Source organism: Pseudochaenichthys georgianus, chromosome 10 (assembly GCF_902827115.2).
Source record: "Pseudochaenichthys georgianus chromosome 10, fPseGeo1.2, whole genome shotgun sequence".
Taxonomy (NCBI): Eukaryota; Metazoa; Chordata; class Actinopteri; order Perciformes; family Channichthyidae; genus Pseudochaenichthys; species Pseudochaenichthys georgianus.
In genome coordinates this window covers 556534-617481 of record NC_047512.1, presented here as the reverse complement: position 1 = coordinate 617481, position 60948 = coordinate 556534, and the positions used below count along the sequence as shown (strand labels likewise).

At 41.5% G+C, this 60948-nt stretch overlaps 2 protein-coding genes across 2 annotated transcripts; both read left to right on the top strand.

The window, feature by feature from the left end:
• The first annotated feature begins 1665 nt into the window (after nucleotides 1-1665).
• LOC139434671 (zinc finger protein 501-like) lies at nucleotides 1666-7657 on the top strand. Its single transcript, XM_071204561.1, has 2 exons — nucleotides 1666-1787; nucleotides 5931-7657. Exon 2 carries the CDS (start codon nucleotides 5931-5933, stop codon nucleotides 7140-7142), a length of 1212 nt encoding a protein of 403 aa, XP_071060662.1. The 5' UTR covers nucleotides 1666-1787; the 3' UTR covers nucleotides 7143-7657.
• An 8113-nt stretch (nucleotides 7658-15770) lies between these two features.
• LOC117453939 (zinc finger protein 583-like) lies at nucleotides 15771-40103 on the top strand. The gene is made up of 2 exons (XM_071204574.1): nucleotides 15771-16424; nucleotides 38583-40103. The coding sequence occupies exons 1-2, from the start codon at nucleotides 15771-15773 to the stop codon at nucleotides 38886-38888; spliced, it is 960 nt and encodes a 319-aa protein (XP_071060675.1). The 3' UTR covers nucleotides 38889-40103.
• Nucleotides 40104-60948: the final 20845 nt, after the last annotated feature.

Below are 60948 nucleotides of genomic sequence, written 5' to 3'. Positions count from 1 at the left end.
ATTAGTCCTTTAGATGATGGATTACTGAAACCACCATGAATTAAAGTAATGGTAGAAATGTATCTAATCATAATTTTTAAACCTTCCTCCCCTCCCTCTAAATATATCAATAAACATTAGGATGTGATGCTCCTGACTACCATACAGGTTTAGGAAGATAATATTTGTTTTAAAGAATTCAAAGCAATAAACAACAGGCTCTTTAACCAAGGCAACGTGAGCCTAACATGTATATGTTAACAGGTAAGATAGCTGTTCACACTGTCTATTTTCTAATTTGTGTAATGCTATTTTAATTCTATTTAAGATGTTTACATTTTCGATTGTTTAATTCTAGTCTTTTAACTGTCTAATGTACAATGCCTTTGTCTTTTGCTGCTGCAGCGTAAACATTTCCCCAATTGGTATCAATAAAGTACTTCTTTTTTTATCTTAATCCTCAAATATTAGCAAATTTTACTTTAAAAAACAAACAAAACATTGATGTAATTACATACACATATCGATATGTTGTATACATATTGCAAATCAAAACCTTTATTGACCACTAATGACCAACATTTTTATTTCGATCCTGTTATTTATGCATTCAAATGGTGATTCAAATGGCCCGCCACGAACTTCAGATTCATATAGCACCTGAGTATGACCCGCCCTATTGGTGTATGATCAAATTTGATTTCTAATTTTAAATAAAAGGAAATAAATTCACAGTTATTGTCAAACAGGAGTTAAATAAATGTTTCGCTTATTGTAAGAATGTATTTCACCATATTCATATTTAAATGATCGGGAAATTACGTTGTAATGATAATAAATCCCCTACCTCATTCAGATTAATGTCAATTGTTATTTTTTATGTTTGAATGTTAAAAAAGAACAATCGAAAGTGTTGTAGAGCCGATGAATGGGAGTCAGCAGGATGATCTTGTATACACGCTACACAAGCTAGAAATACAACACAACACAGGTGCACTCACTAACTCGTCCGTGGTTCAACACACACTATATAACCCAGTGAATTGTGTCCCGTAAATGTCACCACCAGTGTAAACATAATTATGTAAATAACCCAATTTGTGTTCTCTGAAACGAAAAAAAAGGATATTACATTGTTTTTGTTACTTTCGTTGCAGTGTCTTAAATGTAATTTAGGTGAACTTCTTGTTTTATTTAGAATTATTATTATTGTTTCTTGGGTTGCCGTACGGCCGATGCGTGACGTCATTGCTAAGCGTAACGGACCCCGAGCACATGTGGTACTGACACCGGCTCCCGTCGTTCGCGACCGGATACATCACTAGCTCACACATAACTCGAGCCCTGCATGTGGCGTCTCGTCGCTCCGGTTCTCTCTCTGTGTTCCTGAGAAATTGTGTGTGAGCTCCAGCTCTACTGATCCATCATCTGTGTGTATGAATAAACCTCTGAACGGACTCTGTGCTCTTTTTTCTGGAGCGTTTACCTCGGACTATAGGAGCTAGCTTAGCATGCTAGCTGGACACACGTTAGCAACACTAGTCAGATTGAGAGTTTGACGGAGAGAGAAACGGTGTGTTTAACGGAGTCTGCAGGGAAAGGTGATCTAGGAAACATGAGTAAAGTCCAGATGCTGCTGTCGTTGAAGAAGCAGCGAGTCACTGCTCCTTCTGAAGAGATATTTGCTCTGTTTGAACAAACAATAGCAGAGCTCGAGGAGGAGCTGTTTCTTTCCAAAGAGGAGAACAAGAGGCTCCAGAAACTACTGGACGCTGTTTTACAGCCTCAGCTTCGGATACACAGAGCAGGTCTGTTCCCTTTACTCTTCATTAACACTCTAAACTCTTCAGTAACACTTTATTATCACATTAATAACACTTTAGACTCTTTATCAGCACTTGCTGCAGGTAGTAGATCCTGAAGTAAAAGTACAAACACCACACTGTGAAAATACTAATAATAAGTTAAAGTACTGCATTCATATCTTTAAGTACAAGTATGTAAGTATTATGAAACAAATGTATTTAATTATAATAATAATAGTTTATCACGGAAGAGCAAACTTACCAAAATAAATATATTTAGAAAAATACATACATTGAATAATATGCCATGTAATGTACTGATTTCAATATTAATATAAGACGGGAGTCGGAGGTTCATCAAAGGTACAAGCTAGACTTTTATTTAGAATTAACACACATGTAAACACTTCAAGCCCGGGAAGCAAGACTGGGGTAAACGGGAAGTCCGGCAAACTCAAATGTCCGTTCGGAACAATACCCCAACCCATAGGTCCATGGGTGAATAATGTCAATCACCACACAAGCCCCCCCAGAATTCACCCATCGTCAAACCTTCGCGCCTGGGAGGAAGTACCACCCGGCACGGACGGACCACAGTGGCCGAGGAGGGCGGGGCCACAGGCGAGGGCAGGGGCGCCAACGAGGGCGAGGGCATCCCCACAGGGGGCGGGACATGGGAGGAGTGTTAATTTTGGCAGCTGTTTTTGATTTAGTCTTTAGACGAAAATGGTTATTAGTTTTAGTCACATTTTAGTAATTTCTATCCTTCATATTTTCAGTCTAGTTTTAGTCGACGAAAACTCAAAACGTTTTAGTCTAGTTTTGGTCGATGAAAAATTGCATTTTAGTCAACTTGTAGTCAAAATGTTTTCTCTCTCTAAACCAATTCGGCAAATACAGGTTTCTGAAATCGGAATCAATGGGACAGCATCAAGTGTTGACATTCGTAAAGCAACATTTCACTCTCTTAACACTTTACTTGTGTAATATCTAGGGATGGGTATCGTTAAGGTTTTTACAGTACTACTAGTCTTATCGATACAGCTTCGCGCCCGAGTCACCGACCATGACCTCCTCCAAGCGTAATCCTGTGACCAAGACCTTGAGGGTCTGGACCCCGTGGTCAGCGCCCATGCGGAGGTAATCGAGGCCCAGCTGCACAGCTCTGATGACCGCTCTGGAGAGGCAGTCTACGACCACGTTAGCCTTGCCAGCGATGTGTCGTTATTTCCGTGGTGTACTCGGATATGTACGAAAGCTGGCGTTGCTGTCGGGCAGACCGCGGCTCGGCCACTTTGGACATGCAGAAAGTAAGTGGCTTGTGATCCACGAACGTCGCAAACTCCCGGCCTTCCAGCAGGAAACGGAAGTGGCGAACCGCCAAATAGAGACCAAGGAGTTCCCTGTCGAAAGCTCTGTACTTGGGTTAGTAGGGTTGTAATGTAATGTATACATACATACACACAGAATATATATTCTGAGAGAGATATACATACGGAGCCCTGGAGGGTTCATAGAGAGAAAACTATAGACTATAGCACTACATCGAGATTAAGATTAAACACATTTCTTTCACTTGGGAATACACATATAACTATGGAGAACCAGATGTGTGTAAATTACTGTTCGTATTAGTATATATTAACACTACTGTAAGCAAGAGTTATTTGTAGTGATTCCTTGACAAAGTATTGTGTGGCCCACAAACCCCCAGTGATTTTCCTATTTGGCCCACTTGCTAATGAAGTTGAATAGCCCTGCCCTAAAGGTTCATAGAGAGAAAAAAAAAAACTTACCGGTGCGCCAAGTAGGAAGTGGAGCACAGACGAGACAACCGTTTCATTGCAGACTGTTATGTTTATGTGGAGAAATGGCAGTGCATACATTATTTGAGATATATTTCAAACTCGGACTTCATTTAGGGACATTTTGGCCAGGGGTTTAGAGCTATTTGTTTAAGCATCTGAAACATATACAAGTATGGCATTCATAGGGGGAAATGTGTGCGTGTGTGTTCATTACAGTAGCTATATATGCCTGTGTAAAACTGCTACTCGTTGGAGCATTTCCGTGATTGGTTGCTGTTGAAGCAAGGTGATATACTTCAATATTATTATTTGTTGTTGTGCAACTAAATATTGATTAATCTCAACCATATCTGTGTTTATGTTTTATTGATCTCTCTCTCTCTGTGTTAACATTTAAAGTTGGTGAACCATTAATTGCACTAACATCCTCGTGAAGCTGACTGAGAGAAGCCCAGACTGTGCAATGCTGTCATCAAGGCAAAAGGGGGCTGCTTTGAAGAATCTAGAATAAAAAATCACACTTTTTTGTTAACTAGATAATTCCATATGTGTTCTTTCATAGTTTTGAGGTCTTCAGTATTAATCTACAAAGTAGAAACACATTGAAATAAACAAAATCAATTGAATGAGAAGGTGTCCAAACCTTTGACTGGTACTGTATATAAAAAACAAACATATTTTAATATTTAGCAGGTTCCCTCATCTATAATCATGTATACAAGCGCAACTTTAAACATGTACAGCATTAAAATGCAACATTCCAAACAATCAAGAAACATCATAAATGAAACGCTGACAAGGAACATTTTACTGCACCATCATTACTGTGACATAAGAGTGTGCCGTAAAATGTTCTGATAATACTTGCATACTTTTACTTAAATAAGGTTTGAATTAGGGCTGTGCAATTAACCGTATTTTAATCTATTACGATTTTGGCTTGCAACGATTATGAAAACAACGTCATCGAAAAAAAAACTATTCTTTTGCTGCATTCCCTTTCGCAATGATGCTCTCAATGTACAGTCAACTTTTTCTAATTGTGATTATGAATTTTGCCGTAATCGAGCAGCCCTAGTTTGAATGCAGGATTTTAATATGTAACACTGTATTTTCATTCTATAATGTAGGCGTAGTGCAGGGCTATTCAATTGGCGTGCCAAATCTGGCCCGGGGGGATATTTGCTGGCCCGTTGAGTATAATGTTAAAAAGTAAGAGAGTAAGAATGCCTTTATTCCAGAGAGGGTGTTACCTTGAGATATAGAGGGGAAGACATTGCCTTAAAACTTGGGCGGGCTCGGGTTTCAAACTCACCTAATAGCTACTGTAGTGACAACTCCTGTCATTTATTCTATCTCTGCGTGAAAGATTAGATCATGTCATCTAAATTAAATTAAATGATGTTGATTGTTAAATTAGCTTCACACATTAGGTCTACTGAGTCTACTGAGTTCACACATTAGGTCTACTGAGTTCTGAACTTAGCATTTAGATCTATAAAGGCCTTGGGGCTATGTTGTTTGATTGAATTAAACACAATATATGCACTCCACTATGCTGTTGTACTGTATCTGAAGCTCTTAATATGATTGCTCATATTTCAAGCCATCTTTTTCCCGGCCCCTTGCTTTGGATCATTTTCATCAACCGGCCCCCATTCCAAACTAATTGAATAGCCCTGGCGTAGTTTATCTGTGAACAATCCCAAATACAATTAATTGTTTACATTGCGGCTAGTGCTAAACCAGAAGAAAACACCCTTTTTCATTTTTAACTGTAAGTGGAAAGGGGCTGGGCTACTTGAGGTGAATTGAGCCAACATAATTAGACTATTTTCCGACTGTGTTGTTGTGGCAATTCAGCACTCACAACAGGAAAGAATTAAAAACAGAAAGGAATCAATAAAACACAGATATAGTTGATTAATTATTATTTCATTGTACAACAATCAATAATAATGAAGAAACATAACCTTGCACACAAGCAGTCAATAGTGGTAATGTTCCAATGAGTACAAGTCGTTCACATCATATATAGCAGCTGTAATAAACGCACACACAATTTCCCTTACATTAGCCAACACACCCACATATGTTCCAGATGTCGGTCATTATCTCGTGACCTCTTTAAGTGTAGTTCATACCCTGTCAGGATATGAACCACCTAACGAACAGTACTTAACTGTATTATCCTGAGGAGGGCCTCTTTGCACTTCCGCTCACCCCTAATAATTGCAGAAGAGACTATGGGCCTCTCTTCTCTGGAAACTGTAATTCAATAACATACCTAATTATATTGACTAGGTCCAAGACTGATATAACAGTGTGTTTCCTGCAGATGTCCAGCAGCTGGTGGTGGTTAAAGAAGAGCCTCTCCCTGACCAGCAGGAATGGAGCTCCAGTCTGGACCAGGAGAACCCAGAGCCCCCCCCCACACATCAAGCAGGAACAGGAGGAACTCAGGATCACTCAGGAGGGAGAGCCGCTTCAGGAGCTGGAGGAGGCTGATATCACCAAGTCCTCTTTCACTTCTGACCCTGTGAAGAGTGAAGATGATAAAGAGAAATCTCAGTCCTCACAGCCTCATCAAAGACAAACTGATCACATGGAAACAGAAGCTGATGGAGATGACTGTCGAGGACCAGAACCAGCCAGGGACTCAGATCCAGAGAGCAGTTTACAACCAAAGACTGAGGACGACACTGGAGACTCTTCTAAAGACACTGATGACTCTTCTGAACCTGACGCTGAACACAGTGCTGATTGGAAGGAGACCAGAGAACCTGCCTCAGGCTCAAACTCACTGAAAAATAGACAAGAATCTTTCAGTGATCCCCGACGTAGTGCTGAAAAGAAACCATTCAGCTGCTCAGTCTGTAAGAAAGCTTTTAGACATAGAAGAGATCTAAATCAACACATGCGAATCCACACAGGAGAGAAACCATTCAAATGCTCAGTCTGTGAGAAAACTTTTTCACACCGTGGAAGTTTAAAGACACACATGAGAGTCCACACAGGAGAGAAAACACACATCTGCTCAGTCTGTAAGAAAGCTTTTTCACACAGTGGAAGTTTAAAGGAACACATGAGAGTCCACACAGGAGAGAAACCATTCAAATGCTCAGTCTGTAAGAAAGCTTTTGCCATGAATATCAATTTAAAGACACACATGACAGTCCACACAGGAGAGAAACCACACATCTGCTCAGTCTGTAAGAAAGCTTTTGCCATGAATATCAATTTAAAGACACACATGAGAGTCCACACAGGAGAGAAACCACACATCTGCTCAGTCTGTAAGAAAGCTTTTGCACAGAGTGGAAGTTTAAAGGCACACATGAGAGTCCACACAGGAGAGGAAATATACAGCTGCAATGTTTGTGACAAAAGATCTAAATGGCCTAATCATTTCAAAAGGCACAAGTGTGTTGGTCGTCATTACTCCCAGCTTAATGAAATTCAAACTGAGGATAACGGAGAGGCAGAGCCTCCAATCAGCAGCTCAGCTGAACACATGGAAACAGAAGCTGATGGAGAGGACAATGAATAAGTCTTATGACAGTTCACACGTGAGAGAAATCTGTCTGACTGGATTAACATTGTTGTACATCATCCATATAAGACTTAAATGAACTCCATCTTTATCAACATAAGTGGACAATATGTTTAATGTTTTTGTCATTCTGATTTATACGTTAGCCACTGACTGTTGATGAACCATTTTATTTGGATTCAGGGCTCCAAGTTTCCATATAGGATGATTTGATGTATTCTTTATTTCTAAATGTTTTTTATCATTGCTATCCTGTTAATGAGCCCTGTTTACATAAATGTACCTGTTATCGGAATGTTTTTGCTTCTGTAACTGTAAGGGAATACAGTTTCCTATTTTGTATCCTGATGACCTAATGCCGTTACATGTAATAGGTTACTCCCTAAGCCTGTTTTCACCCATCTGCAACCGATTCGCTAATAATCACAAATGTTCATTTCTTTGACCCCTTGACTCGACTATTTATTGTTTAATAATCGTTACCTCCTCAGGACCAAGTTCCCGTGTCCTGCCTTTCACCTGCTGATCACCCACTGCTCATTTAAGGTGGACTGACTTTTACAATGGACCAGCTAGTCTTAATGTCTTAATGCAAACGTTTTGTAAAATGACGCTACACCAAAAACGTGCTGTTGGGCTGTGTGCTCTCTGCAGGACGGTGTCTGGACTCAAACATTGTTTATGGTATGAGAGCTTCACTCTGTTTTTGTTGTCCAAACGATGCCAACAGAGCGATAAGTCTTCTTTCCAGCAGATGGCATAAATGTTACATCATCCACATAATAATGATTCAAAACAGCAATGTGTGAGATATGGCTGGTAATTGACTCACAATTTCAACAGAATATGAAGAGGTTACAGTCTTGCGGTTATGTCTAAGATGTTGTTTTTTGTTGTTGTAAGAGATAATAGGGATTGATGCAGAAAATAACCAGAAGATAGTCTGGATAGAGCCTTCAAATAACCAGAAAGGGTTTTGAAGATTATCAGGGATATAGAAAGAATACAAATATTACAAATTATTATACTTTTTGCAGTGTTAACATCTAAATACCAAATTTAAAAGTAGTCATTTATTAATAAATCATATTTGTTATAATTATGTATTTCCTTTCATTTCAAACCTTTATTTATACAGATAAATCCCTTTGAGATCATTGATCTCTTTTTCAAGGGAGACCTGCTCAAGTAGTTCCACATAAAAACATAAATAGAATAACAAAAGGACATCACACAGCACCATTTACATAATTATCCACATGAGCAGGTACCAACAGCTTCCGATTGACTAGCATCCAACCGAGCTTTAAAAACATTTTGTGGCACCAGATTGTTCAGTTTCCATTTAATTTGCAGACTATTCCAAGACAGACGAGCAGTTGGCACATTTAATAAAACCACAGCATTCGATCTCAGGCAGTAGCCACTTACAATTCTCCGTGAGACCAGGGAGCAGATGTAGGCATACTTGCCAACCCTCCCGATTTTCGCGGGAGACTCCCGATTTCATTGCCCTCTCCCGGTTTCCTCCCGGGGTCACATTTCTCCCGCATTTCTCCCAATTTCTGACAAAATTGGATTTACTCACGACTGTTTCCACTCAGACTTTAATACAGCTACACCATTGTTTGGTTTCCATGGTAGCGCGTCTCTTTAGTAGCGTGCGCAACTGAAAGTCTGAGAGGGTGAGGAAGATAAGTCACAGAAAACTGAACAAGAATCGACAACTCCCCCCTGCTCACTCCTTTCCTGTATAACACAGGTCCAGCCCTCCATCAAGACAGTGCACTTACAACTACAATAAGCATGTTAAGCTAATACAGCTCCGGCGATCCACTAGCATATATATTATTGACATGAAGTTTAAAAGTGAGACAATCATTAAGCCAGATACCAAGGTATTTGTAACAGGTAACCACTTCAAGTTTTATTCCTTGCGTAGTTACAATATCTAAAACAGGCTCTGGTGTCTTTTTAGCTTTAGAAAAGAGCATTACCTTGGGTTTCTCAACATTTAAAAGAAGCTTTAGTTCAGAGAGCTGAGTCTGAATAATGTTAAAAACAGCCTGTAATTCAACAACAGCCTCCTTAATGGAGGGACCTGCACAGTACATCACGGTATCATCCGCATCGAAATGTAAAGTAGCTTCATCCACATTTTCACCTAAACTGTTGATGTAGATGGAGAATAAAAGTGGACCTAAAACAGAACCTTGAGGAACACCATTAGTAATGTTCAACCACTCAGAAGACAGCCCATCAAAATGAACACATTGGGACCTTTCAGAGAGGTAGTTCACAAACCACCCACTGCATGGCTGGATAAGCCTATACTGAGTAGCCTCTGCTTTAAGATGCGATGATCGACGGTATCAAACGCTTTGGACAGGTCAATAAATAGAGCTGCACAACTCTGCTTATTATCTAAAATACTCGCCACATCATTCACCCCTTTCATTGTGGTAGTGATGGTGCTGTGTTTCTTTCTGAATCCTGACTGATGTTTAGACAGGATGTCATTTCTACATAAAAACACCTTTACCTGTTCACTCACTAGGCGTTCAAGAACCTTAGCCAGAACTGACAACTTACAGATTGGCCTATAATTATTTAATACGGTGGCATCCCCTCCTTTTAGCAAAGGCAGGAGAAACGCTGACTTCCATACTTTTGGAATTGCATTTGTGCTGAGAGAGAGGTTAAAAAGAGTAGTGAGAGGTGGAGCAATAAAATCTGCAGCTATCTTTAAAAAGAAAGGTTCTACGTTGGCCGGGCCGGCCGGTTTCTTAGGATCTAACTTGGTTAGAGCTTCACGAACCACATCAACAGTAAAAGGAGTAAAACTAAAAGGGTTTTCCAAAACACTTTTTTCAGAATCACAGACTGTAGTGTTCACAGAAGCAGAGTTAGTGACAGAATCAAATAGAAAGCCACAGGACACAAAATGCTCATTAAAGCAATTGAGCATAGTGGCCCTGTCCGATGTAGAGCCAGATGCTGTGGTAAGGCACGGAGGTAGCTCATTACGGATATCGCCGGTGGATAACGATTTAATGGCTTTCCAAAATGTTCCACGATTATTCAGATTCTTTGTGGTTATTGACAGATAATACTTAGATTTAGCACTTTTGACATGTGAAGTGAAGCTATTCCTTAGCTGCCTAAAACGCAGCCATTCTACCTCTGAGCCTGATTTCCTAGCCTTTGCCCAGGCCTTGTTTCTCTCATGAAGGAGACTGGACGGTTCGGCAGAAAACCAAGGATTGTCTCGTCCCTTCACTCTAAATGTACGCAGGGGTGCATGTCTATCAATGATCTCCATAAAACCAAGATAAAAATAAGACCATGCGGTTTCTACATCAGCACACAGATCGATTTTCCCCCAATCAAAATCAAACAGATCATGCACAAAACCCTGCTCCACAAAATGTTTTATGTCTCTCTTAATAATAATACGAGGTTTAACCTTTTGAACCTTAGTGTCCCTAATTGTGGCTACAACACAGTGATCACTAACATCATTTGCAAATACTCCCACAGATAAGTATTTATGGGGAACATTAGTTAGAATGAGATCAATTAGGGAGGATTTATTAGGGGACTTAATGTTAGGGCGAGTAGGACTGTCAACAATCTGAGTAACATTTAAAGAGAAGGTTTTTAAAATCCTCTGACACTGCAGTTAACCAGTCCCAGTTAAAATCTCCAAGTAGCACTATTTCCTTGTAGTCTAGTTGTGATAAAAGATTTGCTAGTGAAGACACATCCTCAAAATTACAATGACCAAGTATTCTATGCCATGTCGGGATGTCATGACAACCATTACAAACATCAGTATTTTCATCCTCTACTGTGCTAAGGTAATATAGCCTACCATACACATCCATTTTAAACTTGGTACCATTTTGATGAATCAGCCATTCATCACCGTCCTTGAAACGGACCTCAGCTCCGCTGGCTGTCGCTGCTTTCACGGAGAAAATGTTCCGTGGAAAAGATGGGATGTAAAGCGCTCGTTTGAGCCTCGTTTTCAATTGCCGTCTCTCGCTGTCGAGCAGAACAACTTCGGCTTCTCCTCTCATCTTCGCCATCCCGGTCGTTTTCGTTCCATCTTTCAGCTCTATCACATGGTCCTCGGGTCTAAAGCTCTTATCGATTGTCTTAAACTTTGCCGGGTCATTAATCATGTGTGTCGTGGCACCACAGTCGACCATAAGACCTCTCTTATTTCCTACTTGATTTTGACAGTCACTTATTTTGAAAAAGAATGATGCCCCGGTAGGGCTGAACGATATACCGTGTCATGGCGATAACCGCGGCATGCGCGGTATTCACACCGCAGGGACGTGCGGTTTTATTCATGTAAAAAAAAAAAAATGCTCACGCACTTTAGCACAGAATTAAAAATAAAGATACCCTTATTACTTATCGAAACTGCACATACAATATATCCGATTAAAGCTGAGACTCCACAGATTATTTAAGTATAGTATCATCACTAAGCGATCCGATCTCGCAACAGGGGAAGCAAACACAGACATCACAACACGTACCTTTTACGGAGCTTTTATGGGAGATCGTCTCACTGTAGCTGTCAATCTGATAAAAAGAAGTGTTCAATGGCATTAAAACGAGAAACGCGGCTGAATCGGTTGATCCATAGGTTGATAATGTATCTGTGGCTTTGAAGCAATTGTTTATAATCCATAATCCATTTGTATGTAAAAATCGGAGCACAACAGTTAGCTGCTAATGGTAGTCACCAGAGTGTATGCAGCTTCCGGTTTTGGCTATGCGTCACTCTCACTCCTTATTTGGTAATGTGTGTGTGTGTTAGACTGCCGCATAGCCAAGACCGGAAGCAGCAGCCACTCTGGTGGCTACCATTAGCAGCTAACTTTTGCTCTGCGATTTTTACATAAAAATGGAATTATGGATTATAAATTAAATCCTTTTTTTATACAGAGACGTTACAAACCTATGGATTAACCGATTCAGCCGCGTTTTTTCTCGTTTTAATGCCATTGAACACGTCTTTTGATCAGATGGACAGCTACGGTGAGACATCTCCCCTAGAAGCTACGTAAAGGTACGTGTTGTGATGTCTGTGCTTCCCCTGTCCGAGTTCAGATCACTCAGTGATGATACTATATACCTAAATAATCTATGTGCAGCTACGATAAGTAATAAAGGTACTTTTATCTTGAGTTCTGTGCCAAAGTGCGTTAGCATTTTTTGCTCAGGGGTCATTTAGATGCTTCTTATGAAACTTGTGTTTTGTTTTAGTAAAAATGGTTTGTATCGTCAATTAGCTGAGATTATTTCCGTTAATCTGGTATAACACATGAATAGGTTCTTAAATATTACGATCCCCTGAGACGGTGTCGTAAAAAAAAAGTAAAGTACCCGCCGGGACTTTGGGGTTTAACAGGTTAAAAAAAATATACGCAATATATACCACAGGGGGGGGGGGGGGGGGAAATCGCGATGTCAGTTTTTTTCAATACCGTGCAGCCCTATGCACCGGTATCATCCTCTGTGTCTCTGTCTGCCTTCACCTGATCACGGCCCAGCCCTCTGCCTCGGCCTCGCCCCCTTCCTTGGTGTGGTGTGTCCCACCGTCGCTCCTCTCGCCTCGCTTGGATCTCGTTAGGGCATGCCCTAGCCATATGCCCCATCTTTCCGCATGTGTAGCATTCAGTGTCGGCTAAGTCCATCTTCTTCCCTCTTCCTCGTCCTTGTGTCCTCGCCCCGCTAGTCCTCATAACGCCGTCCTCGTCCGCATTCATGTCACTCGTCCTATATTTGTCAGTGCTCTCATAGCTCTGCAGTTTAGCTTTGAACTCACCGAATGTTAGACGGTCGTTGGTTTGAGTGACAAACGGGTTGAATGAGTCCGGTAACCCCTTCACTACCATGACAATCTGCAACCCGTCACTGATATTTTCTTCGGCCCTTCTCAAAGACGTGAATATAGTCTCCGCTCGAATAATATAATCAGTAGCAGTCTCGTTGCTTGCTTTGTGGAGAGAAGAGAGTTCACAGTACATGCTCACGACTCGTGGTTGGTCCTTTCCTGCGTAGTCCTCTCGGAGTATTGCCAACGCTTTTCTTCCATCTCGTTTCGCGTCTCTCATTATGAATGATAAACTCTTATTATCTAGACACTACACTAATTCAGCATATGCTTCTGCATTCTTTGTTGCGTCTTCTTCAAGTGCTTGTTCGTCGTTGTAGTCTATCGCTGGCTCTTCCAGGATAACTTCACTGAGGCTGCGCAGTTCCATGTGCGCCAACAATCTCGTCTCCCATAACTCAAAGTTTTTCTCGTCACCGTCGAATAACAACTTAAACCACCGTTGGCCTCCTTGACTGGGCCCATAACCTGTTGCGTGAGACATTATATTCAGCAGAAGTCTCCACGTTTGCAGTCAACCAAAGTAGCTTGTAAGTATGCTAACGGACAGAAGAAACACACGACCACATCGCTCAGAGTTTGGCCTGGAGTACGGACGGTTTATTGTATCTGCGCATGCTCATTAGCATCACCACGTTTCAGGCACATTCTGATGATGTCATACACATGAACTGAAACATGACTTTGTTATTATACAAATATGCTCAACAATAACCCTTTAGACCAGGGGTTCCCACACTTTTTTGGCTGGTGAGCTACTTTTGAAATGACCAACTCACGAGGTCTACCAACCAACAATAAAATCCCAAATTGCAAGGGTTGCTGAAGAACACGTTTTATTTATACATGGGATAACTACAATAGGGCTGCAACAAACGACTCATTTGATAATCGATTAATCTATCGATTAATGAAACGATTAATCGACTATTCTGACTATTACTGTATGCCTTGCACAATTTCTCAAACGCTCTTATTTAGCCATCAACTTTTAGATTTAGCTTGAGGTTGTTTTAGGCATGTGGAAACTAACAATGAAGACAATAAAGATGAATACTTGATTCAAAAATAGATACAATATTAAATGAACTTAACAAATTGTGAACAAAATTAACATTGCTTTTTATTTAAATTAAATAAATAATATTTCACATCAAAAGAAACAACAATGTTTTGACAAATCATATTAAACTAACTGTAAACAGAATAGCTGAAACTTTAACAAAATAAATAACTCAGTTACCTCTAATCATTATCCCATGTTTGTAATAATGTTGTTAACTCCGTGTGTTGCTGATGTGGAAAAGTTATTCGTGGATGGGGGGCTACAAGAAAGACAGTCGAACCCGGTGCATTTCTCCGTCTGGATGTGGTGCACTTTTGCAAAATGTTTAGACAAATTGCTCGTGTTACCGCCCTTACATGCTAAACTCTTATTGCACTTTTTTTTTTGTGGCAAAGAGCATTGTCCACATCGAGACGGGTAACAATTAACCACACCTTGGAGCGCTTCTCTCCGCCATCCCCGCCGTGTGTTGCTGCCTATGGTTGCTGCATGTAGCAGACGCTTGTGTGTAAACTGCCCCGCCCCCTCGCACACAGACGGGGGAGAGAGAGATCTCGTCTCGATTGGAAAGATCGAAAATACACCATAGATGCATTTTTAACGAGTTGGTGACACTAAGACTGTGATATAATGTTTATTTAGCAATAATACATATGTCATATATTTTTTAAATGTCTCCAGTACCGATAAAAAGACTGATAATGTTGGAGTTTAACGGTGCGTAAAACACACATGATGACGTCACCAACGAATTGACGACTGAATTAGTTGGCAACTAATTAGGTCATCGATTTTAATCGATTAAGTCGATTAGTTGTTGCACCCCTACTCGTGACCTCTTTAGGTGTAAATTAATTCATACCCTGTCAGGATATGAACCACCTAACTATTAAGACTTAATTGTATTCTCCTGAGGAGGGCCTCTTTGCACTTCCGCTCACCCCTAATAATTGCGGAAGAGACGATGGGCCTCTCTTCTTTAGAAACTGTAATTCAATAACATACCTAATTATATAGACTAGGTCCAAGACTGATATAACAGTGCGTTTCCTATTTCCTGCAGATGTCCAGCAGCTGGTGGTGGTTAAAGAAGAGCCTCTCCCTGACCAGCTGGAGTGGAGCACCAGTCTGGACCAGGAGGACACAGAGCCCCCCCCCACACATTAAGCAGGAACAGGAGGAACTCGGGATTAGCCAGGAGGGAGAGCAGCTTCAGGAGCTGGAGGAGGCTGATATCACCAAGTCCACTTTCACTCCTCACCCTGTGAAGAGTGAAGATGATAAAGAGAAACCTCAGTCCTCACAGCCTCATCAAAGACAAACTGAACACATGGAAACAGAAGCTGATGGAGATGACTGTCGGGGACCAGAACCAGCCAGGAACTCAGATCCAGAGAGCAGTTTACAATCAAAGACTGAGGACCACACTGTAGACTCTTCTGAAGACACTGATGACTCTTCTGAACCTGACACTGAAGACAGTGCTGATTGGAAGGAGACCAGAGAACCTGCCTCAGGCTCAAACTCACTGAAAAATAGACAAGAATCTGTCAGTGATCCACGATGTAGTGCTGAAAAGAAACCATTCAGCTGCTCAGTCTGTGAGAAAGCTTTTAGACATGGAAGAGATATAAATCAACACATGAGAATCCACACAGGAGAGAAACCATTCAAATGCTCAGTTTGTGAGAAAGCTTTTTCACAGAGTGGACATTTAAAGACACACATGATATTCCACACAGCAGAGAAACCATTCAAATGCTCAGTTTGTGAGAACGCTTTTTCACGGAGTGGACATTTAGAGAAACACATGACAGTCCACACAGGAGAGAAACCATTCAGCTGCTCAGTCTGTAAGAAAGCTTTTACAGATGGAAGAGATCGAAATCGACACATGACAGTCCACACAGGACAGAAAGCATTCAAATGCTCAGTCTGTAAGAAGGCTTTTTCACTCCGTGGAAGTTTAAAGGAACTCATGACAGTCCACACAGGAGAGAAACCACACATCTGCTCAGTTTTCAAGAAAGCTTTTTCACACAGTGGAAGTTTAAAGGAACACATGACAGTCCACACAGGAGAGAAACCACACAGCTGCTCAGTCTGTAAGAAAGCTTTTATACGGAGTGGACATTTAAAGAAACACATGAAAGTCCACACAGGAGAGAAAGCACACAGCTGCTCAGTCTGTAAGAAAGCTTTTTCACTGAGTGGAAATTTAAAGAAACACATGAGAGTCCACACAGGAGAGAAACCACACAGCTGCTCAGTCTGTAAGAAAGCTTTTTCACTGAGTGTAAGTTTAAAGACACACATGAGAGTCCACACAGGAGAGGAAATATACAGCTGCAATGTTTGTGACTAAAGATTTAAATGGCGTGGTCATTTCCAAAGGGACAAGTGTGTTGGTCGTCAGTCCTCACAGCTTAATGAAATTCAAACTGAGGATAATGGAGAGCCAGAGCCTCAACCAGCAGCTCAGCTGAACACATGGAAACAGAAGCTGATGGAGAGGACAATGAATAAGTCTTATGACAGTTCACACGTGAGATAAATCTGTCTGACTGGATTTGTGTTGTCACGATACCAACATTTTGGTTTCGATACCAATACTAAGTGAAGAATTTGCGATTCCGATTCTTTTTCGATATTTTCTTTTATTATTTTCATGATCAATAAAATGTTATTTGATCTGTGCTGAGCTGTGTTTTCTTACAACATGGTCTCTTCTTTATACTTGAGTTTATGTGATTTCTTTGATAGTTAATTTTATATTTTATTAACATGTAATAGTACAGTAATATACATAATGATTGACCAAATGTACATTGCAGATGTTAGCCACATTGGTAAGTTAGCTAAAAAGATAGCCATAGTAGACAGTTATCATTGCCATTAATTGCCTCGTTTGTCACAAAATAAATTACACTGGTTTGACTTAGATTTGAGGGCATGGGCTTGAGCATGACGTAATTATGTTATCTATCACATTCGCTAACCTGTCTGTCTTTACATTCTTTAAAGAGCAACTTCCAGGTTAAAGACACCTGTGAATAAATGTGTAGGAAAATGATGAATACACTAGATTTTCAAAAAAATATACAGAAATATACACTACAGTGACATCTGGCGTCGTTTTTGTAAGAAATGTTCACTTCCGCATAAAAAATCCTCGGCACGTGACCTCCCGCGTGTGACGTAACACAGGGTAAACAAGGGGGAGAGCGGCCGGTGTAAGGTATTAATAAACATGGATCCCAATGCTAGTTTCGACACAGAAGAAGTTGAACAAGAATATTCGAATGCATATGACGGACCACAACCTTATAATTATGAGCCTGCTAGATGTCCAAGAGACCAGGAGCATCCAAGGATTAGAAGAAATAACGGCCATCGGAGAGAAATTGAGCTGTGGTGTGAGGAGAACCAGTGGAGAACTGGCCAGCTATCTTGGTGAGTGACCGGCGTTAGCTACAGAATGTTAGCTAACGTCACATCACAACATTGTGAAGTTAGCTATCATATACCAGGCTATAACTAAAGTAGCATTGATACTATAGTAACGTTACTGGCAGGACTGTTGATACTGATCCATAACAGAAACTAATGCTCAAGTATCAGCCGTATCTCGCGTTACCTAATGCAACTCCACACTACCTTCGGAGCTGTACCGGGGGGGGGAGAGAGAGCAGGGAAGGGGCAGCTATCTTGGTGAGTGTCCGGCGTTAGCTACAGAATGTTAGTTAACGTCACATCACAACATTGTAAAGTTAGCTATCATATATCAGGCTATAACTAAAGTAGCATTGATAATATAGTAACGTTACTGGCAGAACTGTTGATACTGATGATGTACTGTTGATACACTACCGGCGGCTGCTGCTGCTGCTGCCGGAGCTGTGTGTATTGACGGAACCGCACTAGATATCAGCCTCACACGGCCCTGGCTTCATCCCATACTGCACTCCCTCACATCACTTGACTCATAATCCTCCGGTCGAAAATGAGCGCCACAAAAGACCGCGTTTTTCGTCACAGACGCAGCATTGAAGTTCAGTCTCTTTGTCTGCACAAAAAACGAACCCAGGACTGAAAGTTAGCTAGCTTTCTTTTCCTGTTAGGGAAACTGCGGACTCGATGTCCTGACAGGCTGGTATTTGTGCAACCTGCACAAACACAATACTGCACCATGATTACAAATGGTGAAATACAATGTAAAACTACCGAAAAATACCAGCTCACTAAAACACAACCGCTCAACTCAACGCAACTACTAACTACACCTGCGTACACCCCACATGTGATGCTTGGTAGTTTATTTTTTGTTAAAATACGAAATAATTCACGAGTTGATTTTATTTTGTATAAAAATCTGAATCTGTAAAATAAGCTGTAAAATAAAATTGTGCCATAAAAAGTTCCATATTTTCCTCTGAGATATAATGTTGAGGTGTTAAGTAGCAGAAAACAATTATATAATAAACAATTAGGTATAGTATAAGTTCCTCGAGTAAATAATACAGCAATTGAAGTGTGTACATGTAGAAGAATATACCATGAATCGTCCCACAGAGGGGAAATGTACATTCTGCATTTCACCTATCCTAGTGTTGGGAGCAGTGGGCTGCCATATGTACTGCCCGGGTATCAGTGTCGTCAAAGGTGCCTTGCTCAGGGACACATCGGTTGCACTTGGTCTTTCGGGGACTCGTACCGGTGACCTTCCGTTTCCCAAGCCATGTCCCTATGGACTTCGGTGCTGGACGAAGTGCTGGACGAAGTATTCCTGGATCACATCGGTTACCCATTGAGGATGTTTGAACCCAAGCCATTTTTTTTAATTACAATTCCATTATGATTTTATGTCCTTTTTGTATTTAAAAATATAATTAGACTCTATAGATGTCTCTGCAACGTGGTCTCTTGTCTTCCTTGTATTATTTTTCATATCCACTAGATGGAGATCGGTATTAAAGCACTGATATTCATGATCTAGTAATCTTGAAAAGTTTGAATCTGGATCAGGGTGATCCTATCCTGAATTGCTTTGAAATACTGGGACAAAATCTGTCCGAGTTGTCTGATCCTGGATCACAAAAACTTGGATTTCAAAATCTGGTCGGATCTGATTGAGATTAAAAGATTTTAACTACTGGTCCCTGGTCATCAGATTCAGGTGTGTGGGAGGGAAGCAAACAGTGTTTTGACCGTGTCTGGAGAAGCCCTGTCGAGATGAGCTGAGTTAAACCTGTTTGTATTCAGTGTGACTGGCAGTGGCGGAGCTAGGGGGTGGCTACTTGGGCTCAAGCCCCAGATGTTTTCTGAAAAGCCCCGGATGTTTCACTTAAATAAAAAAAAAAAAAAGAAGATTTTTTTTTTTTTAAATGTCTCGGGAGTAATGTCCAGTACCGGAGTCCACCAGAGAGGCAGCCGCTGCGGGACATTAGCCTGCGTACTGCGTAGCCTTCCCTGCCCTGAAGAAAAAGTGATCCTTCCTAGTGCCTGACGAGTTTTAAGCTAATAGCCTATAAAGTTATGGATATTAGAAAGTTATTTTCATCGAAGCAGGCGCCACAAGCTGCAGCAGCAGCAGCAGCAGCAGCAGCAGCAGCTGACAACAATGTAATCACCAGCAGTGAAGAAATGGATGATGTTTCAGGTTTGTGAATCTAATGGTGATATCTGCACTCTGGCTGACTGAGTAAGAAGTGAAAAAGAGTGATGTACTGTAACGTTAATCTTATAGCTAGTAAACATGGAGTAACCAAGGCAAGGCAAGTTTATTTATATAGCACCTTTCAACACAAAGCAATTCAAGGTGCTTTACAAAAATGAAAGACATTCAGACAAAGGCATTTAAAAACAGTAAAAGATAATAAAAGAAACATTAAAAGAAAAAATACATGAATAAAAAGTACATGAATAAAAAGTTACAGTGCAGTTTAAGATATGAATAGTTCACACAGAAGTTCCACTTTACTGATGAACACAACAGCTCAGTTTAAATTAAAAGCAGCGACAAAAAGATAAACCACACTAAGTCAATACCCTTATATGTTAGTATGTATACAGAACATGACTACAAATTATTCTAAGATGTAACGTTAACCCTTCATACCTCAGTCTACTTTCAAGACACTAAAATAACGTATTCCAATTTTTATTTTGTTTTCGCGCGTGGAATTATACCGGCTCTCGTTTCAGTACACATAACAACGGAACCATAGCAACGGAACTGACAGGCAACGGAACTGACAGGCAACAGTCAGAAACATGACTCTTACACTCTTTACGTCACAAACAAAGATGGTGGATGAGAATAGATCTATAAAACAATAAGCAATGTGCCAGAATCAAGGTGAGACTATCCGCATCCTTTAAAACTCTACGCACATTCGTTTCACCGAAATAAGTAAACGACTGTATTTGAGTGAGTTAAGGCATTAGTTTGCTTCATTAAAGGGTGTTAATGAATAAGTGTTCTCCAGTGCCTTTTGTCCGCTTTAAAGGGGACCTATCATGCAAAATGCACTTTTGTACGTCTTTTATACATGAATATGTGTCCCCGGTGTTCCAGGGAACTCACCAAGTGTCAGAAAACACAACCCTCTCTCTTTTCCTCCATACCCAAATCTCTAAAAACGGGGCTGCAACGGATCTGATACAGACTGATCCAGATTTGAATTATTTTCTACGTCACAGAAGTGGTGCTCCGCTTAGTGGTCAATTCTCCACCTATCAGGGGAATGTGGGGTTGGGCCACGGCCGGCCATTGCCGCTCGAAAGCGCAGGAGACGCTGTAGTACATATGCCAGGCCTGTAAGTGGCGCTGTAGTCTTTCACAAAAGCAGCGAAGAAGACTTCCCGCGCATGGTTTCCATGCTGTGGCTCTTTTTCTCCCTCCTCGAGGCAAGCGTTTGCTCCCGCTGCTGTAATTCAATGCAATCCCTCCCTCGCTGTAATTCTCTCTGGTAGTCCACCAGCAGATGACAAACACCCACCTCTCCGCCTCTTCCAAGGAACGAGGGGACCGTGCGGCAGAGTTTCAGTTAGATTTTTTTTCGCCGGTCAACATGTCCGTTAAAGTTTAAATCTTCCGGACAAAGTTAGAAAAGTGCCGGTCAAAGGTCTTCTTTGTTATTTATTGAGCTTTAAAACAAATGAATAATGACTCTATATAATCATATAAGAATAAAACACGGAGGATGGAGATCTCTTTTTCTCCCCCTCTTCTCCCCGCTGCAGCCCAGCAGCTGATCTCAAAGCGCGCTCCCCTCTCCTGCAGGGGGGCGTGGTGCAGCTCACAGAATCAGCCCCCTGCAAAAACAGGGCTGGAAAGAGCAAATAGAGCGAAATGAGGCATGGCTAAAATGCAGGATCTGTTTGGTATTTTGAAAAAAAAACTATTTATATACTTTATATAGGTATGGCCCTACAATATATTGTTCAAATATAGCATGATATGTCCCTTTTAAGGTATTATTAAGGTAGGGTTAATGTTGCTCTCAATGTGCACCAGATTGATGCTTTTAACTTCAATATTTAAAAAAAAAATATTAGAGGAGGCGACGACCCCCCTAAAGGATGTTCGGTCCACCCTCTAAAAAATAGCACTTTACCCCTGTACCCCCCCCCCCCCCCCCCAACAACTCCTGGGCAATGCCCCGGATCTCCTACAAACCTAAATCCTGACTGGCATGCATATTGAACACAAAATAAATGGATCGATACTAGATTGAAAGATACACGACTCGTATGGACATTGTTTTATCGTCTGGAACACGCGTCAGAACAAAGGTCTCCCGTTCCCATTCCTCAGTGGCTTGAGTATAGATTAGGTTAAATAGTCACTACAGGTAGAGTCGAGAAAATAGGGAGTGTAAAGTAGGTAGGAGTCATGAGGAATATTGTCATGTCTGTCTATGGGGATCAACTGTGCTGCTGAGGCAGAAAGAAAGTCAGAAAGAACCAAAATAGTTGTTGATGCCGTAAGAAAGTTTCTGACAATGGTGAATTGCTCCTGCTGACTTGAGCCAGCCATTCTTTCTTCCGCTCTGTGTCAGTGGGGAAACCTTACATTTGTAGTCCTTTCTCGGAGCGCTTGGAGCATCCCCCGGCAGCACAGCAAACCATGAGGGAGACTATATGCCAGGACAACACAGAGGAAAAGGCACAGACAAACTGCATGCATGCTATTCAATGTTCATTGAATTCCATTTATTTACAATGGATGTTCCTAAAACAACACATGTAACATCATCATCATCATGCTGCTGCTGCTAGTCCTTTGACTCATTGTGCTGTCAGTTGACAATCATTGATAGGCACCTGTGGGTCTCCTGTCCTTTCTGAATGTCATAAAGATTACATTAGTCTTTTAGATGATGGATTACTGAAACCACCACGAATTAAAGTAATGGTAGAAATGTATCTAATCAGAATTTTGAAACCTTCCTCCCGTCCCTCTAAATATATCAATAAACATTATGAAGTGATGCTCCTGACTACCATACAGGTTTAAGAAGATAACATTTTTTTTAAAGAATTCAAAGCAATAAACAACAGGCTCTTTAACCAAGGCAACGTTAGCCCAACATGTATATGTTAACAGGTAAGATAGCTGTTTACACTGTCTATTTTCTACTTTGTGTAATGCTATTTTATTTCTATTTAAGATGTTTACATTTTCGATTGTTTAATTCTAGTCTTTTAACTGTCTAATGTACAATGCCTTGTCTTTTGCTGCTGCAGCGTAAACATTTCCCCAATTGGTATCAATAAAGTACTTCTTTTTTTATCTTAATCCTCAAATAATAGCAAATGTTACTTTAAAAAACAAAACAAAACATTGATGTAACTACATAGACATATCGATATGTTGTATAAATATTGCAAATCAAAACCTTTATTGACCACTAATGACCAAAAATTGCATTTCTATCCTGTTATTTATGCATTCAAATGGTGATTCAAATGGCCCACCACAAACTTCAGATTCATATAGCACCTGAGTATGACCCGCCCTATTGCCCGCCCGTAAGTTCTAATATTACACTAGATAGTAAACTAGAATGCTTTTCAGCCATAAACCTTGAACAATTAAATTCAATGATTCTCTCTTCTAAACCATCAACGTGCATGTTAGACCCAATTCCAACTAAGCTGTTGAAGGAAGTTTTTCCATTAATTAGCACTTCTTTATTAAATATTATGAATATGTCTTTATTATCAGGCTATGTTCCACAATCATTCAAAGTAGCAGTGATAAAACCGCTTCTTAAAAAGCACAACCTCGATCCAGAGGTTTTAGCCAACTATAGACCTATTTCTAATCTTCCGTTCCTCTCAAAAATTATTGAGAAAGCGGTCGCAAAACAGTGGTGTGATTACTTAAAAAACAATGATTTATTTGAAGATTTTCAGTCTGGCTTTAGAACACATCATAGCACAGAGACAGCTCTGGTTAAAGTCACAAATGATATTCTAATAGCCTCAGACTAGGGACTTGTCTCTATTCTTGTTTTGCTCGATCTCAGTGCTGCATTTGATACTATCGACCATGATATCCTATTGCAAAGACTAGAGCACTTAGTTGGCATACAGGGAACTGCTTTAGGCTGGTTTAGGTCCTATCTATCTGAACGCTCTCAGTTTGTATGTGTTAACGATGAATCTTCCACGCAAACCAAAGTTAGCCATGGAGTGCCACAGGGCTCAGTGCTCGGACCTATTTTGTTCACATTATATATGCTTCCGTTAGGCAATATTATAAGGAATCATTCTGTAAACTTTCATTGTTATGCGGATGATACTCAACTATATTTATCAATCAAGCCTGATGAAATTAATTATCTAAATAAAATTCAAGACTGCCTCAAGGACTTAAAAACGTGGATGACCTTAAACTTTTTGATGTTAAACACGACCAAAACTGAAGTTATTGTACTTGGCCCGAAGAATCTACGAAACAAATTATCTAAAGATATACTAACTATGGATGGCATTAATTTGGCCTCCAGTGAGACTGTAAGGAATCTTGGTGTTATATTTGATCAGGATTTATCCTTTAACGCCCACATAAAATCAATTTCAAGGACCGCCTACTTCCATCTACGTAACATTGCAAAAATCAGGCATATCTTGCCTCAAAACGATGCAGAGAAACTAGTCCATGCATTTGTTACTTCTCGGCTGGATTATTGTAACTCTATCAGGGAGTACCAAGAAGTCAGTCAAGTCGCTTCAGCTGATTCAAAATGCTGCAGCTCGTGTACTAACCAGAGTTAGGAAAAGGGACCACATTACTCCTGTTCTGGCTGCCTTACTTACACTGGCTCCCTATAGAACACAGGATAGAATTTAAAATTCTTCTTCTCGCCTACAAAGCCCTTAATGGGCAGGCGCCATCTTACCTTAATTAACTCATTATACCCTACTGTCCTACTAGGGCATTGCGTTCCAAGAATGCAGGGTTGTTGGTTGTTCCTAGAGTCTCTAAAAGTACAATGGGAGCCAGAGCCTTTTCTTATCAAGCTCCACATTTGTGGAATCAGCTTCCAGTTTGTGTTCGGGCGGCAGACACCCTATCCGTTTTTAAGAGTGCGCTTAAGACCTTCCTTTTTGATAAAGCTTATAGTTAGGGCTGATTAGATTCAGCCCCTAGTTTTGCTGATATAGGCTTAGTTTGTCGGGGGACACCTTACTTCTTCTTCTCTCTGTCTATACCTGTGTACTCTCATGTTCCGATTAACCCAGCTTCCCCACATGGCCTTCTTTTTGGTGTCTATATACGCCGGGATCCGGAGTCATGGATGATCCTGCGGTCCTGTGTCCTGGATCTTGAGTCGTGGCTGTGGTCCTGGATCATCGGTCCTGGATGGATATCCTCGTGGATTCATCTTCCTATTATACACACATGCATTTCCAAACATTTGGACTACCTATGTTGCAAATGTATTATCTTTTCAATTTACACACGGCATCTATTGCACGTCTGTCCGTCCTGGGAGAGGGATCCCTCCTCTGTTGCTCTCCCTGAGGTTTCTCCCATGTTCCCTTTAAACTGTGGGTTTTCTCCGGAAGTTTTTCCTTGTACGATGTGAGGGTCTAAGGACAGAGGGTGTCGTATTGTCATACTGATATTCTGTACACACTGTGAAGACCATTGAGACAAATGTAACATTTGTGATATTGGGCTATATAAATAAACATTGATTGATTGATTCAAATGGTGATTTAAATGGCCCGCCACGAACTTCAGATTCATATAGCACCTGAGTATGACCCGCCCTATTGGTGTATGATCAAATTTGATTTCTAATTTTAGATAAAAGGAAATACATTTACAGTTATTGTCAAACAGGAGTTAAATCAATTTCTCGCTTATTGTAAGAATGTATTACATATATTCAAATGATCGGGAAATTACGTTGTAATGATAATAAATCACCTCCCTCATTCAGATTAATGTCGATTGTTATTTTTTATGTTTGAATGTTAAAAAAGAACAATCGACAGTGTTGTAGAGCCGATGAATGGGAGTCAACAGGATGATCTTGTATACACGCTACACCAGTGACCACCAACTGGCGGCCCGCGGGCCACATCCGGCCCGCCAGACATTCTCATCCGGCCCGCACGACGGGGGTGACTGTGGCGTTGGCGGAGAGGTTACTGCGTTCGCCCCCCACCCATTTCTTTGTTTACAACGTCTCGTGAGTAAGGTACCGGAGTCCAACAGCAGTACCGGAGTCCAACAGAGAGGCAGCAGCTGCGGGACAGAAGACTGCATACTGCGAAACCTTCCCTCCCCTGAAGAAGAAGTGATCCTTCGTTGTGAAGAGTCTGGTGAATGCGCTCCGCACCACAGCAGGAGCCCCGCTGCTACAGAGTCCAACAGAGAGGCTGGAGCTGCGGGACAGTAGCCTAGAAGCAGGGTTGGGTTGTAACGGAATACATAACGGCGTTACGTAATCAGAATACAAAAATCAAGTTGGCTAACTGTAGCTTCAGCTGGCGTTACATTTGAAAAACGAGTAATCTGATTACAGTTACTTTCGTAAACCTGAAGTGAATACATTTTGAAATACTTATTGGAATTATTGGTGGAAAAGTTTACTTACAAAATGTAATATTCATTACCGGCAGAACTGTGTGCACACTGCACAGCGCTGCAGCTTGTCTGTGAGGGAGAGAGAGATGCAGCGTGTCTGTGAGGCCCCGCCCCCGCACACAGATGAGAGAGAGAGATCTCTTTTAAAATATATTGAAAGTTAGAAACGGAGATGGTTAGATAACATGTGCAAGATAACGTTTATGTAGCATTTCTTTATTGTCGAAATTATGACATTTCATAACGGGATCAAATCAAAGTGAATGGCCTGCTGCTGCTGAATGCATGGGGCAAGTGACTGGAAAAAGTTTTAAAAGTTATTACATCGTTTCAGATAATAAATAATAATGATAATTCATTCTATTTAGGGGCGCCTTTCAAAGCACCCAAGGACACCTTACAATTCATAACATATTCCAAGGAAAGGTTTTAAGGCAGTACAAAGAATGCAGTCAGGGTGATGTTTTTTATGTGGGGTGCAGATGAGAGAGCTGTCCAGAATGACACCAAGATGTTGTGTTTGAGTTCTTGATAAGCCATGAAAACAGTAAAAGAAGTGTCTCCTGTTCACCAAAACATACCCATCTGTTATGGAAAAAGAAAGTATTCCAAATGTAATCTGAATACTATTTATAAAATTCTGGGCTATATAAAAATCGCTGGCCCGCGATAGTGTCTATTGGTTACATTTCGGCCCTTGGACAAATGTAGTTGGTGATCCCTGCGCTACACAATCTAGAATGACAACATAACACAGGTGCACTCACTAACTCGTCCGTGGTTCAACACACACTATATAACCCAGTGAATTGTGTCCCGTAAATGTCACCACCAGTGTAAACATAATTATGTAAATAACCCCATTTGTGTTCTGTGAAACGGAAAAGGATATTACATTGTTTTTGTTACTTTCGTTGCAGTGTCTTAAATGTAATTTAGGTGAACTTCCTGTTTTATTTAGAATTATTATTATTGCCTCTTGGGTTGCCGTACAGCCAATGCGTGACGTCATTGGTAAGCGTAACGGACCCCGAGCACATGTGGTACTGACACCTGGGCCCTTTCTCATTTCATCAAATCCCCCTCCTCGACTCCTCGACTCCTCGACTCCTCTGTCCTCCGGTAGTGACCCGGAAATGAATTTTAGCGCGCCATGTTGAAGGACATCTCATTTCTCTAAATGCACGTCGAGGACCGAGCATCGAGCATCGAGGAGCCTCTCTGGAGGAGCTATAACCGAGGATACACTGATGGCTCCTCCACGGCTCCTTTGCGGATGCATTTCCGGGATCAGAGATGTTTCAAAGAGTCGTGACGCACGGCCGGACTTATCTCAGCCAATGACAGCTCTGCATGCATCCCCTGGATATTATTTTAGAAACTGCTTTCATCGCGGCGATGTTTACAGAGAGAACAGCTGTGAGGTCCTTGCAGAAAGCAGAGCAGTGTGTTTAATATATATCACTCTATAACAGGCCTACTCTCTTTATTTGTTTTAGTAGATATCTTCAAACAAAGAGTCGATATTTTTCTAAAACCATTCAGTGCTTCACATAATAAAATACGCAACAGCTGTAGCCTGATTACGTGTAGGTGTGTGTGGTACAGTGTGTGTGTAGATGCAGTGGACAGACAGGTCTCAGTTGGTTTGATGTCCTCTGCTTAACTTGTAATACTTGTAAATAAAACTTTTGGCCCGTAATTTATTTTCCTCATTGCAGCGACCAGAGAGGGGGGGATATATCCAGTCTCTGATAGTGTTACGTTATTATGAATGCTCTGTTTGATTCTGAAATTGTATATATTTATATAAATATATAGGCCTACATATGTGTGTGTCCGCATCTGTAGCCTGTTATTGTCTCATTATACCGCACTGTGAATGAATCAAAGTAAATATATAAGTCCTCATGAACACATCTGTCCATCAGACAGAGGGCTGCTGTGCCTCCTGTCATCATTAATGGACGTCTCTTTAAAATGACCGCTCAGAGGAGAGGAGTTCTCATTTCTCTAACCGCCTGCTGCTTCCCCTCCTCTCTCCCCCTCCTCGGCTCCTCCGCTCGCATCTCCTGTGGGCGGGACTAAGTCTCGAGGATAGGAGTCCAGGAGGGGAGTCAGAGAAATGAGAAAGGGCCCAACTCACACATAAATCGAGCCCTGCATGTAGCGTCTCGTCGCTTCGGTTCTCTCTTGTGTTCCTGAGAAAGTGTGTGTGAGCTCCAGCTCTACTGATCCATCATCTGTGTGTCTGGATAAACCTCTGAACGGACTCTGTGCTCTTTTTTCTGGAGCGTTTACCTCGGACTATAGGAGCTAGCTTAGCATGCTAGCTGGAAACACGTGAGCAACACTAGTCAGATTGAGAGTTTGACGGAGAGAGAAACGGTGTGTTTAACGGAGTCTGCAGGGAAAGGTGATCTAGGAAACATGAGTAAAGTCCAAATGCTGCTGTCGTTGAAGAAGCAGCGAGTAACTGCTGCTGCTGAAGAGATATTTGCTCTGTTTGAACAAACAATAGCAGAGCTCGAGGAGGAGCTGTTTCTTTCCAAAGAGGAGAACAAGAGACTCCAGAAACTACTGGACGCTGTTTTACAGCCTCAGCTTCGGATACACAGAGCAGGTATGTTCCCTTTACTCTTCATTAACACTTTAAACTCTTCAGTAACACTTTATTATCACATTAATAACACTTTAGACTCTTTATCAGCACTTGCTGCAGGTAGTAGAAAAAGTACAAACACCACACTGTGAAAATACTAATAATAAGTTAAAGTACTGCATTCATATCTTTAAGTACAAGTATGTAAGTATTATGAGACAAATGTACTTAATTATAATAATAATGGTTTATCACGGAAGAGCAAACCTACCAAAATAAATATATTTAGAAAAATACATAGGCCTACATTGAATAATATGAAAACATTGAATAATATGCCATGTAATGTACTGATTTCAATATTAATATAAGACGGGAGTCGGAGGCTCATCAAAGGTACAAGCTAGACTTTTATTTAGCATTAACACACATGTAAACACTTCAAGCCCGGGAAGCAAGACTGGGGTAAACGGGAAGTCCGGCTAACCCCCTAAACGCACCAGGAGCGTCTGCGCCACGTTACGTTGCGGCTGCGCCGCGCTGCGACCTCCTCCCGCAACCTAACACACCAGGCGCGTTTCAAAACGTTGCGGAAGCGGAGCGTCGTGTGTGCAGCCTGCAGTTCTTCTTCTTCTTCTCTTTAATGGCGAATCGCTTCCACTTGGAGCATATATCGCCACCTACTGTTGAGTTATTAAATGTTCATATTAAATCCTTATCCTCAAACTAGTGCTTTTGAGGAATTTGAAGATCAGCTTGTTTGCTTAATTTCTTGATTTACTTTACATATATTGACTTGAAATCCATGTCCTTGATGTTGAGTTGTTCCAGTGCAGTTTTCAGAATGAGTCTTTGTCTTGTATATTCCGGGCAGCTAACAAATACATGATGTATTGTCTCTGGTTGTTGGCAACCATCACAATTGCCATTTGGATGTTTTACAATCAGATGCAGTGATGAGTTTAACCCAGAGTGACCCAATGTTATCCTGCTGTTAATGCTCTGTTCTCTTCTACTACTCCCCCAAGTGCTTCCTGTTCCTACTTCCCTTTGTATCTGGTATAAATGTCTTTGATGTTAGCCTCGCAGTTGTTGTTGATTTTGGAATATGTCCTGGACATTTGTACTTCTACAAGTAAGTAGGCTACGTAGTTAAATGGTTTATGTTTGTGTCTGTTTAAATCGGGTTTATTGTTGTTATTTCCTATGTTGTTGTGTTGTAGACTACAGACGCAGTTAATAATAATTGTAATATTCCAGTTATAAACGACATGAATCAAAGATGTGTTGCTGTATTTTAGTGGTAAAAAAATATGCATTCATCATAATTATTCTATATATATATATATATATATAATTTACATTGCCTGTAAACCGGAGGAGAACGCTGGCATGTATTCTCCTACTTGAAAGACCGGGGGGAGGAGGGGGAGCCGGTTTTGGGTGCACCCCCTCAACCAGCAAAGGAGACAACAAGGTGATTTTCATCACCTCGTGGCTGAGCTGAGGCTGGACAGCCAACGACATCACCAATATTTTCGGATGAGTGCAGAGCAGATGGATGAACTGCTGTCCCTCCTGGGCCCTGAACTGACCAGACAATCCACACATTTCAGAGCTGCCATTGAACCCAAGCAGAGACTGGCTGTTGCACTTAGGTCAAATGCCCATTTCACAGACAATACATCACTGACCACAAATTTAATAAACGTTTTATTTTTTAACAATTTCACCCCAAACAACATTTTAAACAGAAACATCAAATATAAACAATCAACACAAAAAAAGTAACTATTTACAGTAAAAAAAAAAATGAACTCAATTGCTCAACTATTGTTCGTAAAAAGACTCCTGCCAAGCTGAGCTACTGCTGGAGGACAGCATGTCTGATGGCCCTGTAGGTGTTGATTGGGCGCGTGGGGGTTGGGGTACACTTGGCCGAAAGGCTACTGGCCTGGCGGTGTGAATGGAATGTTGAGTGGCGGGGGGATGGTCAATGGGCTGCCAATGTTGCTGGTGTTGGGTGTCTCTTTCCAAGTTGTGGAAGGTGTTTAAAATACAGACTTTTGCCTGATGTTTTCTGTCTTTGTCCAGTCTTTGCAACATGGGCACAAGACTGAGAGCAAAGTAGTATGACTCCTCTAATTCTGAGTCTGGCATGTGTGGTGCAGTTGGAGGTTCCTGCAGTAGAGATATCAGCTGCTCTCCAAGGTCTGTGCTCTGTGGCCTCCTCCTTGTGTCCCGTGTGGAACGCTGGGCCGCTGCTGGTGTGGAAATGGGATCCCTGGGGCTACGGGACCTAGAGGGCCTTTGCCTCTCTGCAGAGGTTGTGGGTACCAGAGGTGGTGGGGCTGTAGGTGGTGGGGCTGGAGATCCACATGCTGTCCTGGCATGTTCCTCTGTTTCCAATGACAGGGGTGTAGATGCTCTCTCCATGTCTTCTACAGGGGAAGGATTGCTCAAGCTGCTTTTTGAACTATATGAAAAGAAACAACATGAAAACAATTAAAACCTTTTTTCTGGGGATTAATTTATGCAATAGGAACATATTTATGTAATTTAAAATAAAATCTTTCATACCCTTTGCAATACATCATCACAAATTACAAAATTATATAAATTAAAATACATAATACATAGGGCAAAAGGAAGGACATTATGTCTGTATACTTCCAGCCCTTTTGCGTGCCGCCTGCAGATCCACTTGGGAGAGATTTCTTCCTGTTTTTAACAAAAGCATCCCGGAGTGACTTCCATCGTGCCTTGCAAATGTCGACTGAAACAAAGAATAGATTCAGATTAATAACATGATTTCACATATTTTTCTTTGCTTTTTTTTACCCTTCAGATACTTGGCTTCCAGGGACTCATTGGTCAGCCTAGCATTCAGGTATCGCCTAGGATGCGCTACTGTGTATGTAATACAATTTATAATAAATGGTTTTGTCTGACAAATGACTGCCAAATTATTCTTGTCTGTCCTCACAATTTATCTGACTATAAATGCAAGATTTTCCACCACAGCATACTGTATTTAAACATTATTGAGAGTATTTTGGGTAGTTGTTATAACACATGAATAAAAACTAATTGGAATACAAAAATATAATATCATTATAAAGAGTTAAACACAACTGTATTGATCCCTGGGCGAAATTCAGAAGATAAAGTATAGTTAAAAAACCAATATTTATAAAAATATAAATACAAAATAATAATAATATTATAATCTTGATATAGGAAATAAGATCTTACTTTATTGTGAAATGCAAGTTTACTGAACAGTTTAACGACTTTCACAAGATGTTAAACTACTGAATGGCCCTGTACTGTACCTACAAGTATTAATTAACTTTAAAACATTAATATGTAGTTGTTACCTTCCACTCCACAAACTGCAGCGACTAAAAACCAGGCCTTGTCCTTTCTGATGTTGTCCTTGTAAAAAGCATTGGTTACATCGTATAAAATTGTGTGTTTCTCCACTTCCATTATGAACACCTCGTCGTCCATTGTGCGTATCGTAGTGGAGGTGTTGTGATGAAGGAGGGGGGTCTGCTAAATTAGTATATACGCGGGATGGGCCTGGCCCGGATGCTCACCTTTCCACTTCCTGCGAGGGGGGGGCTGCCTGCCCGACCTTACCTTATGGCTGCGCCGCGGCAAAAATAGGATTCATCCTAATTTTAGAGAAGCGCTGCGCCGAGCCGCTTCTGGGACGCGTCTGAGCCGTAACGCGGCGCGTGTGGTGGAACAGCACCCATTGACTAGAGTGGCCGCGATCCTTACGACCGGCGCGGCCGTAACGCGGCGCGGCCGTAACGCTGCGCAGACGCTCCTGGTGCGTTTAGGGGGTAACTCAAATGTCCGTGCGGAACAATACCCCAACCCATAGGTCCATGGGTGAATAATGTCAACGGACCACAGTGGCCGAGGAGGGCGGGGCCACAGGCGAGGGCAGGGGCGCCAACGAGGGCGAGGGCATCCCCACAGGGGGCGGGACATGGGAGGAGGCCCCGACGTGGGGGCAGAGCCAACTTCAACCAGTGTTAATTTTGGCAGCTGTTTTTGATTTAGTCTTTAGACCAAAATGGTTATTAGTTTTAGTCACATTTTAGTCATTTCTATCCTTCATAGTTTTAGTCTAGTTTTGGTCGATGAAAAATTGCATTTTAGTCAACTTATAGGCAAAATGTTTTCTCTCTCTAAACCAATACAGGTTTCTGAAATCGGAATCAATGGGACAGCATCAAGTGTTGACATTCGTAAAGCAACATTTCACTCTCTTAACACTTTACTTGTGTAATATCTAGGGATGGGTATCGTTAAGGTCTTATCGATACCGCTTATCGATCCGGTACTTTAACGGTATTCTTGTATTTACTTTTTGTTATTTGTTAAAGGGAAAAACTAACAAATTGTTAAGCGAATTAATTGCTTTATTTAAATGTGAAATAAATGAAATATATATAATGTTATTATATTGTACTGTACTTGAGTAAAATGTTGAGGTACTTTACTGGAGTATTTAAATGTTTTGCTACTGTGTACTTCTACTCCACTACATTTCAGAGCTACATGGTGTACTTTTACTCCACTACATGTATTTAGTTACTTTACAGATCTGGATGAATGATGTGAAATATAATCAAGTGTTAAATCAGACTTTAGTTCCACCTGGAGTAAATCCACAAGCTACCCTGCAGTATACAAAGTCATTCAAACTAGCTGCACCTTCACCAGCCTTGAGAACACTTTCATGATCAATCATTATAAAACATATCATATATATTATTCTGAAATGGAGAAAACGAGTTAAGGATGTCGAAAATTGTGCATTTCTCCGACTGAATATGACGCCTTTTGGCCGGCTGTTTGGACAGACTACTCTACTCGTGTCAATGCGCTAACGAGAAAACACTAATGGCAAACAAGCTTTGTCCACATCGAGCCTTGTAGAATGTCTCTATACTTCTGAACGCTCCGTCCCCGGCAGATCTCTGTGTGCCGCTGCAGCGTGTCTGTTAGGCCCTGCCCCCCGCACACAGAGAGACACAGGGAGATCGCTCTTCTGGAGTGAAGAGAGCAGAAATAATGATATTGCAAGTTAGAAACGTAAGATGCATTTTGACAGACAAGACCGACAATTGGGGGGAAATATGCTGCATTTTGAATGTCCGATAGTCCACCATTAACACCTTAGTCTCGTCTCGTCAACGAAAACTAAATATACATTTCGTCAAAGTTTTCATTATCAAGAAACAATTTTTAGCTCGCCATCGTCTTGTCTTAGTCATGTAAAATAGGTTGTTGACGAACATTTTTCGTCATAGTTTTTGTTGACGAAATTAACACTGACTCCACGGCCTGGAAACGTGCACGTGAGCAGACTTAATCCGATCGACGGACACAGTCTCAGGCCTGCCACCAACGTCCACCACCAGGCATCTTGACCCTGTGTCGTATAATCCTGAACGGACCGTCGTGGCGAATAAAAACGAAATCCGCCGACCGTAATCCGGTGGACACCCGGAAAGCTGGGTTGCTGTGCTGCGACGTGGGGACGGGCTTGAATGTCCCGGTGGTCTCCAGCAGGGAGGAGCGCTGCCCGGCCGCAGACCAGGGCACAGTGGCGGCGGGGATGAATTCCCCGGGGACCCGCAGCGTCTGGCCATTGACGAGTTCTGCCGACATGGACTGCAGGTCTTCTTTGGGGGCACACCTGAGGCCGAGCATAACCCACGGGAGCTTATCCACCCAGTTGCCGTCTGTCGAGCCGGCACGCAGTGACGCCTTCATGGATCGGTGAAACTGCTCACACAATCCATTAGCCTGGGGCTGATATGCGGTGGTGCGGTGCAGCTTGACCCCCAAACCCACAGCAACCGCGTTCCACAGCTCCGAGGTGAACTGAGAACCGCGGTCAGAGGAGAGGTCAGACGAAGTCCTGAAGTGCGCCACCTACGTGCCGATGAAAGCGCGGGCGACGTCGGAAGCCGACGTCCTGTCCACCATCGTAAATAGGTAGGTGAAACCATGAGAGGGGGGGAAACGGACCTACGATGTCGACATTGACATGGTCAAACCTCCCCTCGGGAACCGCAAAAAGTCCAAAAGGTGCCCTAGTATGGCGGTGGACCTTAGCACGTTGACCGGCCACGCATGAGTCGACCCAGGACTTCACGTCCTTCTTAAGCCCCTGCCACACAAACTTCAGCGACACCAACTTCACGGTCGGTTTCCTACTGGGGTGGGAAAAATTGTGACTGGCGGTCGAGGCTGGCCCGCGGAGATGTCACACCACAGCTTCGCGCCCGAGTCACAGACCGTGACCTCCTCCAGGCGTAATCCCGTGACCAAGACCTTGAGGGTCTGGACCCCGTGGTCAGCGGCCTGGTCAGCGCCCATGCGGAGGTAATTGAGGCCCAGCTGCACAGCTCTGATGACCGCTCTGGAGAGGCAGTCTGCTACCACGTTAGCCTTGCCAGCGATGTGTCGTTATTTCCGTGGTGTACTCGGAGATGTACGAAAGCTGGCGTTGCTGTCGGGCGGACCACGGCTCGGCCACTTTGGACATGCAGAAAGTCAGTGGCTTGTGATCTACGAACGCCGCAAACTCCCGGCCTTCCAGCAGGAAACGGAAGTGGCGAACCGCCAAATAGAGACCAAGGAGTTCCCTGTCGAAAGCGCTGTACTTGGGTTAGTAGGGTTGTAATGTATACATACATACACACAGAATATATATTCTGAGAGAGATATACATACGGAGCCCTGGAGGGTTCATAGAGAGAAAAATAAATAAAACGAGACCACGATTTATTATTTCGTGCGCACGATATACTTTCTTATGGTAAAACACATCGAACTGACCGATTATCATGCCATATTATTAGTTGTGTGTGTATTCCGGTGCACTCCGGCAGGACTATAGCACTACATCGAGATTAAGATTAAACACATTTCTTTCACTTGGGAATACACATATAACTATGGAGAACCAGATGTGTGTAAATTACTGTTATATACGTATTAGTATATATTAACACTACTGTAAGCAAAAGTTATTTGTAGTCATTCCTTGACAAAGTATTGTGTGGCCCACAAACCCCCAGAGATTTTCCTATTTGTCCCACTTGCTAATGAAGTTGAATAGCCCTGCCCTAAAGGTTCATAGAGAGAAAAAAAAGTATCTTGTGCGCACGATATACTTTCTCGTTTCGTTAGTTTCTCGTTCGCACGAGAAACTTACCGGTGCGCCAAGTAGGAAGTGGAGCACAGACGAGACAACCGTTTCATTGCAGACTGTTATGTTTATGTGGAGAAATGGCAGTGCATACATTATTTGAGATATATTTCAAACTCGGACTTCATTTAGGGACATTTTAGCCAGGGGTTTAGAGCTATTTGTTTAAGCACCGGATTCGCTAATACCTTAGTAGGGGGGGGGGGGGGGGTGTGTGTGTGTGTTCATTACAGTAGCTATATATGCCTGTGTAAAACTGCTACTCGTTGGGGCATTTCCGTGATTGGTTGCTGTTGAAGCAAGGTGATATACTCCAATATTATTATTTGTTGTTGTGCAACTAAATATTGATTAATCTCAACCATATATGTGTTTATGATTTATTGATCTCTCTCTCTCTGTGTTAACATTTAAAATTGGTGAGCCATTAATTGCACTAACATCCTCGTGAAGCTGACTGATAGAAGCCCAGAGTGTGCAAAGCTTTCATCAAGGCAAAAGGGGGCTGCTTTGAAGAATCTAGAATAAAAATCACACGTTTTTGTTAACTAGATAATTCTATATCTATATATAAATCTATAATCATTTATACAAGCGCAACTTTAAACATGTACAGCAGTAAAATGCAACATTCAAAACAATCAAGAAACATCATAAATGAAACACTGACAGGGAACATTTTACAGCACCATCATTACTATGACATAAGAGGGTGCCGTAAAATGTTCTGATAATACTTGCATTTTTTTTTCTTAAAGGTTTGAATTAGGGCTGTGCAATTAGATCGTATTTTAATCTATTACGATTTTGGCTTGCAACGATTATGAAAACAACGTGATCGGAAAAAAAACTATTCTTTTGCTGCATTCCCTTTCGCAATGATGCTCTCAATGTGTCGTGCGTTATACATCCTGTATAGGTTTCGAACCCACCTAATAGCTACTGTAGTGACAACTCCTGTCATTTATTCTATCTCTGCGTGAATGATTAGATCATTTCATCTAAATTAAATTAAATTATGTTGATTGTTAAATTAGCTTCACACATTAGGTCTACTGAGTTCACACATTAGGTCTACTGAGTTCTGAACTTGCCATTTAGATCTATAAAGGCCTTGGGGCTATGTTGTTTGATTGAATTAAACACAATATATGCACTCCACTATGCTGTTGTACTGTATCTGAAGCTCTTAACATGATTGCTCATATTTCAAGCCATCTTTTTCCCGACCCCTTGCTTTGGATCATTTTCATCAACCGGCCCCCATTCCAAACTAATTGAATAGCCCTGGCGTAGTGAATCTGTGAACAATCCCAAGTACAATTCATTGTTTACATTGCGGCTAGTGCTAAACCAGAAGAAAAAAACATTTTTAATTTTTAACTAAGTGGAAAGGGACTGGGCTACATGAGGTGAATTGAGCCAACATAATTAGACTATTTTCTGACTGTGTTGTTGTGGCAATTCAGCACTCGCAACAGGAAAGAATTAAAAACAGAGAGGAATCAATAAAACACAGATATAGTTGATTAATTATTATTCCTTTGTACAACAATCAATAATAATGAGGAAACTTTACCTTGCACACAAGCAGTCAATAGTGGTAATGCTCCAACAAGTACAAGTCTTTCACATCATAAATAGCAGCTGTAATGAACGCACACACAATTTCCCTTACATTAGCCAACACACCCACATATGTTCCAGATGTCGAAAGGTCATTATCTCGTGACCTCTTTAGGTGTAATTCATACCCTGTCAGGATATGAACCACCTAACTAACAATACTTAACTGTATTATCCTGAGGAGGGCCTCTTTTCACTTCCGCTCACCCCTAATGATTGCGGAAGAGAAGATGGGCCTCTCTTCTCTGGAAACTGTAATTCAATAACATATCTAATTATATTGACTTATATAACCGTGTGTTTCCTGCAGATGTCCAGCAGCTGGTGGGGGTTAAAGAAGAGCCACTCCCTGACCAGCAGGAGTGGAGCACCAGTCTGGACCAGGAGGACCCAGAGCCCCCCCCCACATATTAAGCAGGAACAGGAGGAACTCAGGATCAGTCAGGAGGGAGAGCAGCTTCAGGAGCTGGAGGAGGCTGATATCACCAAGTCCACTTTCACTCCTGACCCTGTGAAGAGTGAAGATGATAAAGAGAAACCTCAGTCCTCACAGCCTCATCAAAGACAAACTGAACACATGGAAACAGAAGCTGATGGAGATGACAGTCGAGGACCAGAACCAGCCAGGAACTCAGATCCAGAGAGCAGTTTACAACCAAAGACTGAGGACCACACTGGAGACTCTTCTGAAGACACTGATGACTCTTCTGAACCTGACACTGAAGACAGTGCTGATTGGAAGGAGACCAGAGAACCTGCCTCAGGCTCAAACTCACTGAAAAATAGACAAGAATCTTTCAGTGATCCCCGACGTAGTGCTGAAAATAAACCATTCAGTTGCTCAGTCTGTAAGAAAGCTTTTTCACGGAAGGAAAATTTAAAGGAACACATGAGAGTCCACACAGGAGAGAAACCATTCAAATGCTCAGTCTGTAAGAAAGCTTTTTCCGTGAATATGAATTTAAAGACACACATGACAGTCCACACAGGAGAGAAACCACACATCTGCTCAGTCTGTAAGAAAGCTTTTGCACAGAGTGGAAGTTTAAAGACACACATGAGAGTCCACACAGGAGAGAAACCATTCAAATGCTCAGTCTGTAAGAAAGCTTTTGCCGTGAATATGAAATTAAAGACACACATGAGAGTCCACACAGGAGAGAAAACACACATCTAATCAGTCTGTTTGTGACAAAAGATCTAAATGGCGTAATCATTTCAAAAGGCACAATTGTGTTGGTCGTCAGTCCTCACAGCTTAATGAAATTTAAACTGAGGATAACCGAGAGGCAGCCTCCAATCAGCAGCTCAGCTGAACACATGGAATCAGAAGCTGATGGAGAGGACAATGAATACGTTGTATGACAGTTCACACGTGAGAGAAATCTTTCTGACTGGATTAACATTGTTGTACAACATCCATATAAGACTTAAATGAAATCCATCTTTATCAACATAAGTGGACAATATGTTTAATGTTTTTGTCATTCTGATTTATATGTTAACCACTGACTGTTGATGAACCATTTTATTTGGATTGAGGGCTCCAAGTTTTCATATAGAGATATAGGATGATTTAATGTATTGTTCTTTATTTCTAAATGTTTTGTATCATTGCTATCCTGTTAATGAGCCCTGTTTTACATAAATGTTAACAAAACATAAGTGTTTTTGCTTCTGTAACTGTAAGGGAATACATTTTCCTATTTTGTGTCCTGATGACCTAATGCCGATACATGTAATACGTTACTCCCTAAGCCTGTTTTCACCCATCTGCAACCGATTCGCTAATAATCAAAAATGTTAATTTCTTTGCCCCCTTGACTCGACTATTTCTTATTTAATAATCGTTACATCTCCTCAGGACCAAGTTCCCGTGTCCTGCCTTTCACCTGCTGATCACCCACTGCTCATTTAAGGTGGACTGACCTTTACAATGGACCAGCTAGTCTTAGTGTCTTAATGCAAACGTTTTTGTAAAGTGACGCTAGACCGAAAACATGCTGTTGGGCTGTGTGCTCTCTGCAGGACGGTGTCTGTACTCAAAGATTGTTTATGGTATGAGAGCTTCGCTCTGTTTTTGTTGTCCAAACGACGCCAACAGAGCGATATGTCTTCTTTCCAGCAGATGGCATAAATGTTACATCATCCAGTTCAACTGTCATCCACATATTAATGATTAAAAACAGCAATGTGTGAGATATGGCTGGTAATTGACTCACAATGTCAACAGAATGTGAAGAGGTTACAGTCTTGCGGTTATGTCCAAGATGTTGTCTTTTGTTGTTGTAAGAGATAATGGGGATTGATGCAGAAAATAACCAGAAGATAGTCTGGATAGAGCCTTCAAAGAACCAGAAAGGGTTTTGAAGATTATCAGGGATATAGAAAGAATACAAATATTACAAATGATTATACTTTTTGCAGTGTTATCATCTAAATACCGAATGTAAAAGTACTTATTTATTAATAAATCATATTTCTTATTATGTATTTATTAGAGCCGGGACTCGATTAAAAAAATTAATCTAATTAATTAGAGGCTTTGTAATTAATTAATCGAAATTAGTCGCATTTTTAAAAATCGCATTTTTAAGCACAGCTGCAGGAATGCAGCTGTGGGAATGAGTCCTGAGCCCAGAGACGAGTCGGGTGTTCCCGTTAACCCACTGGTTTCCTCAGATCAGAAGCATGTGCTTTTGTTGCAGCTAGAGAGGAACCCAACATCGCTTCATATTAGCCAGGAAGCACGGGAGAATATCCAAGATACAACATGAAAAATAAAAATTACACGATTTACAAAATACACATCCTGTAACAGTTCTTTTAGATATAGCAGCCAGGTATATATTGCTCAGTTATTAACGGCATATATATTTTTATATTTTAATCAAATATACATATTTGACCTGAGAACAGTGAGAAGCAATTTTCACATGGATGTTACTCTGTGGGCCATCTAAGCTAATTTACAGATGACCCTGAGCCCAATAGAGATTGCCCTGAAAAATGCATGCGGACGAAATGGCACGAAGGGTTTGGGGGGCCTCCGTCCCCCTAGACATTTTTAAATTTTTGCAGGTCTTAGATGCTGTCTGGTGCATTCTCTAGACTAAATTATAAGATGAACCACCACAATAATATATAGTACAATTTCAATTGTATTCTTCATTTCACTTGTTTGTTTGTTCTTGTTTGGGTTTGCTCGCTTGCATGCCCTGCATAGCTATAAGAAATACTTAAGTTGTTGGTCAAAACACTTTCCATCTGATGAAGGCAAATGCCTTCCCAGATGGAAAAAAGTAGAAAACATTACATTCAGTTATAACTGCCAAAACAAACATTATTTACGCTATTATGGCCCCTGTTAAAAATGTTTGTAATGTTAACTACTGTAAGTTGGTCGAACGAATGCCTCCTCATCCGGAAGCTGACCGAGCAGACCCGAGCAGCAGTCGAGAGGAGCCGAGCGCATCCGCGAAGCACACGTCAGAGTTCCCGTTAGCCGGCAAATCTAAATACCTTCGGTCAAAATAATTTCCCTTTAGAGCAATACCGCTTCAGTTGCGCCACTTATGTGACAGACAAGAAGAGTATGTGACAGACAAGAATAGTCAACTCTAATGTCTAGCACTTAATGTGGAGAAAGAGATGTCCTGTATGGGTTGATTGTGCGTTGATCTGTTGGTAATGCCTCGGGGTTCCGGTGGGCATGTAAACAAATCCGTGGATTGGTCAATTTGGACCAATCAGCGGGGGCTTAACGTAACGGCTCCGCGGACTTAACGTAACGGCTCCACGGATTGGTCCATTTCGTTCCGGTTACAACATGACGTCCTGATGTACCCGGAAGAATCAAATGGATGATGACGTTTCACCAACGAGGCGTTTTGGGGAGTTCTTCTCTGTGTTAGAGTTGTACTCGCTACAGGGTGTACTTTGAGGGTTTTGACTCTGCACACCGTTTACATGCATAAAAACCTTCATAACACAAGGGGATGGGTAATAACCGGAAAAGCATGACATGTCACCTTTAACATCATCATCATGCTGCTGCTGCTGCTGCTAGTCCTTTGACTCATTGTGCTGTCAGTTGACAATCATTGATAGGCACCTGTGGGTCTCCTGTCCTTTCTGAAAGTCATAAAGATTACATTACTCCTTTAGATGATGGATTACTGAAACCACCATGAATTAAAGAAATGGTAGAAATGTATCTAATCATAATTTTGAGACCTTCCTCCCCTCCCTCTAAATATATCAATAAACATTAGGATGTGATGCTCCTGACTACCATACAGGTTTAGGAAGATAATATTTGTTTTAAAGAATTCAAAGCAATAAACAACAGGCTCTTTAACCAAGGCAACGTTAGCCTAACATGTATATGTTAACAGGTAAGATAGCTGTTCACACTGTCTATTTTCTACTTTGTGTAATGCTATTTTAATTCTATTTAAGATGTTTACATTTTCGATTGTTTAATTCTAGTCTTTTAACTGTCTAATGTACAATGCCTTTGTCTTTTGCTGCTGCAGCGTAAACATTTCCCCAATTGGTATCAATAAAGTACTTCTTTTTTTATCTTAATCCTCAAATATTAGCAAATTTTACTTTAAAAAACAAACAAAACATTGATGTAATTACATACACATATCGATATGTTGTATACATATTGCAAATCAAAACCTTTATTGACCACTAATGACCAAAAATTGCATTTCGATCCTGTTATTTATGCATTCAAATGGTGATTCAAATGGCCCGCCACGAACTTCAGATTCATATAGCACCTGAGTATGACCCGCCCTATTGGTGTATGATCAAATTTGATTTCTAATTTTAAATAAAAGGAAATAAATTCACAGTTATTGTCAAACAGGAGTTAAATCAATGTTTCGCTTATTGTAAGAATGTATTTCACCATATTCATATTTAAATGATCGGGAAATTACGTTGTAATGATAATAAATCCCCTACCTCATTCAGATTAATGTCAATTGTTATTTTTTATGTTTGAATGTTAAAAAAGAACAATCGACAGTGTTGTAGAGCGGATGAATGGGAGTCAGCAGGATGATCTTGTATACACGCTACACAAGCTAGAAATACAACACAACACAGGTGCACTCACTAACTCGTCCGTGGTTCAACACACACTATATAACCCAGTGAATTGTGTCCCGTAAATGTCACCCCCAGTGTAAACATAATTATGTAAATAACCCAATTTGTGTTCTCTGAAACGAAAAAAAAGGATATTACATTGTTTTTGTTACTTTCGTTGCAGTGTCTTAAATGTAATTTAGGTGAACTTCTTGTTTTATTTAGAATTATTATTATTGCTTCTTGGGTTGCCGTACAGCCAATGCGTGACGTCATTGCTAAGCGTAACGGACCCCGAGCACATGTGGTACTGACACCGGCTCCCGTCGTTCGCGACCGGATACATCACTAGCTCACACATAACTCGAGCCCTGCATGTGGCGTCTCGTCGCTCAGGTTCTCTCTGTGTTCCTGAGAAAGTGTGTGTGAGCTCCAGCTCTACTGATCCATCATCTGTGTGTCTGAATAAACCTCTGAACGGACTCTGTGCTCTTTTTTCTGGAGCGTTTACCTCGGACTATAGGAGCTAGCTTAGCATGCTAGCTGGACACACGTTAGCAACACTAGTCAGATTGAGAGTTTGACGGAGAGAGAAACGGTGTGTTTAACGGAGTCTGCAGGGAAAGGTGATCTAGGAAACATGAGTAAAGTCCAAATGCTGCTGTCGTTGAAGAAGCAGCGAGTCACTGCTGCTTCTGAAGAGATATTTGCTCTGTTTGAACAAACAATAGCAGAGCTCGAGGAGGAGCTGTCTTTTTCCATAGAGGAGAACAAGAGGCTCCAGAAACTACTGGACGCTGTTTTACAGCCTCAGCTTCGGATACACAGAGCAGGTCTGTTCCCTTTACTCTTCATTAACACTCTAAACTCTTCAGTAACACTTTATTATCACATTAATAACACTTTAGACTCTTTATCAGCACTTGCTGCAGGTAGTAGATCCTGAAGTAAAAGTACAAACACCACACTGTGAAAATACTAATAATAAGTTAAAGTACTGCATTCATATCTTTAAGTACAAGTATGTAAGTATTATGAAACAAATGTATTTAATTATAATAATCACGGAAGAGCAAACCTACCAAAATAAATATATTTAGAAAAATACATACATTGAATAATATGCCATGTAATGTACTGATTTCAATATTAATATAAGACGGGAGTCGGAGGTTCATCAAAGGTACAAGCTAGACTTTTATTTAGAATTAACACACATGTAAACACTTCAAGCCCGGGAAGCAAGACTGGGGTAAACGGGAAGTCCGGCAAACTCAAATGTCCGTTCGGAACAATACCCCAACCCATAGGTCCATGGGTGAATAATGTCAATCACCACACAAGCCCCCCCAGAATTCACCCATCGTCAAACCTTCGCGCCTGGGAGGAAGTACCACCCGGCACGGACGGACCACAGTGGCCGAGGAGGGCGGGGCCACAGGCGAGGGCAGGGGCGCCAACGAGGGCAGGGGCGCCAACGAGGGCGAGGGCATCCCCACAGGGGGCGGGACATGGGAGGAGGCCCCGACGTGGGGGCAGAGCCAACTTCAACCAGTGTTAATTTTGGCAGCTGTTTTTGATTTAGTCTTTAGACGAAAATGGTTATTAGTTTTAGTCACATTTTAGTAATTTCTATCCTTCATATTTTCAGTCTAGTTTTAGTCGACGAAAACTTAAAACGTTTTAGTCTAGTTTTGGTCGATGAAAAATTGAAATTTAGTCAACTTGTAGTCAAAATGTTTTCTCTCTCTAAACCAATTCAGTTAGGCAAATACAGGTTTCTGAAATCGGAATCAATGGGACAGCATCAAGTGTTGACATTCGTAAAGCAACATTTCACTCTCTTAACACTTTACTTGTGTAATATCTAGGGATGGGTATCGTTAAGGTTTTTTACAGTACTACTAGTCTTATCGATACAGCTTCGCGCCCAAGTCACCGACCATGACCTCCTCCAAGCGTAATCCTGTGACCAAGACCTTGAGGGTCTGGACCCCGTGGTCAGCGACCTGGTCAGCGCCCATGCGGAGGTAATCGAGGCCCAGCTGCACAGCTCTGATGACCGCTCTGGAGAGGCAGTCTACGACCACGTTAGCCTTGCCAGCGATGTGTCGTTATTTCCGTGGTGTACTCGGAGATGTACGAAAGCTGGCGTTGCTGTCGGGCAAACCACGGCTCGGCCACTTTGGACATGCAGAAAGTCAGTGGCTTGTGATCCACGAACGTCGCAAACTCCCGGCCTTCCAGCAGGAAACGGAAATGGCGAACCGCCAAATGGAGACCAAGGAGTTCCCTGTCGAAAGCTCTGTACTTGGGTTAGTAGGGTTGTAATGTAATGTATACATACATACATACATAATATATATTCTGAGAGAGATATACATACGGAGCCCTGGAGGGTTCATAGAGAGAAAACTATAGACTATAGCACTACATCGAGATTAAGATTAAACACATTTCTTTCACTTGGGAATACACATATAACTATGGAGAACCAGATGTGTGTAAATTACTGTTCGTATTAGTATATATTAACACTACTGTAAGCAAGAGTTATTTGTAGTGATTCCTTGACAAAGTATTGTGTGGCCCACAAACCCCCAGTGGTTTTCCTATTTGGCCCACTTGCTAATGAAGTTGAATAGCCCTGCCCTAAAGGTTCATAGAGAGAAAAAAAAGTTTCTCGTTCGCACGAAAAACTTACCGGTGCGCCAAGTAGGAAGTGGAGCACAGACGAGACAACCGTTTCATTGCAGACTGTTATGTTTATGTGGAGAAATGGCAGTGCATACATTATTTGAGATATATTTCAAACTCAGACTTCATTTAGGGACATTTTGGCCAGGGGTTTAGAGCCATTTGTTTAAGCACCGGATTCGCTAATACCTTTCGACATCTGAAACATATACAAGTATGGCATTCATAGGGGGAAATGTGTGCGTGTGTGTTCATTACAGTAGCTATATATGCCTGTGTAAAACTGCTACTCGTTGGAGCATTTCCGTGATTGGTTGCTGTTGAAGCAAGGTGATATACTCCAATATTATTATTTGTTGTTGTGCAACTAAATATTGATTAATCTCAACCATATCTGTGTTTATGTTTTATTGATCTTTCTCTCTGTGTTAACATTTAAAGTTGGTGAGCCATTAATTTTCACTAACATCCTCGTGAAGCTGACTGAGAGAAGCCCAGAGTGTGCAAAGCTGTCATCAAGGCAAAAGGGGGCTGCTTTGAAGAATCTAGAATAAAAATCACACTTTTTTGTTTACTAGATAATTCCATATGTGTTCTTTCATAGTTTTGATTAATCTACAAAGTAGAAACACATTAAAATAAACAAAATCAATTGAATGAGAAGGTGTCCAAACTTTTGACTGGTACTGTACATAAAAAACACACATATTTTAATATTTAGCAGGTTCCCTCATCTATAATCATGTATACAAGCGCAACTTTAAACATGTACAGCAGTAAAATGCAACATTCCAAACAATCAAGAAACATCATAAATGAAACACTGACAAGGAACATTTGACTGCACCATCATTACTGTGACATAAGAGGGTGCCGTAAAATGTTCTGATAATACTTGCATACTTTTACTTAAATAAGGTTTGAATTAGGGCTGTGCAATTAACCGTATTTTAATCTCTATTACGATTTTGGCTTGCAACAATTATGAAAACAACGTCATCGGAAAAAAAACTATTCTTTTGCTGCATTCCCTTTCGCAATGATGCTCTCAATGTGTCGTGCGTTATACATCCTGCCACCCCCTCCCCTCCCTAAAAGCCCTCAGCCAGGTTGTGTTGTGACTTGCAGTTTGTTTAATAAATCCATATAAACACGTCACAACGGAAGCTTTAGTTGCCGTGTCTTTATCCTCCGGTCTCTAGCGTACAGTCAACTTTTACTAACTATCAATATTTACCAGAAATAACTGTGATTATGATTTTTGCCATAATCAAGCAGCCCTAGTTTGAATGCAGGATTTTAATTTGTAACACAGTATTTTCATTCTATAATGTAGGCGTAGTGCAGGGCTATTCAATTGTCGGGCCAAATCTGGCTCGGGGGGATATTTGCTGGCCCTTTGAGTATAATGTTAAAAAGTAAGAGAGTAAGAGGGCCTTTATTCCAGAGAGGGTGTTACCTTGAGAGATAGAGGGGAAGACATTGCCTTAAAACTTGGGCGGGCTCGGGTTTCAAACTCACCTAATAGCTACTGTAGTGACAACTCCTGTAATTTATTCTATCTCTGCGTGAAAGATTAGATCATGTCATCTAAATTAAATTAAATGATGTTGATTGTTAAATTAGCTTTACATGTAGGTCTACTGAGTTCTGAACTTAGCATTTAGATCAATAAAGGCCTTGGGGCTATGTTGTTTGATTGAATTAAACACAATATATGCACTCCACTATGCTGTTGTACTGTATCTGAAGCTCTTAATATGATTGCTCATATTTCAAGCCATCTTTTTCCCGGCCCCTTGCTTTGGATTATTTTCATCAACCGGCCCCCATTCCAAACTAATTGAATAGCCCTGGCGTAGGGTATCTGTGAACAATCCCAAATACAATTCATTGTTTACATTGTGGCTAGTGCTAAACCAGAAGAAAACACCCTTTTTCATTTTGAACTGTAAGTGGAAAGGGGCTGGGCTACATGAGGTGAATTGAGCCAACATAATTCGACTATTTTCCGACTGTGTTGTTGTGGCAATTCAGCACTCACAACAGGAAAGAATTAAAAACAGAGAGGAATCAATAAAACATAGATATAGTTGATTAATTATTATTTCATTGTACAACAATCGATAATAATGAGGAAACTTTACCTTGCACACAAGCAGTCAATAGTGGTAATGCTCCAATGAGTACAAGTCTTTCACATCATATATTGCAGCTGTAATAAACGCACACACAATTTCCCTTACATTAGCCAACACACCCACATATGTTCCAGATGTCGGTCATTATCTTGTAACCTCTTTAGGTGTAATTCATACCCTAACAGGACTTAACTGTATTATCCTGAGGAGGGCCTCTTTGCACTTCCGCTCACCCCTAATAATTGCGGAAGAGACTATGGGCCTCTCTTCTCTGGAAACATACCTAATTATATTGACTAGGTCCAAGACTGATATAACAGTGTACTTCCTGTTTCCTGCAGATGTCCAGCAGCTGGTGGTGGTTAAAGAAGAGCCTCTCCCTGACCAGCAGGAGTGGAGCTCCAGTCTGGACCAGGAGGACCCAGAGCCCCCCCCCCCCACACATTAAGCAGGAACAGGAGGAACTCAGGATCAGTCAAGAGGGAGAGCCGCTTCAGGAGCTGGAGGAGGCTGATATCACCAAGTCCACTTTCACTTCTGACCCTGTGAAGAGCGAAGATGATAAAGAGAAACCTCGGTCCTCACAGCCTCATCAAAGACAAACTGAACACATGGAAACAGAAGCTGATGGAGATGACTGTCGAGGACCAGAACCAGCCAGGAACTCAGATCCAGAGAGCAGTTTACAACCAAAGACTGAGGACCACACTGGAGACTCTTCTGAAGACACTGATGACTCTTCTGAACCTGACGCTGAACACAGTGCTGATTGGAAGGAGACCAGAGAACCTGCCTCAGGCTCAAACTCACTGAAAAATAGACAAGAATCTTTCAGTGATCCCCGTCGTAGTGCTGAAAATAAACTATTCAGCTGCTCAGTCTGTAAGAAAGCTTTTAGACATAGAAGAGATCTAAATCCACACATGAGAATCCACACAGGAGAGAAAGCATTCAAATGCTCAGTCTGTGAGAAAGCTTTTTCACGGAAGGAACATTTAAAGGAACACATGAGAGTCCACACAGGAGAGAAACCATTAAAATGCTCAGTCTGTAAGAAAGCTTTTTCCTTGATTATGAATTTAAAGACACACATGATATTCCACACAGGAGAGAAACCATTCAAATGCTCAGTCTGTGAGAAAGCTTTTTCACGGAAGGAACATTTAAAGACACACATGAGAGTCCACAAAGGAGAGAAAACACACATCTGCTCAGTCTGTAAGAAAGCTTTTTCACACAGTGGAAGTTTAAAGGAACACATGAGAGTCCACACAGGAGAGAAACCATTCAAATGCTCAGTCTGTAACAAAGCTTTTGCCATGAATATGAATTTAAAGACACACGACAGTCCACACAGGAGAGAAACCACACATATGCTCAGTCTGTAAGAAAGCTTTTGCACAGAGTGGAAGTTTAAAGGAACACATGAGAGTCCACACGGGGGAGGAAATATACAGCTGCAATGTTTGTGACAAAAGATCTAAATGGCGTAATCATTTCAAAAGGCACAAGTGTGTTGGTCGTCAGTCCTCACAGCTTAATGAAATTCAAACTGAGGATAATGGAGAGGCAGAGCCTCCAATCAGCAGCTCAGCTGAACACATGGAAACAGAAGCTGATGGAGAGGACAATGAATAAGTCTTATGACAGTTCACACGTGAGATAAATCTGTCTGACTGGATTAACATTGTTGTACAACATCCATATAAGACTTAAATGAACTCCATCTGTATCAACATAAGTGGACAATATGTTTAATATGTCATTCTGATGTATACGTTAACCACTGACTGTTGATGAACCATTTTATTTGGATTGAGGGCTCCAAGTTTCCATATAGGATGATTTGATGTATTGTTCTTTATTTCTAAATGTTTTGTATCATTGCTATCCTGTTAATGAGCCCTGTTTTACATAAATGTACCTGTTATCGGTACATTTATTATTTTGTATCCTGATGACCTAATGCCGTTACATGTAATACGTTACTCCCTAAACCTGTTTTCACCCATCTGCAACCGATTCGCTAATAATCACAAATGTTCATTTCTTTGACCCCTTGACTCGACTATTTCTTGTTTAATAATCGTTACATCTCCTCAGGACCAAGTTCCCGTTTCCTGCCTTTCACCTGCTGATCACCCACTGCTCATTTAAGGTGGACTGACCTTTACAATGGATCAGCTAGTCTTAGTGTCTTAATGCAAACGTTTTTGTAAAGTGACGCTAGACCAAAAACGTGCTGTTGGGCTGTGTGCTCTCTGCAGGACGGTGTCTGGACTCAAAGATTGGTTATGGTATGAGAGCTTCACTCTGTTTTTGTTGTCCAAATGACGCCAACAGAGCGATAAGTCTTCTTTCCAGCAGATGGCATAAATGTTACATCATCCAGTTCAACTGTCATCCACATATTAATGATTAAAAACAGCAATGTGTAAAACATGGCTAGTAATTGACTCACAATCTCAATAGAATGTTTTGAACAGGAGTTCAAAACTTTGAATCTCAATCAGATCCGATCAGATTTTGAAATCCCATTTTTTGTGATCCAGGATCAGACAAGTCGGACACATTTTGTCCCTGGAATTCAAAGCAATTCAGGATAGGATCAGCCTGATCCAGATTACGATTTTTCAAGATGACTCGATCCTGAATATCAGTGCTTTAATCCTACCGATCGCCATCTAGTGGACATGAAAAAGAATACAAGGAAGACAAGAGACCACATTGCAGAGACATCTATAATGTTTAATTATATTTTTAAATACATAAAGGACATCAAATAATAATAATGAAGCTGCTGGGAGTCCCAGCAGCTTCTACTGAAGCCTTCCGAGTAAATCGCCAGAACGCCGACACCTCCTCATTTCCACCGCTCCCATGTTTTATTTTGTGTTGCCATAAGTTAGTCTCTCTACGTTTCTGCGCTGGGCTAATGCTAATGCTAATGCGAGGATAATAAAATGGCGGCTTCACAAAACTTTTTGGGAGTTTTACGGGGCGTGGTTTGCAATCCGCCCAGCCAATCAGAAATATAGCTCTTTTCTCAAAAAAGAGCCGCTCGAAAGTCCCTGCTCTCTAGCAGGGACTTTCGAGGGGGTAAAAAGGTTTGCATGAACTAATTTTAGTACCGGCTCTTTTTGGTGTGTACGCGATCATGAACTAAGTTCGCATTAACCTTTGTGGGAAAAGTACCGGGGTGTGAATGCGCCTAATTGACATATAAAGAGTAGACGCCGCATCGACCATGGGAGCCTGCCTGCAGACCTCCACTCTCAGGACAGTTCCGTTGCAGACCTCCACTCTCAGGACACCTCCACTGTCAGTACAGGAAGTGACGATTCTGACGCATTTTTTTCCCGTCCACCGAAGGACTCGTTTGATGGAAGTTTTCAAATCACAATGGAGACTCATCACGGAGGTGATGAGTCCGACCACCGTGCACTTTGGGTCGGCCTTGGTCAAGCCCTTTTGACCCCCCCAGCCTGGTTCTCGTAAAAGTTTTTCGCTCAAATGACACCATGGAGGAATGTAACGGGAGTTGACCGGGGACTCTGCCCTCCTCATGAGTGCCTATTTTCGGAATTGTTTTTTCACTTTTCCCCGGTTTTATTATTTTTTTGGCTATTTCACCCGGTTTCTACCGGGGACATTGCCCGGTCTCGGGTGTCCCCCCACGGCCTCTGTCCAGCCCCCCCCCCACACTCATCCATATATTAACGGATTTGGAATTTTTTTGTTGCATTTGTCTCCTCTCACTGATCGAATGGCCAACGCGACCCACTGTCGGAGGGCCTCTGCGCCAGCCGATATGAAGCGTGACCAAGACGCACCGTCCAGGGGTCCCACGGGTCCCGCAGCGGGGTGGAGGTTCCCAGCTGGAACCTCCCCAGCTCCGCCGCGGTGCACCCGGAAAACACGGTTGTTTCTCGAACCTTCCACTGTTGTCTAGCGGGTGTAACTAAAATACAAGATGTCGTATTTATATATATAAATAAATAAATATATCTATATAGATATATATATAGATAATAAGTGTCAGTGCTATTTTATGTTGTATTAGCGTGCATTTCCTGTTCGGAAAGTGGCGCTGCGGCTTATAGTGGTGATTTTATAGATATATACATATGTATATAATAAGTGTCACGATCCGATTTTATTTTGTATTTGCGTGCATTCCTGTTTGGAAAGTGGCACTGTCCTGATAGTGGTGATTTTATTTTGGAATTCTTAACGTGCACTTCCTGTACTGACAGTGGAGGTGTCCTGAGAGTGGAGGTCTGCACCGGAACTGTCCTGAGAGTGGAGGTCTGGCAGGCAGACCCCTCTCGCATCGACCGCTGCTGCCTATTGGCGCTGACAAGCCATGGGGCCGCCATCTTGGACCGGTCACCCGCTCCACTCAGTGTAATCTGTCCGGCAGGCGCAATGAAGTGTCAGCGCATTTAATCAATCATAACTCGCTGAATACAAACTGATTTTCACATTTCTTTCTTTCTGCAAACGTCATATATGTAGGCATGTTACCGGACACATGATTCGGCGTATTGAATATTCATAGTAGGCTTAACAGCAATAGAATATTCTGGTATTTGATAGCCTATATGTTATGTATGATAGGTATTTTGCAAAAGACACACGATATATAATGTAGGCTAATATATACACACACACATGTAAAAAAACACTAATGGTCTATATGATAGAGAAGCAGAAGCAGAATGTGTAGGCCTACTACTCAGCTATTTTAATAAGTTGAAAAATGAAGAAACAATAATACATTATACATAGACAGAAGTTATATATCAGTAAAAATGAATATCTATATCTATGTCAGAAAAAATGAAAATCTATATTTATATAAAAAATGTAAATTTTCCAGTTAAACACAAGAACATGACACCACCCGCCCCAAACCATATTTACACAAAGTTGCTCATGAAAGTTTAAATGAGCTAAAAGCCCTGAAAGAGGACTGTTTTGCAGAGATTCTTTCTCGTGCTCCCTTTCTGCAGGTCAAGAGAGGTGAGTTTGGCAATGTGGTGTAGTCTTATTTTCAGAAACACAGACACAACCAATGACAACAAGTTGGAATAATGGTTGTTGATGCCAAACTGCATCTCCTCAATGTGTTCCCCAAGCTGAAAAACATCCTCCGTTCCAATCTCCTCCCGGACGATGTAGGTGACTGTCGACACCTTTGGAGCTTGCCTTGTTGAAGCTTGGCGAATCACCCTCTCTGCAGCTCTCAGCACCTTCACTGTGCCTTGTGATGGAATCACTAGGCCACCGTTGTTTTTCAGGGCTAGAAGGTGGTAGCTCTCATCAAATGATGAAGGTACAGCATCTCTGACCAAGCTTGCACGGCACACATCACGGGACAGCTTTCGCAGAATCTGCCGGACTACAAATCCTGCAATGTAGACCAGCGCATTTTCCACCAGACCACCAAACCGAGTGGGAAGATAGCTGTGGTCACTCACAACAGCCGAAATGTTGGCGAATGGAGATGGGTGCTCTTCAGCAGTTTCAGCAGAGGACATCTCGACCGCAGACAGGGACACAGTGTGATCTTGGGCTGCCACGTTGCCTGTCTCACTATGAAACACCGAACCATCAGACGGCGGAAGATGGCGTGCAGATGGATTGTTATTCCAGCCACCTTGTATGGAAAACAGGCACACAATACATACATTACTCATAAGTCATTTTCAGAATGTATTGCAATTAAAAGAACATCAACCCTACCTGACGCTCTGATGGAATTAAATAGGAGCTCCAAGTGATCCTGGCTGAACCTGTAGGTGAGGACATACCGCTGAACTTGGAGCAGTTCAGGAATCATCAGCATCAACGTGTCGATGTTAATGACAAATCCGATGTCTGACAAGTACCTGGAAAAGAAAAACATGTTATTACTCTGATCATGGCAAAACATATACAGTATACTTGTAGGACACTTAGCTAACTAGGAACAATGTAATTGCAGAACTGGGATAACTTGAGAACAAGAACACATGCAATACATACCATTTTGACACCTACATGTGCTTGATGTTGTGTAATACGTACCATTAGAAGCATCTGGGACCTCAAAAACACTGAATACAAGATCATTCAAATAGAAACAAAACTGCAGATTGAAAAACATTGAAAGAAGAGAACATCATTTCAACATACATACCCTCCTTCTGACACCTGCAAAACTTGATGTTGTGTAATACATACTATTTAGAAGCACCTGGGACCTCAAAAACAATGAATACAAGATAATTCCAACACACAAAAGTGAACACAGAAAAACATGTAAATAAAAGAGCATCATGTTAGCAGACCAAACTAAAGGAAAACACGTTGTAACGGTAGCATCATATGAACCTGATGGAGAGAACAGAGCATCTTATGAACCTGATGCATAACGGGCAGATTATCGTTGAACTCATGTCGTGAACTTTTCATGCATGAATAACAAGCACTATTTTAATAGACCTCTTAGATCGGTGAAGTGGTGTTCCATCTTTTGTCACCAAAGTGAGCAAGTACTCCCTGGCTCTTGACAAAAATGCTTTCCTCTCCATCCACTTCAAAGCACCCAAGGGAGATGTGAATCCTTTGGCACGAGGATTGCGTCCATTCATTGTGTCAAACAGCCTGTCAATCATCTATAAAGAAATATCTAAATCACTATCATTACAGTGTTTCATTAGGTATCAGATAGTTGTAATCAATACTCATCTATTCAAGATATAAAGAGAACAGAGTACTTATTTCTAAACTGTATGTGCAACATGCAAACTTAGTATTTGCTTGACTTCCTTCTCTCCATAGGCTGCTTTGTGCTACAGCACATTTCACACAGAGCTTTACCACTCTAACATGTGTGAAGGTATGTGTAAGGTTATATACAAACTTTTGTATTTATGAATATGCAATATCACGGTTCATGAACATATTTGCATGTTGAACTTAGAGAATTATCAACAAAGTGTTCCTGATGCTCAAATCACATTTTGATCAATTATTTAAAAACAAACACGTACTTGGTTCTATAATCACTAACTGTTTACCTCAATGAATTCTGCCGTTGCCTCACAGCCTTTGAACTGAGAGTACCTAAGATCCCTCACTGTGCGGAGAGCGACTGACGCGGAGCGACTCAGGGACACCCTCATCTTGTGGTTCTCAAAGTAGACATGTTTGTCTGTGATTTTATTGGCAGCACGCAGTCCGTCTTTTTTTTGCACATCATTGAGATGATTGATGAACCTCCACTTGATCTGTCCGGTGGTCGTTGCAATTGGACTGCATGCCTGCAGAGAAAGATTCAGTCACTGCTCAAACAAGTACAAACAGCAACATGTTGATCATCACGTCCAGCCATAACTGTGCAAATGAACAGACAACAATATTTAGATACAACTTTTAGCAGCAGAGACATAACTTATACAAATAGGTCTAAAACAATCATCATTTACCTGCAACATATTACTAACTTCAGCATGTGGCATCCATCATTACAAATACTTCGTCACCAGTCGAGGGATGCGGGACACTGGTTTGAAGTGGCTCCTGTGGGTTTCCCTTCAGCTCACACCCAAGTTGGTTGCACATGCTGACGTTGGAGGCATCCATCGTGACAGATACCACCCGAATGCCCCGTGCATGCAGCTCCTCCAAAGCATGACTGAGAAGGACCCTTTGTGTTGCAGGTGACAGAGACTTCGTCAGGTAATATGCAATGGGAGCCTTCCAATGTCCTTGTAGGCCAACCACCATGAACACAAGAGCCTCAGTAGCAGCATCGGTCTCATTGATTCCATCACCCATGTCTACAAAAGCAGACATTGACTGGTTATGTGGATTATATTGCACATGTTTCCTGATGACCATGTCATCCAACATGAGTGCAACACATCCATGTTCAGCCTGGTCGTCCTGGCATCTTCTCTCCAGCATATCCAGCATCATCTTGTTCAGGCCAGGCTTGCCATCCACCGAACACAGCCACCTGTAAAAAAAAAATGAGAAGTAGCTATTTAACGAATTTGCAACCGTAATTTCCAAAAATTAAATTGAACAACATTAAGACTACCTTTGTAATGTATGTGGATGAGGGAGGGGAAGATTTGTAGTCTCTCTGAGGTATTTGTATGCCTTTGGGCCATGTAGATGGAGTGTGAGGGCAAGCTCTCTGTGGTCCTTTGAGTACTCATGGCCCTGATTTGCCTTCAAGTCTATTTGAAGTCTGAAATTGTATGAGAAAAAAAGTCCCCTTCATATAATAACAAAGGAGTTTAATAAAGAGTGTAAGAGCAAGATGTACATGAATTTCAAAGTGCTAATTTCATCTTACCTCAGTAGAAATCAAGCCTCTTTGAGTTCTTCATTAATGAGGTTCTTTTCCCTCAAATCCCCCAAAAGAGTCCTCACTGTGGTCTCTGCCCTCTTTTCTCTAGCCATGGCATTCTTCCTCTCTCGCTCGAGACTCTCCACTCTTGCTAAAGCTTAATTGAGTCTGGCCTTAAGAGCAGTAGGAGAAGCAGGCAAGACATAGCTATGATCCCAGTAGAAAGAGATGTTTGACTTCACACACATCACTTTGACACAACTAGAGCATGGCCCACATTCTTTCTTATAGTCATCACCTGTCAAAGCCACTGCCAGCATCATGCGTGTGTGTGTGTGTGTGTGTGTGTGTGTGTGTGTGTGTGTGTGTGTGTGTGTGTGTGTGTGTGTGTGTGTGTGTGTGTGTGTGTGTGTGTGTGTGTGTGTGTGTGTGTGTGTGTGTGTGTGTGTGTGTGTGTGTGTGTGTGTGTGTGTGTGTGTGTGTGTGTGTGTGTGTGTGTGTGTGTGTGTGTGTGTGTGTGTGTGTGTGAGTGAGTGTGCCAGGAATGCATGTTCAACATGTCTTCAATTGTGTGTGTATGGGTTTATTTGTGAGTGTGTTTAATATGAGTGGCAACAAACAAGAGAGATTTTACTTTGTCTAGGACCATTATTTATGAATGATGTTGAAAATAGAAATACTCACATCATCAGGCTGAGGTTGTGAGTGTGAGGTTGAAGCTTCTGGGTCGTCCTGAGGGGCCACAGACAGGCTCTCTTCAGCTTTTCTGGAAGTACACGTAGTCCTGCCCTTTTCCGGCTAAAATGAAGAAGCATAATACTTGAAAAGAATATATATATATACACGCACACACACGCACACACACACAGAGATAGGTATTTCACCCTGCCCTGTTATTGATAATAGCATATTTACATGTATGAATGCTATTAGCTTTATGATGATACACCTACTCTTTGGAGGTGAACCGGGAAGCTGAAGATGGAGGGAATAACACCATCTCTGAGTCGGACAATCTGTCCTGTCCTGTCAAACTCGTCCTGCTTACAATGCTCACTGCAAATCACGGATGATTCGCTTCCAGTGACCCCTTCCCTCCTCAAAGCAACTTCCCACTTCTTCCTCATATCTTTGTCTTCGGTAAACCACCGCGGTGAATTTAGTTTTAGGTTGGATATTCGACGGACATTCGCGGACCCGCCAGCAGCGTCAGTTTCCCCTGCTGCTGGCTGTATTACGGCCACTTAGGGACCATCAACAAATTACTTTTCAATTACACAAGAACATTTTTCTTTTTAATATATCGACAGCTTCCCGATCGAGTGAATGTGAAGCAAATCCACGCTAGAGCATGCATTTGTTGAACAAACCTCTGTTTATTGCATTTTAATACTTTAAATACATTTTATTATTATTTTTGATGGAAACATTAGCTTATTTCTTCAATACCTTCCAGGTCATGTGACCGATTCACTCAAAATCAATGCTGGGTCAAATAACTACACTGGCTGCATAGGAAACACCTCTTGTTATTGCATTTTAATACTTTAAATATTTTATATTAATAATTTGATGGAAAAATGAGCGTATTTCTTCAATACCTTCCAGGTCATGTGACCGATTCGCTCAAAATCAATGTTGGGTTAGGGTTAGGGTTAGGGTTAGGAAAATACACAAGAAGAGGAACAATTTCCAAAGCCTTGACCAGTGGTGTCAGCAATTATTATTACACTATGTTAAGACAGACACCAGTAGAGGAAATAATGGTTGGTAACATAAGCAGAAGCCTCACCAAAGACGTGTTAAAGAAAATATCCTCTGAAGTGAAGAAAAGTGCAAGGCTCCACGATGACATGATGCTTGAACTCATGTTGAATACAAAAATAATCAAAGAGAGCAGCAGTCATGCATCATCAAAAGGCTATCTTCAGCACCTACAAATTGATCCGTTTGCTGTACATTTATACACAAATGCTGGAATAAAGATATTGACTGAGCACTTGAAAAAGCCAACACCTACGACTCTCTACCTTGATGCCACAGGCAGCGTGATACAGAAAATTCCTGATCAAAATAAGCGGGTCTTGTATTATGCTTTGGTTTTGCCCGGAATGGGTAAGGATAAGCCTCCCTTGCCTGTCACAGAACTGATCACCAACAGCCATCTATTTCCCATTGGCTCATGGAATTTAAAAGAAAGTTGTCTTACATAACAAAAAGAAAGATAGCACAGGTTGAGACAGATTAGAGTTGGGCTCTGATGAACAGTGTGCTTCTGTCTTTTAACAGGGAAAATATGTCAGTGTACCTTGACAGAGCATTTTAGATAGTGTCTGGACAAACTGAACTGATTCCTAACTTCACTGTGCTGCATCTGTGCTCTGCTCATATCATGAATGCTGTGTCACAAGCATTTGGAAAACAAATTGTAGACAGAGGCACACAGGAATATGCAACATTCTGTTTTGCGTACATCCTGAACTGCACAAGTATGCAGGAAGCCCTTGATGTTTTTTATCATATGTGTGTGCTTTTTGATGCAGAGGAGTACACTCATTCGGTGAAACAGAGCTAAATGTACCTCGACGAGTGCATTTTGCAAACTCGGGACTTGAAACTGGAGGAAAGTGGACATGTAATGGGAGAGGAGGAAAGCAAAATGGAAACAAAATGCTCATAGCATTATTGGAAAGTCCCCTTTTACACAAGCTTTTCAAGTCAGGCGGGATCAAGCAGAGAGTGACATTCTCTCTGACGATGCTGTTCATGTAAAAAACCACTACCTCTGTCCTGGTGTCATTGATGCACTGTTAAAAAACTACATGGGGATCTTCCCATTGTGGAGTGGTTTGTTGCTTGGGGATCTGTCGCGAGACTCGCGACATAGAAAAGGTACCTCTAAAAAAGATGGAAGTCATAAAACCAGGGATACTAACTGCCATGTGGAGCTCTAGTTTGGGTTGGTCAAACACTCCATCCTTTTAAAAAAAAAGTACTTGAGACCAGCTGAGTTCGTCTCCAAAATGTACGCCTCAATACAAGGAAGATATATAGAGCACATTGAGCAACACAATCTGCCAATGCATATTCTGGACAAAAACTTTGGACAAACTAGCAGGCCAGGTGATGACCACGAGGAACAGTGGAACAAGCGGGAAAGTTCTGCTGGTCACACCAAGTCCAAGTACTTCAATCCACCAAAAACACTACCCAACCCCAAGAGCCCACATGCCACAAAGGTGGAGAAAAGAAAAGTGGACCAACAGGAAAAAGACGCACAGGGAAATATGAGTTTCTCTAAGACTTACTATGTTCAAAGTGTGTAAATTAGGGATGCACGATAATTATCGGCCCGATAATTATCGGTCCGATATTAGGAATTATGACGTCATCCCGATAAACCCGATACCAGTATTAATAGCCCCGATAATATACAATATATTTTTTGGGTAAAAAAAAAGAAAAAAATACTGCGGTGTGGGTGGATTGGGATGAGGGGCGCTTGTTTTTCACTCGGCTCTTCCCGTTTTGCCAGTACTGTGGTATTAGTGGTTTAGGAAGAGGGGAGTTCTTCACAAATCCAGCGCTCCCTAATACTTCGAACCTGATCAGTCACCTGAAACATCGCCATCGCTACGATGGTGTGTTAAAAGCGTACGAAGACAATAATACAATACAAAGTGTGTGTGTGTGTGTGTGTGTGTGTGTGTGTGTGTGTGTGTGTGTGTGTGTGTGTGTGTGTGTGTGTGTGTGTGTGTGTGTGTGTGTGTGTGTGTGTGTGTGTGTGTGTGTGTGTGTGTGTGTGTGTGTGTGTGTGTGTGTGTGTGTCTGCGCGCGCGTTGGAGCTATGTGCAACTCAAGGCATATGCTCGAACCGGAACTGCCTGGACGCTGCAATCATGTTGCTGAGTGTGCTGACTTCTCCTACAATGTCCCGCTGTCTGGCTTCCTGCATAATGTCAAGTGCTCGGCGCAGTTGTGGCGAAATGTCGCTCCTCTGTTTTCATTTAAACAGCTCCTTATATCCGTTAGCGCAGCTAGCTAGCACCAGATGCTAACAACAACAATGCACGTAAGGTCTCTCTCTCGCTCGCTCGGGCCACACACACACACACACACACACACACCCTCCCGGTCCTCCAGATGGCCATTCGGTGCCTGCCGGTGAGCGTGGAAGTGTGGTCTGCCACAAGCGGGCGGCAGGAGCGGGGCTGTCAGCATCAGCTTGTAGACGGTATTTTAAACTCGATGCGCTCTGAAACTACGGGGCGGCCGAGGAAAAAAAATACACATGCGTTAATCGCGTTAAAATAATTAGTGGCGTAATTATTTTTTTTATTATCGGTTATCGGTATTGGTCTTGAGAAGCAGGAAGTTATCGGTATCGGTTTCAAAAAACCAATATCGTGCATCCCTAGTGTAAATTGTTCTCCAATATTTTAATTGTAACAATGGAATAAGTAAATATTGTCAGAAAGTAAAGCATGGACTAAATTGGTAAAGAGTGAGGTGAAGGACAAAGGACATGAAGTATTATAACCCAAGATGATTAGGTGCATGTTGTAGGGGGAGAATATGAAGATGAAAAATGTAAATACAGCTTACAAACTTATAACATAAACTATATTTCCAAATCAGACTTTAAACTGCAATTACAGTTTCTGTTCCTGAGCAGCCTGTTTAATGTCATTTAGTGAAAACTCTAAAAGGGACTGAGGTTAAAAGCATAAATGTGTGTAAATATTTAAAATGAGTTTTAAAATGCAATAAAAAGAGGTGTGTCCTATTCAGCCAGTGTAGTTCTTTGACCCAGCATTGATTTTGAGTGAATCGGTCACATGACCTGGAAGGTATTTAAGAAATAAGCTAATGTTTCCATCAAAATATTAATATAAAATATTTAGAGTGTTAAAATACAATAAAAAGAGGTGTGTCCTATTCAGCCA

Excerpts from the sequence above, each read along its gene's own strand:
- LOC139434671 (XM_071204561.1), top strand. The coding sequence starts at position 5,931 with ATGTCCAGCAGCTGGTGGTGGTTAAAGAAGAGCCTCTCCCTGACCAGC.
- LOC117453939 (XM_071204574.1), top strand. The coding sequence starts at position 15,771 with ATGAGAATCCACACAGGAGAGAAACCATTCAAATGCTCAGTTTGTGAG. Across the intron at positions 16,425-38,582 it reads AGAAAGCTTTTTCACTGAGT|GAAAATTTAAAGGAACACAT; the intron begins GTAAGTTTAAAG and ends TTTTCACGGAAG.